The 72,089-nt window shown below is 38.8% G+C and overlaps 1 protein-coding gene and 1 long non-coding RNA gene across 2 annotated transcripts; both read left to right on the top strand.

The window, feature by feature from the left end:
• Positions 1-35,836: 35,836 nt before the first annotated feature.
• Positions 35,837-36,370, top strand: LOC132114285 (uncharacterized). Its single transcript, XR_009425278.1, has 2 exons — positions 35,837-35,884; positions 36,005-36,370. It is a non-coding gene; the product is annotated as an uncharacterized LOC132114285 (long non-coding RNA).
• A 3,395-nt stretch (positions 36,371-39,765) lies between these two features.
• Positions 39,766-41,993, top strand: LOC132114284 (uncharacterized). Its single transcript, XM_059522398.1, has 7 exons — positions 39,766-39,901; positions 40,025-40,101; positions 40,207-40,387; positions 40,523-40,771; positions 40,862-41,033; positions 41,444-41,592; positions 41,764-41,993. The coding sequence occupies exons 1-7, from the start codon at positions 39,883-39,885 to the stop codon at positions 41,991-41,993; spliced, it is 1,077 nt and encodes a 358-aa protein (XP_059378381.1). The 5' UTR covers positions 39,766-39,882.
• Positions 41,994-72,089: the final 30,096 nt, after the last annotated feature.

The raw sequence follows: 72,089 nt of genomic DNA, 5'->3' as shown, positions 1-72,089 counted from the left end.
TTTTACGAAGTTGGACCTTCGCAGTGCTTATCACTTGGTTCGGATTAGGGAGGGGGACGAATGGAAGACCGCCTTTAACACCCATACAGGGCATTTTGAATATTTAGTTATGCCGTTTGGGCTTTCCAACTCTCTGGCGGTCTTTCAGGCACTCGTCAACAACGTGCTCAGAGACGTGGTCGATCAGTTTGTTTTTGTTTATATCAACGACATCCTGATCTTTTCCCAGAATGAGCGTGATCATGTCCAGCATGTCAGGCGAGTGCTCCAGCGGCTGCTGGAGAATCGTTTATTCGTTAAGTTGGAGAAGTGTGAGTTTCACGCACAGTCTGTTCCATTCCTGGGTTTTATTCTCTCGCCTAAAGGTATCTGAATGGATCTCGCCAAGGTAAAGGCAGTTGCTGATTGGCCCACCCCAGATAGTCGTAGAGCGGTCCAGTGCTTTGTGGGGTTTGCCAATTTTTACAGGTGGTTCATTCGGAACTTTAGCCAGATCGCCCTTCCTCTGACTGATCTCACCTCCACAAGGAAACGATTCTATTGGCCGTCGCAGGCCCAAGCTGCGTTTGAGAACCTTAAGAGTTTATTTATTTCGGCCCCCATTTTAACGACCCCTGACCCATCTCGTCAGTTCATTGTGGAGGTGGATGCGTCAGAGGTGGGGGTTGGGGCAGTTTTGTCTAAAAGATCATCTTCAGAAGAGAAAATACATACCCTGCGCCTTCTTTTCTCATCGTTTAACCCCCGCAGAAGGAACTATGACATTGGGAATAGGGAGTTACTAGCTGTCAAGCTGGCCCTGGAGGAGTGGCATCACTGGTTAGAGGGAGCGCGATTTCCGTTTATCGTTTGGACTGATCATAAGAATCTTGAGTACATTCGCACCGCCAAGAGAATAAATTCTAGGCAGGCTCACTGGGCATTATTTTTGGGACGTTTCAGGTTTACCATTTCTTATCGCCCGGGCTCTAAGAATGGTAAACTTGATGCTCTGTCGCGGGTTTTTGAGGCTGAGGCTAGTCCCACCCTCCTGGTGGCCATTTTGCATCCCGAACAGGTTGTGGCTGCAGTCACCTGGGGGTGGAGTCCAAGGTACGCGCGGCACTACGCGATGCTTCTGTTCCCACTGGATGCCCAGAGGGTCTGCTTTTTGGAGCGACTCATACTTGTGCGATTTGTGCTGCGGGTAAGGGATCCAATCGACCCCCAGCAGGGCTATTTCAGCTGTTGACGGTCCCTTCGCGGCCCTGGTCACACATAGCAATGGAATTTGTGACTGGCTTGCCTCCATCTAGTAGCAAGACGGTAGTTCTCACTGTGGTGGACAGGTTCTCAAAGGCGGTCCATTTTATTCCCCTCCCCAAATTGCCATCAGCGAGGGAGACAGCGACTACTTTCTTAGATCACGTTTTCCGTATTCATGGCCTCCCGGTGAACGTGGTTTATGACAGAGGTCCCCAGCTCATGTCTAGGTTTTTGACAGAGTTCTGTCGACAGCTGGTGGCGACTGCGAGCCTATCTTCCGGTTATCACCCGCAGACTAATGATCAGGCCGAGCATGCAAACCAAGATTTGGAGAGAGTCCTGCGCTGTGTGGCGTCTGCTGAACCGTCATCTTGGAGTTCCAGTTTGACCATGGTAGAGTATGCGCATAACTCCCTCCCGGAGTCATCTACGGGTTTGTCTCCCTTCCAGTGCTGTTTAGGCTACCAGCCACCTTTATTCCCCTCTCAAGAATCCGATGCCATTTTTCCCTCCGCGCATGCGTTTATTCAGAGATGCCTCCGTACTTGGAGGATCACCAGAGAAGCCCTCACTCGGACTTGGTGAGAGGAACAAGGCATCATCGGACCTTCACCGTACTAAGCCCCCACTTTACGTGTGTGGTCAGAGAGTCTGGTTGTCTACTAAGGACATTAACTTCAGACTGCCCTCACGTAAACTGGGACCCAAATTTGTTGGACCATTGATGCTGGATTCCGGCTCGCGATATTCTGGGTCGCGCTCTCATTGATCAATTTCATCAGCGTCATGGTGAGTCCTCTGGGGACGCCTGAGGTGGGGGGTACTGTCATGGTGCAGGGTGCCGTCTCAGCTTCCCCTTTGTTCTGTGTTGTCCTGTCTGTTCAGTAGCTCGTGGTCTGGGCAATCAGCGCAGATCGTGGCAGGGTTGTGCAGATCACGAGCTGATTCTTCCCCACCTGTCGCTCGTTCCCCCACTCCTTTATATGCCTCTGCTTTTCTGTCTGTCGTCATGAGTAGATTGTTTTGTCTTTGCCCATGTTTTGTATGGTATCCAAGTCTCAGTCTCACCTTCTGTTTTCCTGTCTAAGGATCCATAGTTCTGAGATCCGGCAGCACGAGTGGTCCACAGTGTGCCGGCCAGCTCGGAGCTCTCTGTGTGTGCCAGAGCATTTTATTATTGTTTATGTTATTTTGTGTTTTGTGGTGAGAATAAAGATTCTCCTTTTCTCTACTCTGCTTCTGAGTCCTCTGTCTAGCACGCACCCTGACAAATGGTACTAGTGCAATTAATATTCTAGGAACTTTGAAATGTAGTTATTAGTTTCTTTGCGAACAGACTAACTTGTGTTGTTAAATAATATTGTTAAATCCAAAAGAAATGTAAATACATCATATATACAGTATATTTACTGTACCGTTTTCGTATTGTTCTTATGTTAACGTTCAAAAACCTTTTATGCTTATGAAGGCTGCATTTGTTAGTATTATTAGAATATAATTACTGTTTTCTATTTGAATATATTTTAAGATGTAAACATACTTTCCTGTGATGTGTCTTCAGAAACACTTCTTACTATTATCAACATTTTTTCTTTCTTGTTCATATGTGTAGCAAGCTGTTTTTTGGGGTTGGTATTAAGAAATTAATTGACTTGTCTTCCTTTCTTGCATTTTGTGACATGTTCAGTTTCTAAATGATCATGTGCAAATCAATGCTAATCAAAAAATGCTTACAGTGTAGACAGATTCTTCAGAAACGAGACACATGTAGTTTTGTTGCATTATGCTTTGGATGTTAACGTCCCTTCCCATCCCCAACCTGCCGGATCCATGAATAATGGATTTAAAAATTTACATAGAATTAATAGTGAAACAGAATTTAAAAAAATAGGATTTAATTTGTTTATTGTGTTTAGAAAGATGTCTCAGTCAATAGGGCAACTGCCTTTCTAAGAGCAATTGTTCCCTTCTTCTAAACATGCATTAATGTAAATTCCAGGCGTTTTCTCACTCTAGCTTTGACGCTCCGTCTCACTGGTGCACTGAAATCTCGTAGGGGTGTGTGAATCTTACAGTAATGGCATTCCTGCCTGACTACATTACTGCTATTTCCCAGCCATCAATCAGAAGGCTGTAGTGAAGTGTTACGAGCTGAGAACTGGGCTGAACCAGTGGACAGGGAGGGCCGGACATCAGATAGCTACTGATATTAGCACCAGGCCTGCGGTAGCAATATGACAACTCCTTAGCCTTTTCAACTTGAGCAATATCGAAAGGCCCTCAAGTGTCAAGATTAGACAGCTGTAGATTGTACTGTTTGAAATACAGTTTCACACAGAAATGGGATGGGATCCTGTGAGTGTTGCATTAATATGAATTTTGATAATGCACAATGATTAAACTGTAATAGGTTTCTTTCCATGCCAGACATTTACTCAATCATTTGGTTTCTACTGCTGTTATGTCAAGTTCAGATGCCCCTCCCACAGTTAAATCTGTTCAGTGTCATATTTTAATGTAACCGAATCACAATGCATTTAACTTCATGGGGTGGTGCTAGCGCAGTGGATAAGACACATGTCTTTGGTGTGAGAGACCCGGGTTCGAATCCACTGTGAGACACCAATGTGTCCCTGAGCAAGACACTTAACCCCTAGTTGCTCCAGAGGTGTGCGACCTCTGACATATGTGGCAATTGTAAGTCGCTTTGGATAAAAGCGTCAGCTAAGTTTCATAATGACATGTTTCCAGTCAGAGCATGGTATTCAACAATAGCAAAAATAAATACATACATACATAAAAGTAGGCCCAGTACTTGCATATTAGGAATTTTAGAAAAAATGTTTAAAAATATAAGGGCACTCAATGCATCCATTTGAATTTGTAATTTGGATCAATAAAGTTTGACTACGTTTTTATTTCTTATAATATAATTAATATAATATAATATAATATAATATAATATAATATAATATAATATAATATAATATAATATAATATAATATAATAGTGCTTTGTTCTTTTCTGAAGCTTATATTATATATATAATATATATAGCATTATTTATATAGCGCTTTAGATGAAGTGACCCCAACTAAGCAAGCCAGAGGCGACAGTGGCAAGGAACCAAAACTCCATCGGTGACAGAATGGAGAAAAAACCTTGAAACCAGGCTCAGTTGGGGGGCCAGTTCTCCTCTGACCAAATGAAACCAGCAGTTCAATTCCAGGCTGCAGCAAAGTCAGATTGTGCAGAAGAATCATCTGTTTCCTGTGGTCTTGTCCCGGTGGTCATCTGAGACAAGGTCTTTACAGGGGATCTGTATCTGGTGCTTTAGTTGTCCTGGTCTCCGCTGTCTTTCAGGGCTGTAGAGGTCCTTTCTAGCTGGATCCGGATCCGTACTGGATCCGGGTGACTGCAGTGACCCTCTGATCTGGATACAGACTGGATCTGGTGGCTACGGTGACCTCGGAATAAGGGAAAAACAGACTAATATTAGCGTAGATGCCATTCTTATAATGATGTAGAAAGTACATCAGGTGTTATGGGAAGTGTTCCCAGTTCCGGTTTACCTAATTAATGCAGCCTAAAAATCCTTTAACAGATTTGGATATTTAAAAGCATATTAGTACGTTATGTGTAAGCCAGGTTAAAGAGATGGGTCTTTAATCTAGATTTAAACTGCAAGAGTGTGTCTGCCTCCCGAACAATGTTAGGTAGGTTATTCCAGAGTTTAGGCGCCAAATAGGAAAAGGATCTGCTGCCCGCAGTTGATTTTGATATTTTTAGGTATTATCAGATTGCCTGAGTTTTGAGAACGCAGCGGACGTGGAGGATTATAAAGTAACAGGAGCTCATTCAAATACTGAGGTGCTAAACCATTCAGGGCTTTGTAAGTAATAAGCAATATTTTAAAATCTAAACGATGTTTGATAGGGAGCCAGTGCAGTGTTGACATGACCGGCTAATATGGTCATACTTCCTGGTTCTAGTAAGAACTCTTGCTGCTGCATTTAGGACTAGCTGTAGCTTGTTTACTGAGCATGCAAAACAACCACCCAATAAAGCAATACAATAATCTAACCTTGAGGTCATAAATGCATGGATTAACATTTCTGCATTTGACATTGAGAGCATAGGCTGTAATTTAGATATATTTTTGAGATGGAAAAATTCAGTTTTACAAATGCTAGAGACGTGGCTTTGTAAGGAAAGATTGCTATCAAATAGCACACCTAGGTTCCTAACTGAAGACGAAGAATTTGACAGAGCAGCCATCAACTCTTAGACAGTGTTCTATGTTAAGACATGCAGAGTTTTTAGGTCTTATAATTTACACCTCTGTTTTTTCAGAAATTAGCAGTTAGAAATTACTTGTCATCCAGTTTTTTATATCGACTATGCATTCCATTAGTTTTTCAAATTGGTGTGTTTCATCGGGCCGCGAACAAATATAGAGCTGAGTATCATCAGCATAACAGTGAAAGCTAACACCATGTTTCCTGATGATATCTCCCAAGGGTAACATATAAAGTGTGAAAAGTAGCGACCCTAGTACTGAGCCTTGAGGTACTCCATATTGCACTTGTGATCGATATGATACCTCTTCATTCACTGCTACGAATTGATGGCAGTCATATAAGTACAATTTAAACAATGCTAATGCACTTCCATTAATGCCAACAAAGTGTTCAAGTCTTTGCAAAAGAATGTTGTGATCAATGGTGTCAAACGCAGCACTAAGATCCAATAAAACTAACAGAGAGATACAACCCCAATCAGATGATAAGAGCAGGTCATTTGTAACTCTAAGGAGAGCAATCTCAGTACTATGATACGGTCTAAATCCTGACTGGAAATCCTCACAGATACCATTTTTCTCTAAGAAGGAATATAATTGTGAGGATACCTCCTTTTCTAGTATCTTATTATGAGATTTGAGATCGTCTATAATTAACAAGTTCTTTGGGGTCAAGTTGTGGGAATTAATAATAGTCAGAAGAGGATCTATGACTTCTGGAAGCACCTTTTTAGGAGCTTAGATGGTATAGGGTCTAACATGTTGTTGGTTTAGATGATTTAACAAGTTTATACAATTCTTCCTCTCCTATAGTAGAGAATGAGTGGAACTGTTCCTCAGGGGTTCTATAGTGCACTGTCTGATGCAATACTGTAGCTGACGGGCTGAATTGTTACAATTTTATCTCTAATAGTATCGATTTTAGAAGTAAAGTAGTTCAGAAAGTCATTACTGCTGTGATGTTGGGAAATGTCAACACTTGTTGAGGCCTTATTTTTCATTAATTTAGCTACTGTATTGAATAAATACCTGGGGTTATGTTTGTTTTCTTCTAAAAGAGAAGAAAAGTAATCGGATCTAGCAGTTTTTAATGCTTTTCTGTAGGATAGGTTACTTTCCCGCCAAGCAATATGAAATACCTCTAGTTTTGTTTTCCTCAGGCTGCGCTCCATTTTTCGGGCTGCTCTCTTTAGGGTGCTGGTTTCCTTAACCTTCCTTAAGCGTTAATGAGCAACTGTATTTAAAATGCTAAGAAAAGAGAGATTCCATAGTTTTTGTTACATCATCAAATTGTTCTGCGGTTTTGGATATGCTAAGGAATTCAGATACATCAGGAAGATAACTTACAAAGCAGTATTTTGTGGTAGAAGTGATGGTTCTACCATACTTGTAACAAGAAGTAGAATTTACAACTTTGGCTATATGAAGTTTGCACAAAACTAAATAATGATCTGAGATATCATCACATGGCTTCATAATTTCAACACTATCAACATCAATTCCATATGACAGTTTTACATCTAGAGTATGATTTCGACAATGAGTAGGTCCTGAAACGTGTTATCTAACCCCAATAGATCTCAGAATGTCTATAAATGCTGATCCCAATGCATCGTTTTCATTATCAACATGGATATTAAAATCACCAACTATTAAAACTTTATCTGCAGCCAGAACTAACTCGGATGTAAAGTAACCAAACTCTTTAATAAAGTCTGTATGGTGCCCTGGTGGCCTGTATACAGTAGCCAGTACAAACATCACAGGGGATTTATCATTAACATTTGTTTCTCTGGATAATGTTATATGAAGCACCATTACTTCAAACGAGTTACACTTGAAGCCTGCCCTCTGAGAAATACTGAGAACAATGTTATAAATTGAAGCAACACCTCCACCTTTGCCTCTTGGATGCTGCTCATGTTTATAACAGTAATCTTGGGTGGTGGACTCATTTAAAATAATGTAATCATCAGGTTTTATATATATATATATATATATATATATAGTGTGAGCCCTGTCCCGGGCACCTATCAGCGTCGCCCTGGCAATGAAGGAGATCCACCTGCACGCAATCACCACGGGCTAATCGGTCCCAGCTGAAGCCGATGAGGAGAGGACTACAAAAGCTGCACCTGAGAATACACGGGTGAGAAAGATCTCTAGACGACAGCCAGCTAATGTTGTGTCTCTTGTCCCTCCAGAAAGCGACTGACCGACCAGCCCGCCACCCAAGCACCGGACACCGAATCCCCTTGCACTCAACCGGCCGGTGAACAGGATCACGCAGCACCGAGGACGAGCACCTGACACCTCTGGCACCTTCACGGTCATATCTGTCTGTCAATAAATACACCCTCCGGGGCTTTAACTTTCACTGCAACCTGTCGTGTGATTCTTCAGCCCGCCACACTGGTGGAGAATGCGAGCAAATTGCTGAAGAATCACAGACACCACGACCCTACTGACTCACCGATTTGTTTTTTTTGTGTTTTTTTCCCCCCTCTGTTTTTTCGTCAGGCGGTGACTCCTTCCCCAGCCATGGAAGAGTTCCTAAAACACCTGACGGAAATAAGCATACGACATAAGCAAATTGTCGAGCACATGGCCACTCGGCAAGGAGAGATGGAGCGTGAAGTCGCCGCTCTCCGCTTCGCGGCTGCCCAGCGGGTCCCGCTGCCGGACCCCCGCACTCAAGCCACCCAGCTCCTGCTGAAAATGACCATCCACGACGACGAGGAACATTATTTGGGCATGTTTGAGTCCATCGCCACTCGAGAGGACTGGCCCCACGAAAATTGGGCACGGATACTGGCCCGTTGCTAACCGGGGAACCCCAGCTGGCCTATTTTTCCATGCCAGCGAGCCAAAAAGAATCATACGACAAACTACGGAAGGAAATCCTGGCCCACGTAGGTTTGTCTCCCATCGCTGCGGCCCAATTATTTCGAACATGGGAGTATAACAGTCGGTTGCCAGCCCGTGTCCAAGCCGCCGAACTCAACCGCCTCGCCCATCACTGGCTGCACGCCGGGAACCCTAGCTCTGCCCAAGTGGCCGAACGCATCGTCGTGGATCGGTATTTGCATGCCCTGCCACGGCCCCTTCGGCAGGCGGCCGGAATGAGGAACCCGCAGACCTTGGGAGATCTCGTCGAGGCCGTTGAACTAGCGGAGACGACGCTACGTCGAGAGGCTGGGGAGCGTGCACCTCCATTTCCCCGGAGGGTGTACCAGGAGCGACGCACGCCAGAGGGCACACAGCGCACAGCCAGCAGGTCAGCGGTTCCTGGCATGCAAGACGAGCCGATGCCAGCTGAGCCACCACCCTCGCCCAATCACGCCTGGCTGGCAGGCTGTGCCGTCCATCTGGAGACGCCGTGAGAGGCACCCCAGACCGAGGTTTTCATTGATGGCCGTCCGTATACAGCTCTGGTGGACTCTGTTAGCGCGGTAAGCCTGAAACTGCTGGTAGTCCTACATACGAGGACACAGATGGTCATCGAGCTCGCCCATTCCCATCCTATGGCTGGCCACCTGGGGGCGCAGAACACTACCCAACGGATCCGAGACAGGTTCCATTGGCCCGGCATGGAGGTGGAGATCAAACGATTTTGTCAGGCTTGTCCGGACTGCCAACGGACGTCACCACATACCCCTCCCCCAGCTCCGCTAATTCTGCTGCCCATCATCGAGGTACCCTTTGAGCGAATAGGAATGGATTTAGTAGGGCCGCTGCCAAAGTCCGCCCGGGGACACGAACACATATTAGTCATCTTGGATTATGGGACCCGGTACCCCGAAGCCATTCCATTGCGCAAAGCTACATCCAAGGCCATCGCCCAGGAGCTCTTCCTGCTGTGCAGCCGAGTCGGCATACCCCGAGAGATATTGACCGACCAGGGCACCCCCTTCATTTCCCGGACGATGGCTGACCTCTGCCGCCTTCTCAAGGTAAAGCAGCTTCGTACCACCTTCTACCACCCTCAGACCGATGGGCTGGTCGAAAGATTCAATCAGACGTTGAAGCAGATGCTCCGTCGCGTGGCTGCAGACGACCGACGGGATTGGGACCAAATGCTGCCGTACGTCCTCTTCGGCATCCGGGAAGTCCCCCAGGCCTCCACAGGATTTACCCCTTTCGAACTTCTGTTGGGACGGCAGCCCCGTGGCCTGCATGATGTCGCCAAAGAGGCCTGGGAGCAGCAGCCAACCACCCATCGGACCACGATCGAGCACGTGAGAGAGATGAGGGTAAGGATCGACCGCGTCATGCCCCTCGTCCGGGAACACCTGGCAGCAGCCCAAGAAGCCCAACGTCGTCGATATGACCGGGCGGCCCAACCACGGGAATTCCAGCCAGGTGATTACGTTTTAGTCCTCGTCCCAACAGCAGCATGTAAATTTCTCGCCAAATGGCAAGGCCTGTATATCGTCACGGAGAAAGTGGGGCCCGTGACTTACAGAGTACGCCAGCCTGGATGACGGAAGGAAAGTCAACTGTACCACATCAATCTCCTGAAGCGCTTGGAGGGGACGAGGACTCAGGTTGCTGCACTAGCCGCCACCTCTCCCGTGGTTGTTGACATCAGCCCCCACCTGTCGGCCGCCCAGAAGACGGAGCTCCAACATCTGGTCGGTCAATTCTCTGATGTGTTCTCCCCACGTCCCGGGCAGTCCCGCATACTTCAGCATGACGTACGCACACCTCCAGGGACCATTGTGCGAAAGCAGCCCTACCGAATCCCGGAGGCCCGGCAACACGCAGTTGAAGGGGAGGTTCGGGAGATGCTGAAGTTAGGGATCATCGAGCCCTCCCGCAGTCCCTGGTCCAGTCCCATAGTCATGGTCCCAAAACCGGACGGCACCCTCCGGTTCTGTAACGACTTCCGCCGCCTAAACGAGGTCTCTGAGTTCGATGGATACCCGATGCCCTGTGTCGACGAGCTGCTGGAGCGGCTGGGGAGAGCCCGGTTCATTTCCACGCTCGACCTCACCAAAGGCTACTGGCAGGTGCCGTTAACAGAATCCACCAAATCGAAGACCGCCTTCTCCACCCCCAGTGGCCACTGGCAGTACCGGGTTCTCCCCTTCGGGCTGCACGGGGCTCCGGCCACCTTCCAACGGATGATGGACATCATGCTGAGACCCCATCAGGCTTATGCAGCAGCCTACATCGATGATGTCGTCGTCCACTCGGAGACCTGGGAGGACCATCTGGAGCGGCTCCGATGGGTGCTTCTCGAACTGCGGCGGGTGAGGCTCACCGCCAACCCCAAGAAATGCCACCTTGCCCTACCTGAAGCAAAATACCTCGGTTTCCGGGTGGGCCGGGGCCTGATCCGTCCGCAGGAGGGAAAAGTGGCAGCCATTCTCTCGGCCCCGAGGCCCACCTCCAAGAAACAGGTACGGGCCTTTTTGGGGTTGGCTGGTTACTACAGATGCTTTATACCTAACTTCTCCTCCTTAGCGACAGCCCTGACAGACCTCACTAAGAAGGGACAGCCGGAGAAGGTGAGGTGGGGAACCCAGGAAGAAGAAGCGTTCAAAAGGATAAAAGTGGCGCTCACGTCTGAGCCAATATTGCACGCTCCCAACTTTAACTGTCCCTTCTTATTGCAGACGGACCCATCCGACACCAGGTTGGGAGCCGTACTATCCCAAGTACAAGACTGTAAGGAACACCCGGTGGTCTACATCACCCGGAAGCTTTCCACAACGGAACAACGGTACGCGGCGGTGGAGAAGGAGGCGCTGGCCGTCAAGTGGGCAGTCCTGGAGCTGAAATACTATCTACTGGGACGGAAGTTCACCCTCATCACCGATCACGCCCCCTTGCAATGGATGGCCCGGGCTAAAGATACCAATGCCCGGGTTACGCGGTGGTTCCTGGCGCTCCAGGATTTCCACTTTGACGTGTGACATCGAGCTGGAACCGGATGGACTCTCCCGCCTGTGGACAGCTTTCGCAGGTCTGTCAGGTGTGGTTCCTCCCCCAGTCCCCACCTCCCACCTCGCCCGAGGGACCAGGACGACGCTTAGGGGGGGGGGGGGGGGGGTGAGCCGTTTCCCGGGCACCTATCAGCGTCGCCCTGGCAATGAAGGAGATCCACCTGCACGCAATCACCACGAGCTGATCGGTCCCAGCTGAAGCCGATGAGGAGAGGACTACAAAAGCTGCACCCGAGAATACACGTGTGAGAAAGATCTCAAGACGACAGCCAGCTAATGTTGTGTCTCTTGTCCCTCCAGAAAGCGACTGACCGACCAGCCGCCACCCAAGCACCGGACACCGAATCCCCTTGCACTCAGCCGGCCGGCGAACAGGATCAGGCAGCACCTTCACGGTTATATCTGTCTGTCAATAAATACACCCTCCGGGGCTTTAACTTTCACTGCAACCTGTCGTGTGATTCTTCAGCCCGCCACAATATATATAACAGGACTTTATATCTTTATGCCATTTTGTAAAGTAAATGTAATATTTTAGAGTACTAAATATACTGTGGTACAGAATTCTTATTGGCACTTTGTGATTCAGATTTAATCACAAAAATGCCAATTATGCCAGAAGACATCTTAATATGACTAATTTGAATTATGTTACATAACAGGCAAGAGTATATTAATACCATTCAAATACTGTGAATATGTTTTTTGTGTGAAATCTCTGGAGTAGTGACAGAACGATCACATCACTGGACACTCAGTGAAGTTATTCATGAAGAACCCCTCCTAACTGCTATCTGTGTGTAAGATGTGACATCATCACATGATGACTGCTTTATCTGATTGTGTCATCATAATTCTATCAGCTGGTTGACTCCCACTGATGAGTCTGTAGGAGCCATGGGTTTCAGAGGGGTTCTTCCACTGACAGTGAGACTGTACACACTCACAGATGCAGTACACACACACACAGTTTGTACTAAAGGGAGTCACAGAGTAGCGTAAAGCAAAAAGTGTTTCTCATGTTTCTCAAAGTGTTTCTCTTGTATATCTGTTCCCCAGAATTCACTGTAAATCCGTCATTGTTCTGGGGAAATTCTGAACAATAACAGCTTTACACACTATATTGTTTAAAAATTGCTTTTTCAAAATAAAGATTATTGGTGTTTTACAAGAAAATACTGTTACAGTTTTTCTACACTGAAAAAAACTAATTCAATCTTTCATCTTTAATTCAATGTTACTTACTTTTTATTTGTACTAATTAGGGAAGAGTGGGATAATTTTAGCCTGTGGGGAAGTTGAGCCACCCCTCCATAAGCAAAATTGGTGATATGATAACACATATTTGAAGAATTATACATTTTACTCACCATGGGATGGCAGAGAAGTCCATGAAATGATTTATAATTACTTAAAAAAAAAAATAATGCTGTTCAAAGTGAAAATTATACATGTTCAAGTGCATGCTTTTTTTGCGTTTGAACAATCAAAGCTGAAACAATGGATGAAATCTCTGCAGCGATGGAAACATTTAGGCTTATTCAGGCTAGCTGAGTTTACATTTTCTTTATGTACGATAAACATTTTAAGTTTGTGACTGTATAAAGTTACATATGTGCTTAGGTAGGCTATGTCAGTATACCAATGTTTGATTGTTTATGTACAACATATACTCAAATAGTTATCTGTTTACATGTGTACTTGTACTTATTTTGTTTTTTGTGATGATTGTTTGTTTGTTCTATTATTTTAGATGTTTTGATTTAATGTAAAAGCCTAATCAGGGATGAAGGCAGCAAAATAGCTTGATTCTATATGCGCTACCGACACCACATTAATGGTCTGTGTATAACAATGCCTGGTGTATTGTCCCTATTAAATAAATGTAAAAAAAAAAATGATGTTACCCCGAAACTGCTGGATGATACAAGTTTGTTAACATGGTAAGAGTGAGGTAATTTGAGCCAAAAGTCCTGGGTTAAGTTAAGCCAATGGCTTGCCCCTTCTTATGAGTACTTATAGAGTATTATTTTACTGTATATATTATATATTCTACTGTATAGTCTATATTACATTTTATTAATTCTAGACCAAACATTGTTGTTCTTTGTTTTGAACTTGATTATGTTCTGAAAATTTTAAATGGGTCTTTTTGAAGAAAACTGGCCAAAAGGTCTTTCTTTGCAACATTTACACTTGTGATATTGAGTATTACCAGGTTATGTATAAGGTCTTCTTTTTTTTCTTCAATTGTCATCCATCTATTCTTCCATTATCAAAATCACTTAATCCTTATTAGGGTTGCAGGGAGCTGTTGCATAACCCAGCATCCTGAGCCACAGGCAGGGAAACAGCCTGCATGAACAGCCAATCCATCACAAGTATCACACACAGATTTTAAGAATCAATTTGTTTTGAATTTCTCATTTTTTGATATAGCATGAAGTGAAAATGTTCAGCATAATCAAAGCACCATAATCAATAGCTCAGTTTAACTCCATGTGGCTCAACTTGCCCCCTCCCCAGGCTCAATTTAGCCCTCATTGCGTACGTTTTTTTTTTTTTTTTTAAAGCAGTTTATTTTTAGATCCAAAGTGATTATTCCCAAGGTTGTACCACATACTGAAATATATGTGAATATTTAAGTTGGGCACATTACTGCCATGCACTCTCTTTAAAGACATCACATCAACTCCCTCCCCTGTTTGTGAAATTTACTAGAAATTCCTGAATGAAAATTCTTTTTATACTTCAACACTCTAAAATCTTAAAAATAAAGGTTCTTTATTGGCATCGGTGGCTCCATGAAAAGCCTTTAACAACCTTTTCATTTCACAAAAGGTTCTTTTAGTGTAAAAAGTTTCTTTAGATTTTTAAATGAACTAAAAATGGTTCTCTCGTGGCATCACTGTGAAAACCCCCTTTGGTACATTGCTTGTTTTGTTTTGTTTTTGTCTGTTGTGAGCTGGTCTTTTAAGCAGACACGGCTCTCTGAAATGAACTACAGCTTGAAAGCAAACTCTGCGCATGGCCAGCAAATCCTTGACCAATTAGATCAAGTATCCACCTAGTATTGGAGGGACACTCCAGGAATGGTTATGTAAACCCAGTCACTTAAGAGCATTGCTCATGCTGTATGATACAGTACGCTCCAGAGGGCAACTACTTAACTACTTAGTCACCACTAAAGACTATGAGAAATGCTTTTCCTCCTTTAAAGGCAGGAGTGTTTAGTGCAGATCAAAGGGACATAATCAAATTTATGCTAGTGGGTTCTTTCTACATCTTTCTCTCTGGCTTTGTATCCCTCTTTAAACTCTTGTGCTGATTTGTGATCTCAAGAATAAAACAAATAGCGGCATCCGTCATCAGATTGCTGTTATGTACTGTAATATGTTTGCTATTTGGAGTGTCAGAAAGTATGGGTTCTATATAACATGGCAATTAAAAAGCATAAAAATCAGTACTGTCGATCAGTTACCTTTTTTAATTAAGATTAATCACAGCATGCATTTATGTAACCATGCTTTTTATTCAGTGCTTTTTAGTTTCACTTGCACACAAAAAAACATTCAATTCAAAACATTTGTCAAATTGCATCAAAATGGAAACAGAAATAAATGACAAATAATTTTCAGCATTAAAGTGCTGGAGGCATTTAATATGCTTAATATTTAAAAATATTTGACAGCATTAATATTACATGACTACTGACCTACAAAATAGTTATTTAAATGGGAACTTAAGGATGAATTGTGCTTCCTGGGAGTCTTTGATATGGGTTGGAAACTATTTTCTACTGGAAATTTTATGTTGCTTTTAGAGAGCCATTTCTCTTGTTATCTTAGATTTGAATCAGACAGTGTTTACACTAGACACACAAAACTTGCTGCACACTTTGAAGGGTGAAGATCTTCTCATCACTCAGAAGGCAAAACTCTCAAAAATACCTTAGTTCACCATTTCAGAGATTTGTTCTCAGGACGAGTATAACATCTAAGCTCAATGTACAACCTATGCTCAACACTAAAAAAAAAAAACCTGTTGAACCTGTTTAAAAAAAAACCTAGTGAGTGGCTTTCATAAGCAGCTGCCTTTTAAGGCAACTAACTTTGATGCCTTAAAGGAATATTTTCACTCAAAACTGAAAATTTGCTGAGAATTTACTCAGCCTTAGGCCATTCAAGATGTGCATGAGTTTGTTTCTTCATCAGAACAGATATGGAGATATTTAGCAATACATAATTTGATCACCAATGGATCCACTGCAGAGGATCCATTGGCGAGCAAGTGATGTAATGCTAAATTTCTCTTAAAATCTGTTCTGAAGATGAAACAAATACATCTTGGATGTAGTCAATTTTTATTTTTGGGTGAACTATTCTTTTGAAATGCTGCTTCTGTTTTTCAAAAAGTGCATGTATTTATCCATCATTTTGTTCTTATCATGATTTATTTATAAGCTCTTAGTGAAGTGGAGAGAGCTGAATTTTAGTTAAGACCTGGTAGCAATCTTGTGCCTTTTCCTGACACTTTTGCCAAATGAAAAATAAAAATATATATATTTTCTTACTCAGTACTTCTGTCTTGTCTTCTAGTAAAATATCTAAGCATTCCTAAATAATGATAAGTTTACTTGAAAAGCAAAATGAGACAAGGTATTAAGTCTTATTTAAAAAATAAAATAAAAGCATCTACCAATGCTATAAGAAAAATACACTTGTTTTCCGTTCGAAATACATGGTTTTTTTTTCTAACCCCACTGGCAGAATTTTTTTTTCTTGTTTTAGACATAAATTTACATCATTTTGATACATTTCTTCAGAAAACAAGGCCCAATAACTTGAATAATTTTCCTTCTAAAGTAAATGTATCTTGATTTAAGAATGTTTATGTATTTTTATTGGAAAACAAGACAAAACAAAGAACAACAGATAAGTTTTGGTTTCAAGAAACACAGTGAAAGGTGAAACAAGTTTGTATGTTCAGTGCATGTAAATGACTGGCTTTCTTACCCAGTGACTCATGGCAATTAGGAAGCATAAATATTAGGGCTACCAATCGATTGTATTTATAATTTAGATTAATCTCAGAAAAAATGTATGTTTTATTTGTTTCATTTGCGCAATAAACTCATTGCAAACTCATTACAAATCTAGAATAATTGACAAATACTCAGTATCATGTAATTGCTGACTTTCGGACTGATTTTTTTTTTCAGCTTGTGCAAGATCAATGACCAGAGAGGATGAAATCTATAGTGAAGCAACCAAAATAGGTCTGACAGGTATGGCTCAAACACAGAGCAATAGCTAAATAAGTACTTAAACATCCTGTAAATAATGCATCTAAGACTGGAGCAACTGTCTGATGTTGCTGTGATTTACTTGGGTTTGAATATAATTACAGGAAGATAATATGGAATTCGTTAACACCCAAACTTTCAGCAACCTGTCATCCAAATAGCTTTGTATTATAAACATGTATGTAAACATACTGAATGACACAGCGATGTTTGATGAAATCCCTTCAATCTCACCCAGATGAGTAATTTTGCCGTGCCAGAAGGAGATCACGTGTAAGCCCATGTTGTATAGGAGGAGATTAGTCTTGTTGAATGTGTGGCTTTGTTTACAGCTCCTCAAGACACTTTTGGACACTCTCATTCCTAAATTTAGGATTTAAGCCTCTTAGTTTTTGGCTGCACTCAACATGCCGTGGTCAAAGCCGTTTGTTGGGCTGTTAAAAGCCAGTGGTACATTACCAGCTCTAAGACTTATCTTTTTACACATGCTCATATAATGTCTGAGATCAAGACGGGTCCTCTACAATATGCCATTAATTTCATCTTTCAGGCCTCCTTATCAAAATATTTTGTTCCAGCTTCCATCAAAATACTTCAGTAACCTTGGAATCTGTCAAAACATTCAGATATTTTGGAGTTTACCTGACGGCAAATGATTCCATCTGAAATCGCTGCCTGAAATATTCTCCCCATCACAGATTAGAGGGTTGTGTGCTTTAAACAAGTGTGTATTTGAGTGAGTAGAGCCGCGCTGAACTCCGCCTAGAACCGTGACATTACTGAAAGTGCAAGCCTTTGACTTGCTGTAGTCAAGCCAAAATGGGACGGGAGGAAACATGACTGAGCAATGTTTAACCCCTGACCTGTCTGTCTGTCTGTCTCTTTCCCTCCCTATTTCTATCTCTTTCTTTCTCTCGAAACTTTCATCAGCACATACGTATCAGCATGCCAATTAACTACAGTATTGCCATCCCCGTTGCTATTATTAGTAATTTAGTCTGAGCACTGTTTTACACTATATCTGTTGCAGGATATATTTTAAAATGCAGTTAAGGCGAGACACTGCAGGTGAATAGGGCAAAAAAAATAACTAATAGTTATCACCTTACCCAGTTGATTGATTACATTGATTATTGCAAACATTTTTTGTATTACAAGTTTTCAAAAATGTTATGTTTAAATATGCAAATGAGGCATTATTTAATGAAATATGTGCTAATTTGCATAAATGTCTAGTACAAAAATCTGAACACTAGATGAAGTCAGTTTCAAAATTTTTGTTTAATTTTTTTGACATATTAGAGTCAAATGTTTTTATAGAGGGAATTCTGGTTATCTTTTTTTGTCACTCCATAATTCAGAAAATACTTTGAAGAGCCAGAAAACAATATATTTTCACAATTTTGGGGGGAATAAAATGTTGTATATAATCAAGGAAAATATATATGAACAAATCCCTCTGTAAAAACCTTCAGAATATAGACAGAAATAAAAAGGTCAAGTGTAAGTGCTACTGAAGTGGAGATTTACGGCTCAGTGTTGAAGAAAAAACTCATTTTGAGAAAACGGCCTTTCAAAATATGTATTGTAATTGAAATCTATTGACACAAACAGATAAAGTGCTGTAAAAGAAACACTTAACAGTGTCTTTTGGATGCTTTCCTTCCACTAGTTTGAAAAAGCACTTTATGAAAAACCAAAAAGCCCAAAATCTCAAAATTGACAGGTGCTTGAAAAAACAGTGTTTTTGCCTGCAGTGTCTCACCTTAAAATTAACAGCATACAATTTAAATGTACTATATTATGGTGGTAGAGGATGTCATTTTGTTATGTATTTGGCCTGCGTCTTTTACAGTTCATAGCCACATTTTTATTTCCTGAAATAATGTTAAACAAACCTAGTTGAAAAACTCATATCTGCTTTGTGCTACTATCCACTATGTAAATTTTATTGTAAATTATATCAATTTATTTTTACTTAAAATGGCATGCATTTTCCAGATAAATCCAATGTTATTTTGCATCATGCATGTTTTAAAGTTTCAATTTAAAACATCTGTGCAATGTTCTTAAAGATGCACTGAGTATTGTTTCCCTCATTTAGGTATGTTTTATACATGTCACTTCATTTGTTTTTCTAAATATTCAACTTTAATGATTCTTCGGCGTGCTACACCTTTGAAAAGGTTTTCTTTTGCAGACAAAGTGACCTCTCTAATTTTTCAATCCCTTTCCTCAAAGACCACTTTTCATGGTCCAGTTGTGTCCCGATGGATATTGTTAAATCCCACCATCTAACTTTATTCATTGAGACTCAACTGGACCCTGATTGCTCATTTATTACTGTTTTACTGAAATATTTCCCAGGTAAAACAAGTTTTGAAAGCCATTTCATGTAGTTCTAGTTTTATATGTTTTCAAATGCTACTGACCAAAGTGTACAACTCATGAGAAGAATTACTTATTTGATGAAATAGACTTCTTTGTATTTAACATGCATTCAATAATTCACTCTGCACAGGTTCTGCTCGTGTATCTGGGATGTTTGAGCAGCTGGTCTCTCTTAACGGAGAGATATTCTCACAGAGTCTCTCTCCTGAGGAAACACCTATGCGGCATGTAACATGACCACACATCTAGCACAAACCAAATGCTTTTCGTCCCACCACCCATCTGTGTTCTGAAATTTCCCCATTCTTGAATGGTCACCTGTGCAGCCATACTATAGTTTGGCTTTGTGTGAAACTGTTTGCTTGGGCTTTCGTCTGTCACAGAGCAGTCACAGTCTAAAGTGAAGTGACGTGACAAGTATACAGTCAAGTATGTTGACCCATATTTAGAATTCGTGCTCTGCATTTAACCCATCCAAAGTGCACACACACACACACACACACACACAGAGCAGCCATTTTTATGCTCCGGCGCACGGGGAGCAGTTGGGAGTTCGGTGCCTTGCTCAAGGGCACCTCAGTCGTGGTATTGCCGGCCAGAGACTCAAACCCACAACCGTAACACAAGAAGAAGATGCAGCGCTCACAGCTATTCAGAGAAGAGCCGTGTTCATCAGAGTAAGTTGCCATTATTTTACTAGTCATAGAATGGGAAACGTTCTATTTACCTATTAACAGCGGTTTTCTGTGTTCATATATTTAAGTAAAGGGTGATTATTTTAATAAGTACCTTATTTTAGTATTTGCCATCTATACGGCCTGTGCATAGTCACACTTTATCTCTTTGTTCAAATCTATTAACAGTTACACTATTAAAGCTGATCTTGAAAAACTGAGCAACCACATTGCTACAAGTTGGTCACAGTGTCATGCACTTAATGCCTCATCTGCGGTCATTTGTCAATAAGATTTATTAGTTAACATTAGTTAATTACATTTGTTAACATTAAATAACAAATAATAATGAACAATATTTCCACAGCATTTATTAATCTTAGTTCATGTTCATTTCAGCATTTACCAAAATCACAAGTTGTGTTTGTAAACATGAACAATTAATGACTTATTAATGACTGATTATAAATTGTGTAATAAATGTATTGTTCGTTCATGTTAGTTAATACATTAATGTTAACAAATGACATATTATTGTAAAGTGTTGTTACCAAGGGTTAGGAACCAAGAACCGGTTCTTATTAAGTTGACAGTAAGTAATAAATACTTTTGAGCATTGAGTAGTTGAGTATTGTGCATTTTTCCTTACCACAATTTTTTTTTTAATAGTTGTTTAATGATTTTAAAGGAATTTCTAACGATTCCCAACCCTAGTATTACCATTAATGTTTATTCATCATACTGTTGAACTTGACAGTATTCTCTATTGTTATTTCATAGGAGCTTTAAAGAAGACGGAAAAAAGCCAGAGTCTTGTGCCCTGCATTTATCAGTATCCTTATGTTGGTTGGGTGAAAAAGAAATCTAAATAAACAAAGTAAAAAATAATTTGACTGATACCCCCCCCCCCCCCCCCCCCCCCACCACCACCCCAAGGTTTCTGTAGCTATCACGATATATTGATATTGTGAATTCTTATGGCCACAATAACCATGATATGAAAAATCTAATATTGTGACAGCCCTAATAGACAACATTTATATTCAATGCAATTCTGCAGGGATGATGTATTTTTGTAGGCCAAAATCGATGCACTACGACCTTCATTACTTTCAGTGGGAAACTTTTGGCGTCAGGATTTTGACGCGAGGACATGAGATGTTTATCGCTATGAAATCACGTTCAAGAAGTCTCATTCAGCACACATCGCGATACTTGCCACCAGTTTACAAGTGGCACAGGTTGGGTGAGTAATTGTAAATACGGTATTTTAATGCCTTTTATAAAATGTATTCTGTCTTCATTATTAATCAGATTAGCGCCATATGTTTAATCGCTGTATTATATCGGTCATCCGCGGCTGTCTTTGAGTTTAATTGCGTTTAAATAAATGAACACAGCTGCTAACTGGGGTGATTAAACTCTATCTGTCACGTGACGTGCCATAGACCTTCAATCCGTTTTATATTAATTTCAGGTTAAATGATGCAAGTTGTATTTGTAGTAAAATCATGGTAATCATGACACTTACAATAGTAATAAATGAAATTTGAAGTTAAAACACAGTAAACGGGACATTTACCATGTTTTTACCACAGTAGCTATAGTTTTACTATGGTATACTAATAATCAATACAACAATACAATAATCACCAAACCAGCTATGTTTGTATCACTGTAATGTTAGTGTTTGTATGTGCTTTTATATGACAGATATCACAGTAATCATATGTTCTGTACCATGCTTTTAATACGTTTTAATGTAAATCCAAAAAAATAAAACAAATTAAAAATAAATAAATAAATAAAAAAGTATTTTTACATCTTGCAGTTCATTCATATCAGTTTATATCTAAATATTTTGCTCACAGATCATTATTAACATTCTGTATATAATTCAATTTTATTTTCTCTCCCCTTTTTTATTATTTTTATTTTTAGCTGAAAAGACGTAAAGGAAGCAGTCAGCCCAGTGGTGTTTCTGGAGAGGTATTCCTTCAGAAATGGAGAAAACTGAAAGCTGCGGAGGCAGACATTTGCAGCAGTAAGTCTGTGATAGTTTGTCCCTTTTATCAAACATTCCTGCTGTTATCATTTGTACAGCATTTATTGTTTCTTAAACTGTTGCACTGTCCAAATACACAGATTTGCCATCTTTGCACTTGACCACTTGATTACTTATTTGACGTCTTTCCTGTATTTGGCCTAGTGTTCTAGTGAGCATGATGACCATAAGTGTGTGTCGAACTTTTCATGACCTGATGACTGTGTTTCCCAATCCTGGTCCTGGAGAACCCCAACACTGCACGGTTTTGGTGTCTCTCTTATCTGACAAACACACTTTTGAGGTCTTGAAGTCTTCACTGATGAGCTGATGAGTTGAATCAGGTGTTTGAATAGGGAGACATCTCAAATGTGCAGTGTTGGGGTTCTCCAGGATCAGGATTGGGAGCCACTGCCTTATGGGACACACTCAGGGCCGTGCAGAGACCTTTGGAGGGGCAGGCACTCAAAGTATAAAAGGGGCACATGGAACAAGGCTTTAAATGGCACTGTTCAAAATATCAATACAGCAATATATTGTGATGCATTCCTTACTGATTCGCGTATCGATATGGATGATTATGTATTGATACGGCAGTAAATGCTCTGATGCAGTTTTGAAAAAGAAAAAAAGAAAAGACAATTTTAAGTTTAAAAGTTAAAAAAAATATTTTCTTTCCACCTAATAATAGCTCTGGGATCAAAAACTGAAATGTCTTAAGTTGTCCCAACCTGATGTCTTTTTCTTCTCTGTTCTACAGAATAATTAAGAACAGCTGTTATAGTAAAAACTATAGAAAACACTTGTGCCTCTACATTTTCCTCTTTCTCACCAGACTCTGTCTCCTGGCTTGCTGTTTCCTGCTCCCTTTCTGTCACTTGTGCCTCTACATTTCCCTCTTTTTCTTCCTCTGTCTCCATTTCCTCATCTGGGGCCCGTTTCACAAAGGAGGTTAAGTGAAAACTCTGAGTATGTTTACCCTGAAATGAGGGAAACTCTAGGTTTCCTGTTTCAGAATGGGAGGTTTGTCAAACCTGAGAAAGCAGGGTAAGTCAAGCCCGTTTCTGAAAGAGAGGTAACTTACACTCAGAGTCAGTTACCATGGTAACTTACACTATGAACCTAACCTGGTTGGGTGCAGGTTTTCTTCGATAAACCCAGAGTTTATTTCGGTCTCCTCCCCCTTTTTAAACACTTCATTAATGCACACCGGAAAAATGCTCCTCTTACTAATTTTTTTTTTTTTTTTTTTTTTTTTTTGCCCAAGTACAAATATAAAAAAAATATATAAAATAAAGATTGATTTTCTATATAAGAAAATGATATAAGAAATGTTGTCTTGTTTCCTGGGGGGGATCTAAATTAAGTGCATTTTACTTAAGCAAAATTATATGCCAGTGTGGTAATAAAAATAATCTTAATGCAAATGTTAAACCTTATTCTGAGTGTCTATTACTAAGTGCAAATCTACTGTAGCTCCGCCCTCCATCGACACATAAGGTTAAATATGACACATGTGAATAATGGCTTCAGTGATGTAGGCACTAGGCAGTAATGTTTTTGGCACGGAAACTAGCTTGTAACGTGATTGATTGGGTTACACCAGAGACTCCGGCTTTTACCAAGCTCATTCTTCTCACTTTTCCCATCACGTCACATTAGAATTTATTTTCAATAAAAATGAACAAAATTTTCTAAAAGTGGAAGTAAAGTGCCTAACAAGTGTTTAATAATGATACAACTATTTATAATTGTAATAAATATAATAATTTACAATATGTTATTATTGCATCCTGTTAATGTTTAACAATACTGAGGTGCAAATGTATCTGCCTGTATAAAGTATAACTAGCATCTAATTATTATTTACACTTAGCCTGTTGCAAAGAACTGCTACTTTTACATGGTAAATAGATCACGATTTTCACTGTAAATTCTTTCTGTAAATAGCATTTAGAGCTACTTGCACTTAGCCTACTGTAAATAGGATCTATTGCGAGTGAGTGAAGTGAGTGAGTGAAGTGACATTCAGCCAAGTATGGTGACCCATACTCAGAATTTGTGCTCTGCATTTAACCCATCCGAAATGCACACACACAGAGCAGTGAACACACACACCCGGAGCAGTGGGCAGCCATTTATGCTGCGGCGCCCGGGGAGCAGTTGGGGGTTCGATGCCTTGCTCAAGGGCACCTAAGTCGTGGTATTGAAGGTGGAGAGAGAACTGTACATGCACTCCCCCCACCCACAATTCCTGACGGCCCGGGACTCGAACTCACAACCTTTCGATTGGGAGTCTGACTCTCTAACCATTAGGCCACGACTTCCCCAATTGCTAAGAAAGTATGTTAATTCCACTTAGTGTAAATAGCCACTGCCGTATTTTTCTTACTCTATTGGCAGATCGTTTGTAAAATAAGAAAAATGCACTTAAAATATTATTATTAATATTATTATTTTATATATATTTTTTGCCCATGAGATACCATAAAATGATAAGCTATTAGTTCATTAATCTAATGTCCTGCCGGTTTTCACCTGTGATATTATAACACTGAGAAGAATTACATTTGTATTGAGTCTGAAGTATGCAGATGGATTTTTGGCGGGAGCTGTTGCCATGGTGAATCGTAATATCAGCGCTCCATTGATACTGGCTTTTTATAGATGTGGTGCACGCACTTAACTCAGAGTAAGTCAATTTAGAGTTGATTAAACCAACTCATTTCAGCTGTTCTGTAAGCGAAAACTCAGAGTTTCCCATCTCAGGTTAAGTCAACTCAGAGTTCAAGTTTAAACTCAGAGTTGGTTGAACCTCCTTAGTGATTTTAACCATCACTACTGTCTACTCTTGCACCTAATCAATAAGTCCACCTTAAATATTGATACAAAACATTTAACAACTGATACACTGGAATATAGTGATTAATATTATTATTACTGTTGCAGTTGTAGTTGTCTAAAATTGAACACCTTTGCAATGTAAACAAATGACAGGCTACAAGTGTTATTCATCTCCTTCACACTGCACTTTGATGTCAGGTGTCAGATGTCAAAATATATATATATATATATTTGTGTCACATTTAAATATAATTATATTTTAATTCATTTATTAATTGTTTTTATTTTTATAGTGATAATTCAGAGAATGAGAAAATCTGAATAAACCTTACCAGTGTTGTGATAATTATTTTTAAGGCACTCTATGTTTTAAAAAATAAATAAATACTGTAATATAATACTAGTTTAGTCAAATAACATAAAAAAGACCATACCCCTCGATGCCTGTGAAACTTTTCTCCCTCAAACAGCACGCTATCGTTACTCTACACTACAGACTACACACTGCAATATAAACATATCTGCATGTTCTCTGTGACGGTAGGTGAAAGGACAGTCTGGAAGCAAATGCGAGTTAACAAGTTTAATGAGATGATATGAATCTGAGTACACAAACAAACAGGGACGATGAGACAACGATAATCCGTGGTGATGGTGAAGAGGTGAGGAATCCAGTTGAGGGCGGAGAGAAGGTGAGTAATCCGGATGACGTCAGCGTGTAGGCAGCAGGAGAGAGTGGCACAGGAACTGCGGTGAACAGAGCTGTCTGTGGCTGAGTGAACGTGCGGAGAGTGGATGAGGTTCTAAGGAAAACACAAACATCCAAACGCAAAACAACACTGAGAGCCGAACGAACAGGGGAACCACAACGAACATTTAGACAACGATCTCACAAACACAAGACGTGAGACAAGCCATTATAAAGTGGACGAGTAATGAGTGGCAGCTGTTGCTGATACAAGTAACGGAGACGCCCACAACTAATCAGTGCAGACGCGGAACACACAGAATTCACCACAAAGTGTAAACACTCCGAGATCACGGTTTACCAACCGTGACAGTACCCCCCCCCCCTCTAAGAACTCCTCCTGGAGTTCCCAGAAGGGCCTACCTGCTGTTTGTAGTCATCAATAAGGGAGTGATCCAATATGTCCCTAGCAGGTACCCAACTCCTCTCCTCCGGACCGTAACCTTCCCAGTCTACCAGATACTGGAATCCTCGTCCCCTTCGTCTCGAGTCCAGAATACGATTAACCGAATATGTCGGTTCCCCATCTACGAGACGCGGCGGCGGGGGAACCAGAGTAGGCGGATTAATACGTGCATAAAACACGGTCTTAATTTTGGACACATTAAAGGCGGGGTGTATCCTCTTGTACGCAGGAGGTAGATTGAGGCGGACTGTCACCGGACTAATGATTTTGGTGATAGTGAACAGGCCGATAAATTTGGGAGCTAATTTATTAGAACGGATCGCAGAGGAATGTTACTGGTAGAAAGCCACACTTTTTGACCCACGACGTAGACGGGAGGCTTTGACCGGTGGCGATCGGCCTTGGCCTTAGTGCGCTCCCTCACCCGGAGCAGAGTCTCGCGGGCTCTGGTCCAGGTGCGGTGACACCTCTGGACAAACGCGTGAGCGGAGGGGACCACGACTTCAGATTCCAGACTGGGAAACACTGGTGGCTGGTACCCTACACTACACTGAAACGGCGAGAGGCCCGTAGCTGACACTGGCAACGAATTGTGGGCGTACTCCACCATAGAGAGTTGTTGACTCCAGGAAGAAGGATTCTTGGAGACCAAACATCGCAACGTCCTCTCTAAATCTTGGTTGGCTCGCTCAGATTGTCCGTTGCTTTGGGGGTGATAACCTGACGACAAACTAACTGACTTCCCTAACAATTTGCAAAACTCTTTCCAAAATTTGGATATAAACTGAGATCCCCTGTCCGAAACCACGTCTACCGGGAGGCCATGAAGCCGAAAGACGTGATCTAAAACAGTGACCGTTGTCTCCTTGCATGTCGTTAATTTGGGCAAGGGAATGAAATGTGCCGCCTTCGAGAACTGGTCCACTACGGTCAAAACGACGTCATGCCATTAGAGGGCGGAAGGGCGGTAACAAAATCTAGAGCGATATGGGACCAGGGTCTTGAAGGGACAGACAGCGGTTGAAGAAGCCCATCAGGAGGTCGGTTAGATGACTTACCACTGGCACAAACTGAGCAAGCCAAAACAAAATTGCGGACATCGCGAGCCATACGTGGCCACCAGAATCGTTGTCTAACCAACCCATTAGTTCTACCTATCCCTGGGTGACAAGCCACGTTAGAACAATGACCCCACTGGACAACTTCGGACCTTAACTCCTCCGGCACAAATAAACGGTTCCGTGGGCAACCGGACGGAGGCGTTACCCCTTCTAAGGCCATCTTGACCTTCGACTCGACCTCCCATACGAGTGCTGAGACCACTAATTTCTCAGGCAAAATACACTCGGGAGTAACGGGAGGGGCGGAGGGATCAAAAAGACGTGACAAAGAATCGGATTTGACGTTTTTGGAACCCGGGCGGTACGATAGGGTAAATTAGAAACGATCGAAAAAAAGTGCCTACCGAGCCTGCCTGGAATTGAGTCTTTTGGCAGTTCTGATGTATTCTAAATTCTTGTGATTGGTCCAAACAATAAAGGGAACCCCTGAACCCTTGGAGAGCCCGAACTGCATCACCAAGTACTCAAAGTGCCCTCTAGAGGTGTTAAAGGCAGTTTTCCATTCATCCCCCTTCCTGATGCGGACCAAATGATTAGCATTATGTGAACTCCACATCGTTCTTGTAAAATAATAACAAGTAAATAAACATCAAAATCACTTCGCTGAGAATGAAACACCACTTACCAGCTGCCGCGGTGTTAATAATATCCTCTAGCTATTAAAAAATGCGCGTGCAACACTTACCTTCCTATCGCATTAGCAGATTTAATTAATATATCCTCCCCGAAAAAATTACTTTCCAAAATATACAAAATTATAGCTAATTCAATTAAAACCATAACTTTACCAACAATCAAATGGAAAGAAGACCTTTCGATTGCTCCTGATACCGACTTCTGGACTCAAATTTGTAAAAATATTTATTCCATGACTAAAAACGTCAACCTTCAGCTCATACAGTATAAGACTCTTCATAGAACACACTACACTGGGGAAAGGCTGGCTAAAATGGGATTCACATTAGGAATTTGCTCACACTGCTCACAAAACTGTCCGGACACATATATCCATGCCACATGGCACTGCCCACCCATTAAACACTTTTGGAAAGACGTCATTGAATCCCTGTCCCGCCTCCTGGGCTGCCGCATTCCATTATCCCCCTTACTCTGTCTACTAGGTGAAAAAAAAAGAAAGAGAAAAGAAAAAGGAAAAAAGAAAAAAGAAAAAAAAGGAAGAGAGGGAAAAAAAAACATGCACACTGACACAGAAACTAGGAGAGGTGTGGTATGTGGTGGGTGTGTGTCACACGTGTGTGTATTGTTATTATTGTTATTATTATTATTATCATTATTACTACAATAATTATTATTGATATCACTGTCGCCGTCAACGCAAAGTGTTATCATAATCACCATCTTTAGCATTACTATTATTATACTTTTTGTATTTTGTTTTTTATTATTACTATTGTTGTTATTATTATTATTATTATTACTATTGTTGTTGTTATTATATTATTATTGATATAACTATTGCAATTGTACTTTCAATACAAAATATTATCATCATCGCCATATTTAGTATTACTATTATTACTGTTATTACTGTTGCTATTATTATTGATATAAATGTTGTTATTATTATTATTGTTATTATTGATTTTATCAATATCAACATCATCACTTTTTTGTGTTAGTATGATTACCAATACTGTTATTTTTATTATCACTATTATCAATGTTATATATTATTATTATTATTGATATTACTATTGCCGTCAACACAACTTATCACCATCCGTAGTATCATTATTGTATTATTACTGTCATTGTTATTACTGATATTACTGTTACCGTCACCACTAAATATTATTATCATTATTATTATACATGCTATTACTATTTAAATAATATTTAATACTTCTACATATTACTATTATTATTTGTCGTTGCTGTTTTTTTTTCATTGTTGTTATTATTACTGTTGTTTTATTGTTGTTTTTGTGTTCTGTTGTTGTGTTATGTGTTTACCTTATGTATAATAAAAAAAGAATTTAAAAAAATGCGCGTGCAGCTGGAGAGGAATCGTCCCGCTCGGAGGAGGTCATCGTCGTAAGGTGAAAGGTCATCATGTGGGTCATTTTATTTACGGCTAAATGATGATGAATAAATTTGACTAACATTCAGATTGGGCATGGGCAGGCATTCACAAAAGGGCATGTTATTGCAAAAAATTTACAGAATTTTTACAGAAAATTTGCTTTGACAAAAGGGCACTTTGGGCACCAAGGGGCAAAGGGGCAGGTGCTCAAGCACCCAACGCCCCCCCCCCCCCTTCTGCACGTGCCTGGACACACTTATGTGTTTACAGAGATTTTTAATATCTAATTATCAATATTTCACATACTGTACATTGGACAGCTTTCCGTGACCTCTTGTGAGATCTCGGCAAAAAGTGTGATGATTTATTCCAAAACATGATGTATGATGGGATACACTAAGCGTTGTATAGTGCTCCGGAGCAGTATTGGAGAGGTTTAGTATGTGTTAAGGATGCTGTGCTTTGGCATTATTAAGACCAGAGACAGTCTTGTGCACACACTGTCATGTACACACACTCTCAAGTGGCCAAGAATGCAAGTGTGGGTATCTGGACAGGGTCAAAGTCTTAAAAATGAACCCTAAACACAGTCACACATCACAGTCTTAATAATTCAGTTTAACACTTGTATGATATTGTACAAGCCCCAGGACTGTCTCATCTGACACTATCAAAAGAATTAATATAACTATAGCTTGCTATTAATTACTTGCTTTAAATAATGGATGCATTTAACATTTAATTATACAGCATCTTTACAGAGGCTGCTTTTATGGTCTAAACAAAACCAAATGTAATGTATAAGTTGCATGTAATTTAATAATATTTCCTTCCTTTCTGTCTTACAGGATTGTTTGCAGATAATGCTGTTCTTCTTTTTCAGGTCTACAATATCGAGCTCAACAGCTCTTTTAAAAGCCAACCCTCACAAACCTTCCTAAAAACTAAAAGAGCTATTGCTGAGTCTCATCGAATCTTGCCATGATCAGCTCTTCAGGTACATTTGTTTAAAATATTTTTAAATCAACATTTACTTATAAATTAAATTTAAATTTATGCATTTAGCAGACGCTTTTATCCAAAGCGACTTACAGTGCATTCAGGCTATCAATTTTTACCTATCATGTTCCCGGGGAATCAAACCCCCAACCTTGCGCTTGCTTGCTTGCTAAAGCAATGCTCTACCAGTTGAGCAACAGGAACACTTATCAAATGCTCTTGTCTGAATCTTATTTTAAGTTAACTTAATTATATGTTTAATGAGCAATATTAATTGCACACAGAGTAAGTAGAGATTATCTTGTTTCACAGAAGAGAAGGAAGACCAAGGAAATTATTTGCTCAGGATGAGAAATGAAGATGGCCATCTTGTGCTCAAGCAAACAGAAGTCCTCTGGTATGTGTGTGTTGAAGAAATGCTGTGTTATACAACATTTTATGATGATCTCTCACAGAACTGTTGACAGATGTCAGCCTTGATTTTTTTTTTATACTATTACAATTACAGCATGTTAGCAAAGTGTGACTGGACATTTTTAACCTTATGTTTTTAAAAACACACCACCTGTTTTAAAAGCAGACAAGTATCATGAAATTGGTTTAGTTGATATAAACACCAATTTACATTATTTCATTGTTTTTTAAATGTTATCTTATAAATTGTGGATTGATAGTTGATTGGTTTGAAGCAAGAACTTATACTGCACAGACTAAAACACATTTGTGAGAGAAGTCAGGAACTTTGGAGAAAGATTCTAGAGGAAAAAGACACATTTACTGCAACAATAGATGAATTCTAGAGTCTCTGAGAACTACACATGCTAATGCAGTCTCATGAGCAAGTCCTTTGCCTCTGTAACTTTTTCTTAATTCTTGCAGAATGAAATTTTTATTGCAGTATTTTAATTTGTACAGATGATCTCATCAGCCAAATTAGGAGTTTTGACCAAGTGATGCTCTTGAAAGGAGTGAAAGAAGAGGATGTGGTAAATTCTAAAGGTTTGTAAATCCTGGTAAATCCTAAAGGTTTAGGTTTGCTCGCTCGATCACTTCCTGTTTGTTGTTGGCGGCTGTACTGCGTTTGAGCTCCGTCACTATATTCTTTTTATTGACTATTTTTAACTCAAAAACAATTTTATACATCATCGTTTCCGTTTATATAACGTGTGAATATATCCTCTATTGTATTCTACAACAAAAACAGTCAGAGCGCCTCGCTATCACTAGTTTTATTTTGATCTCCCGGGTCCGCGATTAGCTTTTAGCCCGTTAGCATCAGCGGCGTGGTTGCAGCTAACTGCGCTTACATTGCTAATACTCTATTCACACACATTAACACTGCTGTACTCACTGTTACTTGCTTTAATGGCAGATGAATGTCTCCACTCTGTGCAGCTGAGCTCGAGGCCGTGGGAAAGCAGATTCGCGACCTGGAGGTGAGGCAGGCCCAGCTGAGAGAGCGGAGAGCCGCGCTGGAATCATCCCGGGCTGACGCTCACAAGTCCGGGGTAAGTATACAGCGATCTGCTAACAGTCCCACCACGTCTACTCCGTGTGTTTCTCTGCACAGGCCCGGTGCACCCAGGAAGCGATCTTCTCAGATGTCCTTCACTGCGATGCCGGAACACCACGGACCCTGGGTGCATCCACAGCGGAGGATGCGAGCCGGGTCCCGGGCGACGACTTCTCCCCCTCCTGCCTTCGACATCTCCATCCGGAACCGCTTCGCTCCCCTCCGCGAGACCGACGCGATGCTGTGATCATCGGAGACTCCATCGTAAGTGCTACGTTAGCCGAAGGTAAAGTGCACACTCATTGTTTGCCTGGTGCTCGTGTTCTCGATGTTTCTGCGCAGATACCCGCAATCCTGAAGGCCGACGAGAGCCCCAGAGCGGTGCGACACCACGCTGCGGCAGACGGAGACGCTGAAGAGGGACTTCAGCAGCCTGATCGAGACGGTTTGCAGCACGACGCCCGCGGCGACGATCGTCGTGTCAGGACCACTGCCCACGTATCGACGAGGACACGAAAGGTTCAGTAGACTTTTTGCTTTAAATGAATGGTTGTTGTCATGGTGTAAAGAACAGAAACTGCTATTTGTTAATAACTGGAATCTTTTCTGGGAGCGTCCTAGGCTGTTTCGCGCTGATGGATTACACCCCAGCAGAATCGGAGCGGAGCTGCTCTTTGACAACGTCTCCAGGACACTTCGCTCCATGTGACTAGTAAGACAATTCTCTAATAACTATTATGATGAGTTTTGTACTTGCGCTGTAAAAACTATTTAGACTGTGTCTGTTCCCCGAATAGTGAGGTCAAAATATAATGTAGGATCTAGAAAAAATCTTATCTTAATTAAACCAGAAAAATGTAAAGTAAATGAACAAAAACAATTTTTAAAGTTTGGGCTCATAAATATTAGATCACTCACACCCAAAGCAGTTATTGTAAATGAAATGATCACAGAAAATAGTTTTGATGTACTCTGCTTGACTGAAACCTGGCTAAAACCAAATGATTATTTTGGTCTAAATGAGTCTACTCCACCAAACTACTGTTATAAGCATGAGCCCCGTCAGACTGGTCGTGGAGGAGGTGTTGCAACAATATATAGTGATATTCTCAATGTTACCCAGAAAACAGGATAAAGGTTTAACTCTTTTGAAATACTTCTGCTAAATGTTACACTTTCAGACATGCAAAAGAAGTCTAATGTATCTCTTGCTCTGGCTACTGTGTATAGACCACCAGGGCCGTATACAGAATTCCTAAAAGAATTTGCAGATTTCCTCTCAGACCTTCTAGTTACAGTTGATAAGGCGCTAATCATGGGAGATTTTAATATTCACGTTGATAATGCAAATGATACATTAGGACTTGCGTTTACTGACCTAATAAACTCCTTTGGAGTCAAGCAAAATGTCACCGGGCCCACTCATCGTTTTAATCATACACTAGATCTAATTATATCGCATGGAATCGATCTTACTGCTATAGATATTGTACCCCAAAGTGATGATATTACAGTCCATTTCCTTGTATCGTGCATGCTGCGTATAACTGATATTAACTATATGTCTCAGCGTTACCGTCTGGGCAGAACTATTGTTCCAGCCACCAAAGACAGATTCGCAAATAACCTGCCTGATCTATCTCAACTGCTATTTGTACCCAAAAATACACATGAATTAGACGAAATTACTGACAACATGGGCACTATTTTCTCTAATACATTAGAAGCTGTTGCCCCCATCAAATTGAAAAAGGTTAGAGAAAAATGTACTGTGCCATGGTATAACAGTAATACTCACTCTCTCAAGAAAGTAACTCGTAGTCTTGAACGCAAATGGAGAAAAACTAACTTGGAAGTTTTTAAAATTGCATGGAAAAACAGTATGTCCAGCTATAGACAGGCTCTAAAAACTGCTAGGGCAGAGCATATCCACAAACTCATTGAAAATAACCAAAACAATCCAAGGTTTTTATTTAGCACAGTGGCTAAATTAACAAATTACCAGACGCCACCTGATTCAAATATTCCACCAACGTTAAATAGTAATGACTTTATGAATTTCTTCACTGATAAAATAGATAACATTAGAAATACAATAGCGAATGTAGATTCTACAGCATCTAACACTTCAGTTTCATCCATCGCACCCAAAGATAAACTGCAGTGCTTTACAAATATAGGACAGGAAGAGCTAAATAAACTTATCACTGTATCTAAACCAACAACATGTTTATTAGATCCTGTACCCACTAAATTACTAAAAGAGCTGTTACCTGTAGCCGAAGAACCGCTTCTCAATATCATTAACTCGTCGTTATCTTTAGGTCACGTCCCAAAACCATTCAAGCTGGCGGTTATCAAGCCTCTTATTAAGAAACCAAAACTAGATCCTAGTGTACTGGCAAATTATAGGCCTATTTCAAATCTTCCATTTATGTCTAAAATTTTAGAAAAAGTTGTGTCTGCTCAATTGAGCACCTTCCTGCATAAAAATGATCTGTATGAAGAATTTCAGTCACGTTTTAGGCCCCACCATAGCACAGAAACTGCACTTGTTAAAATTACAAATGACCTGCTTCTTGCGTCAGATCAAGGCTGCATCTCATTTCTAGTCTTACTTGATCTTAGTGCTGCGTTCGACACCATAGATCATGACATACTCATAGATCGATTACAAAACTATACAGGTATTCAAGGGCAGGCTCTAAGATTGTTTAGATCCTACCTGTCCGATCGCTACCATTTTGTTTACTTAAATGGGGTGTCATCTCATTTATCATCAGTAAAATATGGAGTGCCACAAGGATCCGTCCTAGGTCCCCTTCTATTTTCAATATACATGTTGCCCCTTGGTAATATTATTAGAAAATACGGAATTAGCTTCCACTGTTATGCTGATGATACTCAGCTATATATCTCAACGAGACCAGATGAAACTTCCCAATTATCTAAGCTAACAGTGTGAGTGTGTTAAAAATGTAAAAGATTGGATGACAAATAATTTTCTCCAATTAAATTCGGATAAGACAGAGATATTAATTATTGGACCAAAAAACACCACACAGAATCTTGTAGATTACAATCTGCAACTAGACGGATGTACTGTTACTTCCTCTACAGTCAGAAATCTGGGTGTTATATTGGACAGCAATTTGTCTTTTGAAAATCCTATTTCCAATGTTACAAAAACTGCATTCTTCCATCTTAGAAACATTGCCAAGCTACGAAACATGTTATCTGTTTCTGATGCAGAAAAGCTAGTTCATGCTTTCATGACCTCTAGACTGGACTATTGTAATGCACTTCTAAGTGGTTGTCCTGCTTCGTCAATAAACAAGCTACAGGTAGTCCAAAATGCAGCAGCTAGAGTCCTTACCAGGTCAAGAAAATATGATCATATTACCCCAATTTTACAGTCTCTGCACTGGCTACCTATTAAGTTCCGTATCAGTTACAAATTATCATTACTTACCTATAAGGCCCTAAATGGTTTAGCTCCTGCGTACCTAACTAGCCTTCTACCACGCTACAACCCATCACGCATCCTAAGGTCACAAAACGCTGGACTTTTGGTAGTTCCTAGGATAGCAAAGTCCACTAAAGGAGGTAGAGCTTTTTCACATTTGGCTCCCAAACTCTGGAATAGCCTTCCTGATAATGTTCGGGGTTCAGACACACTCTCTCTGTTTAAATCTAGATTAAAAACGCATCTCTTTCGCCAAGCGTTCGAATAATGTATCTCTTAAATTGTGAGTGTAGTTGCATCTGCATTTTTATTCTTTAGCTTGGGTTAAACTAATTTTACTTTGTTGGATCAGCAGCTATGCTAATGATGTCTCTATTTTGTTTCTATGTTTTGCCACGGGATTTACATCCCGTGGTAACTAGGATTTACACAAGCTCCAGTCTGGATCCAGAACACCTGAGAAGAGATGATGCTGACCCTCAGAGGACCCCAGATGATCCTAACCTTGAATCAACAAACAGAACTAACAATTATTGCTACATGTGTGACTGCATCATATAATTACTATTAATTAATAATATTGATAGTTCATCATCTAGCTGACTACGTCTTGTATTATTATTATTATTTTTATTTTTCTAAAATCCTGTCAAACGTGCACAAACTACTAGCTACTACTAAATATTGTAGAAACATAATTTTCTGTAAAGTTGCTTTGTAACGATTTGTATTGTAAAAAGCGCTATACAAATAAACTTGAATTGAATTGAATTGAATTGAATCATCTTCAAAGAAAAAGCTTCTCAAAAGGTCTTAAAGCAGCTTGAAGAATGGTAAGTGTACAGTACTACAAGGGCCATGGTTGCTCACCCTGCTAAAATCACACAGAACATAAGCTGAGCTCTCTGTCCAATAAACAACTACATCAGAATTGTTTGTTTCACTTTGACCAGGTCTGGGATCTTAGGACTGAGAGATCCTCTGGCTTAGAAAAGCTACACCACATCAGTGCTGGATATCAACCACAAACTGTTTCCAGACAAGAGAGAAGAAGATCATGATGGGGAGATGAAACCAGTTTAGATGTGATGATAAGGTATCATTATTTTCTGAAACAGTATCACATGTCTTATATGTATCACAGTTGACTGGATGGGACTGTGTGACTTTTAAGGACATTTCATCACTCATCTGTGTGAACTGATTAATATATGAGGTTAATGTATTTTTGATGATAATTATTTTCCTTGAATCTTATTTGTCTCGATGCTACTTTATCAACTTTATAGTCTATGCTTCAATAAAATGAAAATGGTGAATATTGTGTTCTGAAGATTCTTGGTAAATACATCATTTTACTAGGTAGGCTCATATGTGTTTATTTTAGACTTGGAAAAACTACATATTAATTATTGGGATTATTTTTTACTTAAGACATAAACATTTTAGATCTGATTAATAACATCTGGGACATCAGTACACGAGAAAGTTATTTTTTATATTTTAGTAACAAATATTCAAATTTTTTGTGAAATAAAGGGAGTTAAGAGATTAATTATTTTGCATAACAAGATGGTGCCATGGTCTTGAGGGATACTTGAGGGATAACTGAAAATGTAGCAGGAATGATCAATGTGGATCTTGTACTCCATTAAAGCCAAGAGCATGCACATTACTGATGTCCAGCACCTGAGGAGCAAGATACGGGGGTGAGGAGGACATTTTTACACTGATTTTTGCTAATTAGTTTATATATATATATATATATATATATATATATATATATATATTAGTATTCTTAGCATGAATGAATTTCATGAATGAATGAACTGCATGAATTTGTCCTTGTGTAATAGTGAAGTATCACAATGTGTATACATTGTCCTTGATTACTGCTTTACAGTGGGGAATAGATAACGGCAAGTTGTTGCAGGTTCATCCATTATATTTATTGCCATTTACTTCAAAAATAAAATAAATAATCTATTATTTTCATTATTAAATAATTTCTTTCTAATCTTTCCATGTTTCATCAGATGGCCCCACAATGTGCTGTCTAAAGCTATATACTAGCCATGATGTAAAAATAGAAAACGGTGGACTATGAAAACTGTCAGATGTAAATGTGACTCAGCTCAGTTTGTTGTCCATGATGAGAAGAATACATATGTGTAGGTTTTACTGCCCTTCTACCCCCAGGGGCCCAGTAGCACCCCTTGAAGAGCCCAAAACTGTACATTTCAAATGGCTGTAAATCAGAGTCTAATTATCATATCAAAGAGAAAATGGGCAGGATTATTACTTATGCTATGCTGATAAAATAATGTTGAGCTCATTTTTCAGAAATAAATGGAAAGCTGGCATAAAGGCATTTTAAAGGGGTGATAAAACACGATTTCACTTTTCTAACTTTAGCTAGTGTGTAATGTTCCTGTTTGAGCATAAACAACATCTGCAAAGTTACAACGTTCAAAGTTTTAAGCAAAGGGAGATATTTGCTTTTAAAGAAATCCATTTCTAAGGACTACAGCAAACGGCCGGTAGGGACTACACGACATTCCTCCAGGGTTGCTGACATCACTAAGCCCAAAACCCCTCCTCCGAGAATAATAAATTAGGGGGGGCGGGGTGGGGAGCGAGGCCATTTTATATTGCTGTGGAGATTGAGAAGAGTTGTTGTATGCTGGAGTGTCATTGCCGCGATGCCGACGAAACGCTGTTATTTTCATCCGGATTGCAGGTCCACTTTGTTCAGCCTTCCTAGGGACGGGGAAGTTAGGGATCAATGGTTAAAATTTATTTTTAACTCGGTCCCTCAAAATTATTACCCAAATCTCGCTCTCTGTGCTGCTCATGATTTTACGGAGGAAAGCTTCCACAATCTTCGCGAGTTCAATGCAGGATTCGCCCAACGGCTTGTCCTGAAAGATGGAGCAGTTCCAACTTTAAAAACAGAAGCTGTTTACGGGCCACAACTTGTAAGTATGACTTATTTTTCGTCGATGTGTTTTACTGTAATAGTTTGTATTGCTTATTGTACATTGTATCAAGGAAGTGAACAAATAACAACGCTGTTTGGCTCAGCAAACCAGTTTGTTAAATGCTCATTCATGCATTCGACAAACCCCTAACGTTAACGTTACAAACTTTTTTTCTTAATCTCAACCGCGAACTTGGAATTAGTGTATATCATTATTTGATTAGAGCGTTTATGTATTGTTTATCTACATGTTTGTTTATCTGCAGGCATGCTAAACATGGTTCTGTGTTTGATTTGGCTACTATAGTAAATCCAATGTTTAGTGTTCGTTTTGGGTTAATAGTTATAGCGACAGATATTTGGCTATAAGCGTTCTAAAAATACAAAAGTAACGATTCCATTCAGTACCGATCTTCACTCTTTAATAAAAAAAAAATCCATTTGATGACTAATATAATTTGTTAGAACAATTATATGAAATTCTTGCTTATGACGCTTATTTTTTGTGGTCCAATGATTATTATCCAGTAATTAATTTTTTCCTACTATTTTACATGACAAATATATGTTTTAAGCTGTAATTTGATCATTGATTACATATTGTCATTATTTCTTACAGACAACATCTCAGCAGGGTTCGAGTTCCCAAGAGCTCCCCACTACATCTACACTTCATGAAGTTGGATGTCAGTCAGACCCTATAGAGACCGAAACTGTAGCCAAAGATGCGATCAGTGGGCACACAACTTTCAATGGGTACATTGAGCAGTTTCCACTTAAGGAGCAAAGGTATGAAATACAGACATTAAATGTGTTTGTGTTACTTTATCATATGCAGTTCTAGTACATATTGTCTTTTTTATTATAATTGTTATACCGGCTACTGAAACTTATGTGTATTAGAAAGTGGCTTATGTTTCTCACTGTAAAAAAATTGTAATAGCATGACAGATGGTTATGAGTAATTGTATTTTTTACTTTTTTTTGTACTTGTAGGCATTCAGGCAACATATTATGGTCATGATGTGGGCACCCAAACAACTGACATGTTTCCTGATGTGCAGCTGTCTTCAACACCAGTAAGGGGCTCAGTCTTCAGGCCCAGTAAGAGACCTCGTCTGGTGTTAGATGAGGAAGAAGAATCAGAATTAAATGTCGAACCCACCGATTCCACATATAACCCAGATTCTGTTGTTACTGAAGAATCAGAATTGGCGTAAGATATAAATACATATTTACACACTTTTTTACCAATACATTTGTGTTTAAAAAAATATATAAAACATGAAAGCAACTTCCTAATATTTATTCTTTTTATATTGCCTTAGGCTAGATCCACAGCCCGACCACAGCGATAACAAATACATTGTTTTTGAAAGCTGTCTTCGAGAGCTGTTTGTGTCCTGTCCAATTTGTAAGACAAAGTGTGTTGTCCAGATCAGACGAAGGGGGACTTTTGTTGCATTCACCCAGCTTTGTGAAAAGTGTAACTACTACAGACAGTGGCAGAGCCAGCCCATTGTAGGGAGTACCCCACTTGGAAACCTGCTATTGTCTACTGCAACGTATTTTACCGGTGGATCTTTTAAACAACTAGAGAAGGTATTACAATTACAATAAAATTCACAAAAAAATACTGTGTTGTTTCATTATGTATGTACTGTATGATTTCTATGATTTCTATGTTAATAGATTTTCAAGGCCATGAAGCTCCAGATGATGCATTTCGTAACTTTTAGGATTCATGCCCGGAATTTCATTGAGCCTACCATAATACACAAGTGGAACCAAGATCAACTGAATCTTATAAGACAGCTGCAAGAGGGAGGAAATGTTGCTGTGGCTGGAGATATGCGTGCTGACACGCCAGGTACGTTTACAGTATATTAAAAAAAATCACGCCGTTTATTTTATAGTCTTTGAGTTTTCCTAAAATATTATGATACTGATGTTCTCAGTAATGTTATATATATGATTATGATGTTTACAATAGGACACTCAGCAAAATTTGGCAGCTACACCATTATGCACATGGAAACCAACAAAATTCTGGATCTTCAACTAGTTCAGGTTAGTAATTAAGCATTTAAAAAATTTATTTACATTTTCTTTTATCTGTTATTGTTTATACTCTACTCTGTTTATACATTTGAAATGTTGTGTACCCAACAACAGAGCAACGAGGTTGGTGGAAGTTATCATATGGAAAAGGAGGGATTGAAGCGTTGTCTCGATAAGCTCGAGTCTAATGGTTTAGCTGTTGACTACATCGTTACCGATCGCCATCCGCAGATTCAGAAGTACCTGAGGGACCGCAATATCACTCAGTTCTATGACGTGTGGCACTTTGAGAAAGGTAATTATTTATCTTTGTATTATTAATTGATTCTTATTCAGTTAATTGTTCAACCTAACATGTACATTTTTATTTTTGTGGTAATTTGATTATCTTGAAATAATGATTGTACAACCAAGCTTTTACTTTGTACAGGTTTATCTAAGAAACTTGACAAACTTTCAAAAATGAAGGACTGTGAGGTGCTGAAAAAATGGTTGCACAGCATCAAAAACCATGTTTACTGGAGTGCGATTTCCTCTGAGTCTGGGCCAGAAAAGGTGGCGAAGTGGAATTCACTGCAGAACCACATCCAAAATGTACATGTTCATGAGAACCACCTCTTCCCTAAGTGTGAACACCCAGACAAAGTTTCCAGGGATCCAAAAAAATGGATCCAACCAGGTATGACTGTATAGAGAGACAAATGACAATAAAATGACAGTAAACTAGTAAAATTGAGATTTTCTTCATATTTTATCTGTTTGGTTACAGGATCAATAGCGCTCCATAAAGTGGAAAAGCTATTATACAACAAGAGAGTTCTCAAGGATATAGAAAAGCTCAGCCACAACTTTCAGACGTCATCACTGGAGGCTTTCCACAGTCTGATTTTGCGTTTTGCCCCAAAGAACGTGATTTTCCCTTTCATAGGAATGTTGTGCAGGTAATAATCTTTGACATATTCAGTAATATTTATAAGCATTGTTTCTAACAATTGTTATGGAAATGTTTTTTTATTCATTATTTTATTAATATTAATGATCTTTCCCTATAATAAATAATGTTCTTTCCTAATAAGGAAGAAAAAGGTTAAATAGGTTAGGAGCCTTGCCTGTGGCCCTACAGTATGTTATCTATGATATGAGTAGCAGAGATATAAAGAGCTATAAAGCCTCCCATCTTGGCGAGCACTCACATTCTTTTGACTGACTGTGCGACTGTGAGCCTTTCTTGCAAGAAAGAAACCATTATAATCATTGATTGAACATTTGTCTCTTATTCTGAATTGTTTGTTTATTTGTCACAACACAGTCTACTAATCTTCATATTTTATGGATTGTGCACTGATTACAGGCTGTATCTTGCAGCAATGCACTATAATGAAAATGCTAACCGTGAGCAGGCAACAACAACTGAAGGACAGGCTGTGTATAAGATCGTTTTTCCAAAGTCCAAAAAAGGGGAATGCACAGCAAAGCCAGTTATAATAGAACCAACATACAGTAAGTTTGTTTTCTTAACAATAATATATAAAAAAAGCTATAATAAAATAAATATAAGCTTACAAAAAATATTTATAAATATTACACAAATGTTAATTATAAAACTAAGGTAGATTATTTATCAGTAATTATGTAAAACCATAGAGTGACTCAGTATTCTGTTTTTTACAGACTATGTCGATGACCTTATGAGCCTTCTGTTACATAAAGTCTTTGTGGACCCCAAGCCATATGCGGAAGAGCTGCATGCAATCCCCATTCCACCTCCTCTGTCATCACAGTATGAAAAACCTTCCAAAGAAGAGGTGATTGCCCAGCGTGTGTCACGATTCAGTCGAGGGGTGGCCGGAACCCAACATACTGTCCCGCTGGATCAGGAAACTGTAGACGGATCCGGTTAACAACACATGAGGGGATGACAACCCTCACACTACGTCCTAGGTAGCCCCAGCACCAGCTGACAAAGCTGCGATAGGCCAGATAACGGAAACGCCTATGACAGGAATAGAAAACCTCAATATTGTGTATAAAACCAGTGGTATATTGGAAACATGTATATGTGATTTGAAAATATGTTTGATAAAAATGTATATTTTGATTAGTTTTTGTCTTTGAATAACTATATAGTAAATATAAATGTGTAAATATATATATTTTGTATCTATTGTCTTTTTATTTATGTTCTTTTACACAACATAATTTCATAAAATTTAATAAATACTTACTCCTCTTCATTTCTGCGTCTCACTGGTCCATAGTCAGCTCTGTAAATATTATTGATATTTTGCAAAGTATACGGATTTAAGCAGTTTGGTTCAAAACCTGGATGCTCAACCATACATTTAGGAGGGTCTGGAACCTCCATCATTTGTTTTACAACCTAAACAGTAATGTAAGACAATGAGAACATACTGTACAATTAACCTATGTTCATCTTTTAAATATGAAAAAAGAATTATACAGAACTATTAACACGTTATGCATAATTTTGGTAATAGCTTATTACTAGTGATGCACCGAAATGAAAATTCTTGGCCGAAACCGAAAAAGAGAAAACCAAGGCCGAAAACCGAAACACCGAAAGAAATTATGCCAATTATTCCATTGCATTTATTGCTATGACCATGTACTAACTTTACTAAAATTAAGACATTGCAATTGCATAAATTAATATTAAAGTTTCAAAGATAATTACAATTACATAAATTATAAAAAACATAAAAATACATAATTACAAATTATGCAAGATTTATTAAGCACATTGCAACAATGCACAGTATAAAATAAAATTCAAACTAAAAATGTATCCCACTCATGTGAATATTAAATAATAATGTACAGGCCTACTGGCCTGCAGAAAGGTTTTAAAATGAACTGTTCTCTCATAAAAACAAAGTGCATTTAGGTCAAGTGCATTTGAAATTGTTCTCTGTAGGACTAGAAAGTGCATTACTTCTCCAGTAGGCAAGACTGTTATCACTTCTGGGGATGGGGACTTCAGACAGATAACCATCTAGCTGTTGAGCAGTTGAGCTTGTCATCTGCCTGACATTTGAGAAATATTTGAGAGAGTGTATTTAAATAGGGGCAGGGCATAAATAATTTGTTTTATCAAATTAAAGCAGAAATCTAGCAGAAAATCTAGCAGAAATATGGCTACAATCTGATATTATGTATGTATATGTATATATATATATATGTGTGTGTGTGTGTATATATATATATATATATATAGGCTACTGTAAATAAAATGTCACATATATAGTAGCCTAAGAACTAGAACAATAGCCAATGTATTATTATTTGAGGCACTTTCTTGCAGAATTTCACTGAAAATATCAGACAACGAGGGTGAATGCCAAGAGACGAGTCTTTTTTCCGCGCTCTGATCTGTCTCCTGCGCTTGGCGCTTCTCCGTCTCCACGCGGGTTCTCCGCATCCAGCGCGGCCCGTATCATTTCTCGTGCGCGCTGCCTTATTTCCGCATCCAAGTAATGATCTTTATAACGCGGATCAAGCACATTCGCGATGAAGTGCAGAGGATCCGAAAAGATCTCAGTGAGACGTGTGCTAACAGACTCTATAAGACTGTACCTTTCTTTGTTCTCACTTCGTGGTCCGTCTCAATCTCTTTGTTAGGAGACGCTTTAGTGCTGCGAATAAAGGAATAAGAAGAGAGAGAATGTTCTCACTGGTGTGAAGTGAATGTCGCGGGGAGCTCGTGGTCTGCGCTATGCAGGTGCACGTTCAGGTCGCGGTTTCTGTTTGCGTCATCATCACAACATTTCGGCCGTGTTGTTTCGGTGATAAAAGTCTTTCGGCCAAAAACCGAAAATGCTCTTTTGGGCCAAAATATTCGGTGGCCGAATATTCGGTGCATCCCTACTTATTACACTACCTTCTGTATTTCTTTGCAGCAGATGTTTTCCTCTTCAATTGGCATTTTTTGCACAGTTATTACATGTACACCTAATAAAATATATATATTTTTTTAAATAAAAAAGGTTCTTGAATACACTTTTGTTAATAGACAAACACTTATTAATGTTATAAATTTAACATCAACTATTATAATTAGTACAATTAAATTACAGCGTATCTAAAAAAGTATTAGATATCAACAACAAAAAACATACCATTCTGAAACGTCATTTAAACGCCGTTCTTGAACAGGTTCTGCTCGTTCATCTTCATTAAAATTTTCTGGGTCCGATTCGGGCTCAAATTGGTATGGTTTTATTGACGCCATTGTTTCTAATACCACCAAAGCACAGACGACTGGTAAAGGTAAGGGGCGTGACGTTACCGAAAAACGTGCTCTAGGCGGTTAGCGAATCCCAACACACTGGGCCAGCTAACCAATCTGAGCCCATTGCTATTTTTGTGGGACTGGCTTCATAGAACCCGGAAACCATCAGACCGTTTTACAAGGAGGGACAGAGCAGTGTAGAGTAAAGGTAAAATATATGAAAAATAATGCGATTTTTTAAAAAACAAAGCATGAACACATGTTACAGTGCACCCCACAAACACAATCAAGCCTTCGAAAAACCGCGTTTTACCACCCCTTTAAATATTGCTCACTGTAAAATACCACATTTCAGCCTGCCTCTCAAATATATCATAGAGGTTTGCACAATGAACATATTTAGATATCCAGTTTTCCTTAAAATAAATAATTTATTTCGTTTCGTTAATAAAAAGTTTTAAACTACATTACCCACAAGCCTCCATCGTTCTACCTATGGAAAGGCAAAACTAGGCACTGTTTTTTGTAGTTCATTGAAGTTATGCTTAGGGTTAGGGTTAGGATCTCGCTAAAGATGTAATTTTTCTCAACATAGCAACACTTCATTGTTGACTTAATATATTACTAATGTGATGATAGCAGCAAAACATACTTTTTAACATGATGCGCTGTTTAATATGGGTTAAAAGATAGTCCAACCACAGACTGTCCTGAAAATTCACAGCCAATGACATCAAAGCTGAGCAGCTGCGTCACACTTCCTTATCCATTTATGTCAGATGTCTTTCGTTTTTCGGCTGAAGGGATAGATTCGGTTAACAATAGATTAAATTTGCTGCTTATTAGATTCTGTTTTATTAACGTCTACACCAGGGGCGTCGGACTGGGGGTAAAACCAGTACTGATTACCAGGGCCCTAAAGGAAGAAAGGGCCCTTGAAAAGACTGGAATATATATTTTCAAGGGGAGGGGGGCCCATTAGGGCTGCCTATGCATAGGGCCCGGGATCTTGTGCAGCGCCCCTGGTCTACACCTTCCACTGTTGTTCAGCTTGACAAAAATTGGGCAGTATTGATGTGCACATGCCCAGCAGTCGCAGTTGTATCCCATCTAATAGATAGATTCCTCTCATTAAATATAAGACACATTTTAAGATTTTTTTTTTTACCAAAGACAAATATATTTACTAATCAAATGACGTGCTTCTAAAATTTACATTCTATATTACATTGTGTTTTAAAGTTAAAATTGTTCACATTTGTGTTTCTGTGATTTACCATTCTCTACCATTTGAACTCTAGAAATAAAAACAGAAAGAATAAATGAATGAATGAATGAATGAATGAATGAATGAACAAATAAATACATGAAGCATAATGAACATGCATATTTTTGTAAGGATCTTCCATTATTTATTGATATGTCAAACTCATTTAAAGACAGCATGCCCAAATTACTACACTGCATCCTCTGTCACCAAGTTCGTTTTTGCCACCATAAAGAATAAAAAGGCAGTTATGTTGTAAACGTTAACTATTTTCAGTATGCAAATGAAAATGCTTTTATTAAAAAACAAAACAGTAAATACAGTATGTCTTTCAGAGAACACTTGAAAAAGATAAATTTTCTTAAAAATTAAATTGACCAAAATGTTATACAACACAATGTAAATGTTTCAAACTTACAAAATAACACCATGAAGATATGCAAATTAAGTCCAGGACCAGGATTGGGAAACAGTCATCAGGTCATGAAAAGTTCAACACACACTTATGGTCATCATGCTCACTAGAACACTAGGCCAAATACAGGAAAGACGTCAAATAAGTAATCAAGTGGTCAAGTGCAAAGATGGCAAGTCTGTGTATTTGGACAGTGTAACAGTTTAAGAAACAACAAATGATAACAGCAGGAATGTTTGAAAAAAGGGACAAACTATCACAGACTTACTGCTGCAAATGTCTGCCTCCGCAGCTTTCAGTTTTCTCCATTTCTGAAGGAATACCTCTCCAGAAACACCACTGGGCTGACTGCTTCCTTTACGTCTTTTCTGCTAAAAATAAAAATAATAAAAAAGGGGAGAGAAAATAAATTTTTTTTATATACAGAATGTTAATAATGATCTGTGAGCAAAATATTTAGATATAAACTGATATGAATGAACTGCAAGATGGAAAAATACTTTTTTTTTAATTTATTTTTAATTTGTTTTATTTTTTTTGGATTTACATTAAAATGTATTAAAAGCATGGTACAGAACATATGATTACTGTGATATCTGTCATATAAAAGCACATACAGACACTAACATTACAGTGATACAAACATAGCTGGTTTGGTGATTATTGTATTGTTGTATTGATTATTAATATACCATAGTAAAACTATAGTTACTGTGGTAAAAACATGGTAAATCTCCTGTTTACTGTGTTTTAACTTCAAATTTCATTTATTACTATTGTAAGTGTCATGATTACCATGATTTTACTACAAATACAACTTACATCATTGAACCTGAAATTAATATAAAACGGATCGAAGATCTATGGCACGTCACGTGACAGATAGAGTTTAATCACCCCAGTTAGCAGCTGTGTTCATTTATTTAAACGCAATTAAACTCAAAGACAGCCGCGGATGACCGATATAATACAGCGATTAAACATATGGCGCTAATCTGATTAATAAAGAAGACAGAATACATTTTATAAAAGGCATTAAAAGAGAATATTTACGATTATTCACCCGACCTGTGCCACTTGTAAACTGGTGGCAAGTATCGCGATGTGTGCTGAATGAGACTTCTTGAACGTGATTTCATAGCGATAAACATCTCATGTCCTCGCGTCAAAGTCCTGACGCCAAAGGTTTCCCACTGAAAGTAATGAAGGTCATAGTGTGTCGATATTGCGACGCCGAGAGGCACATTTGGCATCATAAAAGTGACGCTAGGGGCACTTGACCATGCTTCGGTTTTTGACGCATGAGAATGGGTTGAAAATAAGGTATGTGGTGAACACAAGTTCAACATATTTTATATTTAATATGTTTTATTTAATTTATTTTACAACAAAATACATCATTAGTACATTTTCATTTTATAAAGCTTTTATCTTGAGTCTGAAAGGCGATTGCTAACAGGTGTTGCTAATAAGTAAATGAGACTACATGGTTTTAATTAGGACATTAAATGTTATCAAATCATCTACTCACTAGTCAACTTTCAAAGTCTCATTGTGTTTAGAATCAAGATCTTACAAACTATTATAACTCAAACATTTACATTGTATATTGTTTATAGCCTACATTTAGCTTTTAACTTCTGGTGACTGGATTCAAAATGTATATATATATATAACTTCCGTGCATTGGTTAAAATTATGATGACGAAATGTGTCAGAATCATAAAGTTTTTGATGATGACTTGTTAAATTATAGATGAGCAAACATTACAGATATTTCCTTTCCAGCATAAAAAACAAAATAAGCTTTGCTTGAAGATTCCCAGGCGCAACACTAGGGTAAGTTGCAATAACTTTATAGTTGTAGCACTCCATCTATCATCTATCAGTTGATACAAGTTATCCAAAAATGATATTGGCATGAGTTACTGAAATCCAAATGATGAGCAGTGTGGTATAAGCAATGGAGAATGTCTCAGAAAAGTAGGTATTAAGATGATCCATATTGTAGAGGAAGGTAAGGAGGAGTCCTTCTATGTAGAAACATAAAGGCCAACATTAACACCAAACACAATCACAATCAAATAATCCAAATAAGACATAAACCACCAATTGCAAGAAAAATACAATGTTGACAACACAAAAAAACCTAACTTGGTTTAAACAATAGCTTCCAAACCCAGACTCTACATACAGTAGTATGAGATTAGCACAAGATGAAGCCATGCTTCTCTCTAACCAAACATACTCTTGATCTGCTTTCCTCTGACTTTAATCCTAGAGGAGCAGTACTCATGGAAGAGGTATTAAAGCTTGAAATACCATAGTAACTGCACTATGGGCAGTTTAATACCCCCTCGCTCAATGAAAAATTTGTCCACCATGACAAATTGTAAGGTTCTGAATGTGACATGTATTTGTATTGGTGGTATCAGACACTAGTGAAACTTGGTAGTTTACAGGGTCTAATTTCTTAACCATTTTAGCAGGGCCTTTCCACTTTTGTGAAAGTTTAGATATAAAACCATCATCTGTTTTGGTTAAAGGATTTGTTCACACCCAAACTACATCTCTGATCTGGAACTGCATCTGCTGGTGTCGCTGGTTTTAATTTTTTTCTTTTTTTTTCTTGGCTTATGCTCATGCAACATTTTCCTTTAACAATTTGATGAGGTCTTTCTGATGTTTCAAGGAGGGGTGGACAGAGCTGCTACGGCCAGGCGGTGGTTGCAAAGCCCTTTTCAATTGTCTTTTCAGTTTCCGTCCTGAAGCGACCTTGGCAGGAGTGATCATAGTGCTTTGATGTCAGGCTGACTTTATGGTGAACCTAAATTCAGCAAACCACATGTCCAATTGGCTATAATGCTTTTCCACATTAAAAAAAAAAAAAAACGATCATGGACTTCAAATTTCTGTTGACTCAATCTGTGATAGTGATGCGCGGGTCAGCTTTTTTCCCAACCCGCGGGTCCCGCTTTTCTGAAATTATGTGGCCCGCCCTAGCCCACCCCGCACAACGGGGACATCGCGGAAGTTACGTTGCTACTTACCTTTGTATTGTAACCTTATCAAAGAACCTAATAAAATGTGAAAATATATATTCCAAATATTTAATATAGGCTATAGGGAATTACACAAATATTTTAGGGGAATGAATCATTCTGTTTCACTGAATCCACTGACTCATATTTCTCGTTCACTGGAGTTCCTCCCGCCAGAGCAGCGCTCGGCGCTATTAGCAGCGCATGTGCAGTGCATGAACCGCTCTATGAACTGTTTCCTGTCAAAGAGTTACTCAAGAAAGATGTGATGGAGCATGTGATTTGTTGAATGTAGTGAACGGATACGATCTTCTCATAGGTGAACGAGTTGAATGAACTGATAGATCTCGTTCGAGAACGAAATGAATGAGAGTATACAGTGTCAGTCGGCCAAGCATGTAAATCTCGATCAGCAATCAGCAGATACAAAGCACAGTTATAGGTAGCCTACTGTGCAAATACGCTTGTTTTCATATTTAGCATACAGAACATAACTCCACATTTAATCCCCGATTTATTAATGTGAGTATATTATATATGAACTGTCTGACCAAACAATTAAAATGTTTAATTATGCAAGAAAACCTTGTGCTTTGTTCATCGGAACAACTTGCCTAGCCTATTTAGACTATTTATTTAATGTGATCATACACACAAGCGAAATCAGTTTTTGTCACAAGTAAATACGTTCGTTGACTTAATACAGAACAAGACACTCTTTTTCGCCACCTGCTGTGGCATATTTGTGTGATATGAAGAAATGGTCACTGAACAAATCAGTGAATGAATCTGAACGAATCATTTTGGTGAATGAACTGAAAATCAACGAATCTCTTGAAAGAATCAAAATTTCCACCACTAAATTCCACGCAACATAAATGGATTTTTAAAAATTGAGTTTTTAGTGACCCGCCCCTCAAATAAAGTGCCAATTTCTTAACCCGCCCTGACCCGACCCGCGGGTTGTCTCATAATGTCACATCACTACTCTGTGATATTAGTCTGGGGATGATAGGCAGTGGTTTAGTTTTGGTTTACTCCCCACTGTTTGCATACTAGACTGATCAGCTGAAAGGTAATTTGAGATCCTCTGTTTGACACAAGATATCCAGGAGTTCTCCAACTAGTAATGATTTCCTTAATCAGTATTTTTGCAATGTGAGGTGTCTTGGCTGCCTTCAAAGGGAACAACTCTACCTACTTTGAGCATTAATCCAGCACCACAAGCAAATTTTAATTTTGTTTGATACTCTTGGGGAAGGGACCCATGAGATCAACCCCAAGCATGTATCTTGGTTCTGCAATTGGAGTGCTCTGTAAAATACCAGACAGCTTTCCTGAGAATGCTTGAATTTTTGGCTGGTGTGGCAGTTCTTTCAATACTTCCATACATTGACTTGGATACTGGGCCAATATATAATATATGTCTCCAATAGTCTAAAAAGCATTTTTAACTTTCCCAGGTGCATGCTAAGATGATTATTGAATGCATATTATAAGAAAACTTGCCGATGGGTTCTGGAATGACCAGGTGGAGTTTCTGGCCTTTTTTTCATCAGGAACACTTCGAAACAGCAATACGTCAGATCAGATCTTCAATTTCACTGGTTTTGTAATACTTAGATTAGATCTACTGGCAGACTAAATGATTAAGCAGTAGTCTTATTTGCAGTCATGAGGAAAAGTGGGTCAGATGGGTTATAGGGAGATTGTTTCGGGCACAATACATCTGGGACCATGTTGCACTGAACCTTTCTGTATCTAACTTAAAATGGAAGATTTTCAAACGAGATGTCCAGTGGGTGAGGAGTGACTTCCTTTCAATTATGGTCTCCACTTTTCCACAACCCATACTACAGCTAGGCATTATTTTTTTTCCAAAATTGAGTATGATTTCTCTGCTGCTCTGAATAAGCAAGATGCATAAGTTATGACATGGAGGACCCTCTTTAGACATCTTTAGACATTCTTTAGACTCTTGGGAAAGCACTGCTCCTAAACCAATGTCGCTGGCATCCGTCTATACACTAAAAAGTTTAGTGAAGTCAGGGGTTACAAGTATGGGTGGTTGTACCAGATCTTTGCTTGAGAATGTTGAATACCTGCTGGTATTAGTCAGTCCAAGACCAAGTGACCTTTTTTTGTTTTAGGGCGTGCATGGGAGCAGCTTTTTATGAAAACTGGGAAATGAACCATGATAGCAGCCTGCTATGCCCAAAAATATTTGCACATCTTTGACAGTTTGAGGTACTGGAAAATACTTTACTACAGCAACTGATGTTACAGTTACAGAGGAACCTTAATGATTTCTGAATGAGGTTGCATTTCTTTAGGCTAAGAGTGAGAACAGCTTTATGGAGACATGCAAGAACTTGATGGAGATTTTGTTGATGGATTTGGAATACACAACATTATTATCAATGTACAACATGCTACATTTCACTTTACCTTCTTGTAGCACATGTTCCGCTTGCCTCTGAAATGATGCAGCATTTTTCAGCCCAAAGGGATTCATATAACCCAGCTCTTGAACTTCACATTTCCAATTCACCTTCCCAACTGCAAATCCATTTGCCAACAGAAAAGATTTATTTTTGCTTGGTTGATATGGTTCTTGCTGGCACAACTATTTACACAAGGACTTTTCCAAAGTGCTTTTCCGCTGTGTGGTACGACTTGGCTCGGTACGGCTCAGTACGGTACGGCAATGCTAGACTCTGTTCGGTTTGCATTTCCACTGCAGTTTAGTACCACTTTAGGGTGGGCGGGATTATTCACGTCATTATTGTTGCGCTGCCTCTACTGCCGTGACTTGTGAAAAACTTTTTCATTCCACATCACCCCATCAAGCTCTCGCTGGATCCACACCTCTGCTATCAGTGAAAGGAACGTCTGTACTTCCTCAACAGATAAGGCAACAGCCATTTTTGTGTTCTTAAAAAAGGTTCGCTCATGCAAAACTGTAGCATCCAAACCTCTGCTGGCTGTGCTGATTTAAATCTACCGGTTCTGTTGTGTTTGTGTCACAAGTTCAGTGACACAGGTAGTGACGATTTTCTCCTGCCAATCAGTGATCGGCATAGTTTACACGTCACGTTTTGGTATTGGTACGGTTCACTTGGAACCTCAACCGAGGTGGTACTAAAAAAGTACCAGGTACAAGGTACTGTACCCAGTGGAAAATACACCCAAAAGTGAACCATACAGAACTGTACTGTGCCATAACATGCAGTGGAAAAGCGCCATTGGATCAACGAGAAGGTACTTCCTGAATCAGTTATGGAGATTACATACCTGCCTTGTAGGACAATTGGAATCAAGATATTCTTGTAATCTTTCCATTGTACTTGATGCTGTTAAGCTTGCATCACTTAATTACTTGCATATGGTGGTTTTCGCTGATGCTTGGGAATGGCTGTTTTCTTCCTCTGCTCCTCACCATTAGCTTGACACCAGTACATCTTGGACTCATCGAAGTCTCTCTCTTTCAGAGCTCCTATCCAAAGCAGCTCCTCAACATCATTTGTAGTCCTTCTTAACAGGCTGGCAAGTTAGGGATTGCAGTTCCTTGGGATAGCTTGAATCATCTCCTTCTCAGTCATCTCTTAACATCACCTCCATGTTAGACACAATGCTCGTTAATGAAAAGCAAAATCCTGGATGCGATCCTTGACTCCCTGCTTGCTCCCTTTTGTTGTTGCTACTTCATCATGGTCTTTGCTTAAATAGGAACTCAGGAATCTCTCTTTGAACTGTTTCCAGTTACTATTCTACTCTGCCCCCCACCAATCCTTGGCAGTTACTTTTAACACCGCCGTAAGTGAAGCTAGGATAACTTAAGGGTTGCGCAGCAAAGTACTCTTCACACGTTTGATGAACACAACAGTATCATCTCACTGGGAATTGGGGATTTCAAATTTTACTGGGGTTTTTACACATGACTTAATTGTTGGGGTTAGAATATAAATTGGTTTGGTGTACCGGAGATCTGATAATATAATCAATTGTTCGCTGTTCGGTTTGCCAATCTGTAATCGTTCCACAGAGAACTCCCAAAAGGCAAATTACAAATAATAGAAGAGCATGGAAGTGCTGCTACAACAATACTTAAAACAATAGTAACTGCACTATATATATATATATATATATATATATATATATATATATATATATATATATATGTGTATATATATATATATATATATATATATATATATATATATATATATATATATATATATGTGTATATATATATATATATATATATATATATATATATATATATATATATATATATATATACATATGTATATATGTATATATATATATATATATATATATATGGTGAGTGTGATTTGACCAAGTACAACATGTTCCTGGATCAACATCCTTGATATGAGGAAATGTCAGTTACAGATAGATAGATAGATAGATAGATAGATAGATAGATAGATAGATAGATAGATAGATAGATAGATAGATAGATAGATAGATAGATAGATAGATAGATATTCTAACCTACAGAAAGTGGGACAAAACTAATCTGTTTGAAGCTCACAAAGAGGTAATTCACTCTTTCTTTGCCACATAACATTTCCTTCTTTTGACTCGCTATGATATCTGAAGCGAGCAAATTTAACTTATTTTGTCTAAACAATAAATGGGAATAAAACTGTCTTTTTTTCAGCGAAGGAGATGGGAAGGCTGAGATAGAGAGACAGATTGTTCAGTATGATACAGCCCCTTAGACTGCAGCTGAAAAATAGTGCGTTTTTGTTTATGGAGTGTGCATGAATATATTCCAGACTTTATTAAATTGTGAACTAAGTGGGAAGGAGAGAGAGTACCGAATAGCACTTTGGAACAAAATGCCTCAAGTTTCATGTTATGTCTTGGTTACAAATGACACAGGCTAACCCGGGATAGGAGACAAAGGCTTAAATTGAATCTGGCTCCAAACCACAGACTCCTTAATGAAGGAAGGACATATCTGCAACACTTCTCTGACAACGTGAAGTGATACCCTTTTATATTGTTATGGTTAGACTGATGCCCCGAGCCAAGGAATGGCAGAAAATGGATTTCCACCCTTTAACTTTATCCAGCTGATTTCCCAACAATAAGGAGATTATTCCTGAGTCATCTGAGTTAGAGTGAGTCTGCAAAAGGCGCATGAATGTTTTGAAATGTGCATCATAATGAAAATGCATAAATATTCTGAGTTCGTTGTTGTGATTTAAATGTTCTCTTCGCCAAGAAAAGAGCGATCAAACACAGACAACTCCTTCTGCTTCTTTTGTTATTCAACTCTGTATAAACAAAATAATACTGTTATACCTTTGATCTCCTATTTATATTAAATATATTCCCAGATGTTTTTCTTTTCAGTTTTACCACTCCTGTCTTGAACATATTTGCTATTGTTTAACTTATGAGCAGGAAAACCTCCAGCCTTTAATAGGCTAAAGAAAACACAGGTTTGTCATCAATCACTGCAGTGCGGCTACCAAACAAATCAACACCTACAAATTGGCTTTGAATTGCTAAATAGTGAAATCAGTGATTCAGGGCAGGGCATCATTTTTTTATTTTTTATTTTTTCTCCAGGAATGAATCACTAAAATGTGACATTCATGTTTTTGATGAGTTTTACTTTGATTAATGAGTGTCTGAGAGTGGAAAGTCACTATCAAGCTTTGGGAAGAGGGTAGGTGTTTAGTACGCAGCACTCATCAGAAATCAAAAGTGTTCCTGAAAACAACCTGCATGATTAGTTTTTTTCTACTCGGGCAGAAGTTGTCAGCATGCCACCCAAAAGCTCTTTCTCATTTCTCACATTTGGTTTGTTGGTGTACTTGCAAATGTTGATCTACTATGCAAATATTCCTCTCAACTAATGTGGTTATAAAAGATGCATGTAATAATTGTTTTAAAAATTATCATAACTATTTACATTGATATATATATATATATATATATATACATATATATATATATATATATATATATATATATATATATATATATATATATAATATATACATATATATCATGTAAAATTTGTTATTATAAATATATAATATAAATATACATGTACTTTCTTCTCCTCTGTAAATAAAAGAGAACATCCATGTTTGCTTTCTTAAGACAATTTCTGGATTATTTAGATATGTAGGATTTGTAATGTTTACATCGGATGCGCCGGAGATATTATTATTATTATATTATTTTTTAAGTAAATATTTAAGGAAGCATGTTTAAGAATTATGTTCCGTCCTCCTGATGAGGGACTTTATTTGTCAGTACCATCACAGATTTCACTTTATGAATAAGACGCAAAATACCTTCATAATCCTGACAGGCATTGTGAAATGCTGCAGTATGAATGCTAAAGATCGGAATTTCATTGTTTGTTTTTGTTTTAGCTGATTCATCCTGAAATTGATTGTTCTCGGTCCAGGACCAAGCGCTGTCATGCAAACCTCTTCTCTAATAATTTCAGAACATGTGGTATGATGATATTTGCAAAGCAACACCTGTAGGTACTTCCCCAGACTAAAAAAAAGACAAGAATGCTGCTAAGACAAGACAAGACAAAAGACAAGAATAAGGCTGCTTTATCAGCAGTCAAGTGAAGCTTCTTTATAATTGAAGTCCCTCGATGGCCAGATAAAGCCCTCAGCAGCACAAAGTGCCTGAATGCTATCTGTCTCCATGGGACCTGCTGTAGTCCAGCTCAATTTGAGATTCAGTTCAATCCTTTTGTGTTAAGGCTACATTGATCATTTCTGTTGCTCAAGCTTTTGCAAATGATGCATTTAACAGTGAATCTGTACCTGTTTTCCTATTGTGCTGTTCACAATAATGAAATTTAACACTTAATATAATAATTGAAATATCATTCAATAAAAAAAAATATAGATATATATCTAGATATAATTTACCATTTAAAGCTCAGGGTGTCTCTACAGTTCGTCTCATGCACATCTGCCATGTTAGTAGTTATTTTAATAGTCTGTAGATCTTGTAACTATGGTTCGGTTTAAAACTACAAACACAAATTTATGTAAACACAGAGAATGGTGAACACTAGTTGCATTTTTAAGCTATTTAGTGCCTAACTATCTTAAAAAAATGCATCTAGTGAGGTAAAAAGAAACACCTTAGGAGCAATTCAACAGATTAGCATTCACACAACTGTTTTTATTTATTATTATTTATATATATATATATATATATATATATATATATATATATATATATATATATATATATATATATATATATATATATATATATATATACATACTGTATATATTGTGTATATACATATATATATATACATATATATATATCGTAGTGTTTAGAAATAATTTTGCATGATAATTCTGTATACAGCATGTGCCTCGAGACACATGTTTTAAAAGTTACCAATACTTTTATATATACTACTAACTACTTTTATCGACTAAATAAGTGTGCTTTTGCTGTCTGGTTTTTGTTTTTGTTTTTTTTTTGCTTGTCCATGTCATACATTGCATAAAATCATATGTTTTTTTTTGTTGTTTGTTTGTTTGTTTTCATATTTAGCTTGCTGACATAGACATGCACATAAAATTAAATTAAAATTATTAAAAGAAAACTTTTTTTCTAAGCAAATTAAATTAACAGGAATATAATTGAATTCTTTGCATGCCTTTGGAAAAATGTTCTGTACTTTAAAACAACGTAGAAATATTTTTGTTTTTATTATTATTAAAAGTTAAATGTTAAAACAAATATTACAGTTTTTTAGATTTAGATTAGATATAGAATCTAAAAGTACATATATAATTCGAACAAATAATTTTCAGGGCTAATACTGAAATTGCAGTCAGCAGTGTTTTAAATTTATTCTGTTTTGAATGTGTGGTTCACAGTTTTGACAGCAGTGTGTTAGCATTTGAACAAAGGTCTGTAAATCCACAGTGTTGTGCAGGTTGTGGTTAAAGTTGTGGGATAAGTCTGTAGAGTTTTGAAAACTGTTCAAGCAATGAAAAACGTACTAGAGTTTGGTCCACATGAACTGCTGCTGTGCAGACTGTAGTTAGAGTTTTGCACATGTGACTCCAGTTGTGCCCACTGTCATTTAGCAATCGAAAAAAAACTGTAATAAGCAAATTACAATAAAAATCTCACATTTAATTCAGTGTCTTGCTGTTTCTTTATAATTATTTGTAAAAATTTACCAGCAATTTCTGAGTGAAAATTGTTTCAAAGTAAATCCAACCCTTTTTTCCCCCAGTGTACAGATCTCATCCACTGTAAGGGTGGTCTGCCATGTTTCTGTCTGTCTGCTTGAGTTCCTCCTACAGTTTAGAGTCTGTTTTCACTTTCAAAGTCTCTCTCTCTCTCTCTCTCTCTCTCTCTCTCCCCCCGCTCACACACTCAGTCAACTCTATAACCTGTTCAGTCTTCTCTGTAATCCAATCCAGCATTTAAAACAAAAAGGAAGACACTCATAAACAAGGAAAGGTCCTTTATCGCCTTCCTGAGAGGTTTTGAATATCAGCCTGTGCAGATAGCATCTCTCCCTGGCTATTCGAGTGTGTCATGGCCTCTTTCATTTGATCTTTATTTACATCTGCCATTGTGTGGCCTAAGCCATTAAACGAGAAGCCGTTCTGAATGGATGATAAGTTTAGGATAATGTCTCCGCACTCCATTCAGTTTCCTTCATTAGCAAGCTGTCCATCCGTAGTGACGGATGAGAGAAAGAGTAAAACGATGAAGGGGGTAGAAAGACAAATGGAGACACAAAAGAGAATCACTGTAATGCCAGTGAATGCTTCATCTCACAGGATTCCATTCAAATATAGACTTGAAGGCTAAGTCAAGCTTGGTTTCCTACAGATACAAAGAGAGAGAAAGAGAGATAGCAAGTATCCATATGGTGATGCATGATGGGGCCAGTTGACTAAATGCTAAAACCACTTAAAACAATTTAGATTTACTCTGAAACCATTCTGAAATTGCTAGTAAATTTCATGCGTAATTACAAATAACCTGCAAGTAACACAATGAATTAAACTTACAATTTTGAAGTAGATTTTCTTACTATTTTCTTCAAAAACCTACTCCAATAATATTTAAAATTTGTGTGTGCAAGTGTGCATGCTGCAGTATGTGCATTCTTATATTCTTATGTTCAATATATATATATATATATATATATATATATATATATATATATATATATATATATATATATATATATATATATATATTTATTTATTTATTTATTTATTTATTTATTATTATTTTTTTTTTTCAGTATTCACAAAAGTCAACATAAATTGCCTCATGCTATAAAGTATGCAGTCTTGCCTCATGTGCAAAGCAGGTGGAGATCTTTTTGTGCATTTTCTGTTTATTTCCAAAGTAATTCATTATATGATGACTCGTATGTGAAATAATGTCAAATGTATTTGTATAGCACCATTAAAAATATAGACATAATATATTAAGTTTGGAATAAAATGTATTAATTTTTTTGTCACCATGGCTGCATTTGCATAATTATTCCGAACTTTTGTAATATAAGTTGACCATAGTGCTTTATAACAATAATCCAAAACAACTGAAGGGAGTAAGCACTAGCATTATATATAGTATAGCTATACTCATAGATGATGTACAGGAATTGCAACATGCATGTTATGTTTGTGTCATTGCCTCATTTGCATAATTTAATTACTGAATTGAGTGCTAAAACAATGCAAATTCTGCATTCAAATAACAGGCACAATTCATTCTCAGTGAATTCCCCTCAGTGTGTGTTAGTTTATCTGTTTTAATGCTTTTGTGTGTATGTGTGTGAGCACACGCTCATGCTGGCCTTTCTACAAATTGCACAGGGTGTGGGAATTTCCCTCCTGTAGTGATCTGTCAATCAGAGTGTGTGTGTGTGTGTGTGTGTGTGTGTGTGTGTGTGTGTGTGTGTGTGTGTGTGTGTGTGTGTGTGTGTGTGTGTGTTTTCTCAATGCAGTTCCTCTGTCAGCCTCCTGATGTTAGTTGTTGTGTTAGTGATCATTCATAGCTAATCCTTCTTCTTTCCCTCCCAGGCTGCTGTGTGATGTTGGTTAAAGGTAAAGCAGGGTGCTGGGGAAACACATGATAGATTTTAGGTTTCCAGGGCGAAGACAAACAAGAGATCGCAAGTTTAGATGTTCATATAATCTATAGGATGAGGGTAGACAGGAGTGTCTGGAAATGCAGAACTCAATCCTGAGACTCGATTCATGCTCTAAATTAAATTCAGTTCAAGTTTATCTGTATAGCGCTTTTTACGATACAAATCATTGCAAAACAATTGTAGCTTATCAGTGGTGACTGTCAGTTTATGTGCATATGGCAGAAATTTTCGAAAGAGATGTGTTTTTAATCTAGATTTAAACCGAGAGAGTGTCTTTGCACCCCAAACATTATCAGGAAGGCTATTCCAGAGTTTGGGAGCTAAATGCGAAAAAGCTCTACCTCCTTTAGTGGACTTTGATATCTTAGGTACTACCAAGAGTGACCTTAGGGAGCGTGATGGATTGTAACGTGGTAGAAGGCTAGTTAGATACACAGGAGCTAAACCATTTAGGGTCTTAGGTAAGTAATAATATTTTGTAACTGATGCAGAACTTAATAGGTATCCAGTGCAGAGAATGTAGAATTGGGGTAATATGATCATATTTTGACTGTAGAGGAAGTAACAGTACAGTATCTGTCTAGTTGCAATTTGTAATCTACGAGATTCTGTGTATTTTGGTCCAATAAGTAATATTAATAACATTTACATTTACATTTAATCATTAAGCAGACGCTTTTATCCAAAGCGACTTACAAATGAGAACAATAGAAGCAGTCAGGTCAACAAGAGAACAACTACAGTATACAAGTGCCATGACAAGTCTCAATTGGTATAGTATAGAACAGGGGTGCCCAACCCTGCTCCTGGCGATCGACTGTCCTGTAAAGTTTAGCTCCAATCCTAATCAAACACACCTGAAGCAACTAATTAAGGTCTTCAGGCTCACTTAAAAATTAAAGGCAGGTGTGTTTGATTAGGGTTGGAGCCAAACTTTGCAGGACAGTCGATCGCCAGGAACAGGGTTGGGCACCCCTGGTATAGAACATATAGCCAGGTTTTTTTTTTTTTTTTTATAAATGAAAAGACAAGAAAAGGAAAAGTGCTAGTGTTAGTAGGTTAAGTGCAGGCGAAAAAGATGAGTCTTTAGATGTCTCTTGAAAATGAGTAAAGACTCAGCTGTACGAATTGAGATTGGGAGGTCATTCCACCAGCTGGGCACAGTCCAGGAAAAGGTCCGTGAGAGTGATTTTGAACTTCTTTGGGATGGCACCACAAGGCCTCGTTCACTTGCAGAGCGCAAACTTCTGGAGGGCACATAAGATTTAACCAGTGAGTTTAGGTAAGTTGGTGCCGTGCCCGTGGTCGTCTTGTAGGCAAGCATCAGTACCTTGAATTTGATGCGAGCGGCTACTGGTAGCCAGTGTAACCTGATGAGGAGAGGAGTAACGTGAGCTTTTTTCGGCTCATTGAAGACAACCCTCGCTGCTGCATTCTGGAGCAACTGGAGCATTACAATAGTCCAGTCTGGAGAGAACTTGGACAAGAAGTTGGGTTGCTTGCTCTGACAGGAAGGGTCTAATCTTCCTAATGTTGTATAAGGCAAACCTGCAGGACCGGGTCGTTGTAGCAATGTGGTCTGTGAAGCTTAACTGATGATCCATCACAACTCCTAGGTTTCTGGCTGTCCTAGAAGGAGTAATGGTTGATGAGCCCAGCTGTATAGAGAAGTTGTGATGAAGCAATGGGTTAGCTGGAATCACCAGGAGTTCTGTCTTCGTAAGGTTAAGCTGAAGGTGATGGTCATTCATCCAGCTAGAAATGTCACTCAGACAGGCTGAAATGCGAGCTGTTACCGTCGGGTCAACTGGCTGGAATGAGAAGTAGAGTTGGGTGTCATCAGTGTAGCAGTGATAAGAAAAGCCATGCTTCTGAATGACAGATCCTAATGATGTCATGTAGATGGAGAAGAGAAGTGGTCCAAGTACCCCAGTAGCAAGGCGGTGTGACTTTGACACATCACCCCTCCAAGACACACTGAAGGATCTGTCAGAGAGGTAGGACTTAACCCACAGGAGTGCAGTTCCAGAGATGCCCATCTTTCCGAGGGTGGACAGGAGAATCTGGTGATTAACAGTGTCAAAAGCAGGATTTTGAAGCTGCTCTTGCTAGTCGCAGGGCTTCAGTAACCGAAAGCAGAGCAGTCTCAGTTGAGTGGCCACTTTTGAAGAAAGATTGGTTGCTGTCCAGGAGGTTGTTCTGTACAAGGAACATAGAAAGCTGGTTGAACACAGCTCGCTCAAGTGTCTTTGCAATGAATGGGATACCGGTCTGTAGTTTTCAAGAAGCGTTGGATTTAGAGATGGTTTCTTGAGCAGTGGGCTTACCCGAGCCTGCTTGAATGCTGAGGGAAATGTTCAAGAGTGAAGAGAGGAGTTGATAATGTGAGTAAGCGAAGGTATGACTGAAGAAGAGATCGCTTGAAGGAGGTGAGTGGGGATCGGATCAAGTGGACAAGTAGTAGGATGATTGGACAGGAGAAGTTTGGAGACGTCCATCTCTGAGAGTGGGGAGAAGGAGGAGAAAGACTGTGCATCGGTCATTGTGAAGTTGTCCTCAGTCTGCGGTGTGGAGAATTGGTCACTGATGGATCTTGTCTTATTTGTGAAGAAAGCTGCAAAGTCGTCCGCTGTAAGAGTCGATGGAGGAGGTGGTGGCGGCGGATTAAGAAGAGAAGAGAAAGTCTTGAAGAGTGTCCGAGCGTCACAACAGTTGTTAATTTTGTTGTGGTAGTAGGATGTTTTAGCCATGAAGACATTTGCAGAGAAGGAAGAGAGGAGAGACTGATACACACTGAGGTCGGTAGAGTTTCTTGATTTCTGCCATTTCCTCTCTGCAGCCCTGAGTTTAGAGCGATGTTCACGGAGAACCTCGGACAGCCAGGGGGCAGATGGGGCGGTGCGTGCTGGTCTAGACAACAGTGGGCAAAAGTTGTCCAAGCAAGATGTTAAAGTGGAGCAAAGAGTGTCCATAGCGCTGTTCGTGTCCAGAGCAGAAAACTGAGAGAGTGTAGGAAGTGAGGATGAAACCACAAAAGATAGGCGAGATGGAGAGAGTGAGCGTAGGTTCCGTCGAAAGGTGACCTGCGTTAGAGTGTGAGGAACTTCAGGAGTAGGTTAGCAGTAATGAGGAAGTTGTCTGAGGTGTGCAGTGGAGCAACTGAAGAGTTGTCCACAGAGCAACAGCGCGTGTAGATGAGGTCCAGTTGGTTGCCTGATTTGTGAGTCGCTGTAGTAGACACTAGCTTGAGATCAAATGAGGTGAGCAGAGTTTTGAAGTCAGCAGCCTGGGGCTTATCTAGGTGGATGTTGAAGTCACCAAGCAGTACCAGAGGAGTACCATCTTCAGGAAAGTTTGATAACAGCACATCCAACTCCTCCAAGAAGTTTCCCAATTGACCTGGGGGATGATAAATGACCACAAAGTGGATTTTAACAGGGTGGGTTACAGTTATGGCATGTGATTCAAATGAACCAGTACCTGTAGGTTATAGCTGAAGATCAAATTTCCATTCTTTTGATATAAGGAGACCCGTACCTCCACCCCTCCCAGTGGTACAAGTGAAATTAGTGGAGAGGGCTGCAGGGGTGGCAGTATCTTCAGGTTTGATCCAAGTCTCTGTCAGTGCCATGAGGTTGAGACCGGAATGAGTAGCAATAGAAGAAATGATGTCTGCGTTGTTAACTGCAGACTGGCAGTTCCAGAGACCAACTGGAATAGAGAGCGTAGTAGTAGTAGAGGTCAGAGGGACAGGCCGTAGGTTTGTCAGACAGGCCTTCCTGCGACGTACATAGCGTGCTCTCCGAGTGTTAGTAGAGATCTGAAAGCACATAGTGACTACAAGTGTAAGAGATATTTGAGAACAAGGTATACAAAAAGTAAAGAAAGAGGAGAAAAGCAATACTCAAGTGCCCTGTCGGTGTCCTTGCTCGGTGGAGTCGCGCAGGTAGAGTCGATTGTCTTTACACTCGTCCGTCTTCACACGAGGAGGGCTCACACAAGGGCTGCCGCGACCGCTGCTGTGGTGAAGCCTAACGCTTTTGTATTTGCCTGATTACCTGTGATTGAAGTCAGCTGGCCACGTCTCACTATTTAGCAGATCGAAACTGGGCAGTTTCGATCTGCTAATAAGTCCAATAAGTCTTATCCAAATTTAATAGGAGAAAATTATTGGTCATCCAATCTTTTACATTTTTAACACACTCTGTTAGCTTAGATAATTTAGAAGTTACATCTGGTCTCATTGAGATATATAGTTGAGTATCATGAGCATAAAAGGGGAAACTAATTCTGTATTTTCTAATAATATTACCAAAGGGCCACATGTATATTGAAAACAGCAGAGGACCTAGGACAGATCCTTGTGCTACTCAATATTTTACTGGTGATAAATGAGAGGACTACCCATTTAAATAAACAAAGTTGTAGCGATCGGACAGGTAGGATCTAAACAATCCTAAAGCCTGTCCTTGAATACCTGAATAGTTTTGTAATCTATCTATGAGTATGTTATGATCTATGGTGTCGAATGCAGCACTAAGATCAAGCACTAAAATCAAGATCATGTCACGACTGAGAAAAACTAGCAATGAGATGCAGCCTTGATCTGATGCAAGAAGCAAGTCATTTGTAATTTTAACAAGTGCAGTTTCTGTACTATGGTTGGTCCTGAAACCTGACTGAAAGTCTTCATACAGATATTTATTTTACATTTTTTATATTTTATTTTTTGCAGGAAGGAGCACAATTGAGCAGACACAACTGTCTCTAAAATTATAGATATAAATGGAAGATTTGAAATGGGCCTATAATTTGCCAGTTCACTAGGATCTAGTTGTAGTTTCTTAATAAGTGGCTTAATAACTGCCAGCTTGAATGGTTCTGGGAGGTGACCTTAAGATAACGACGAGTTAATAATATTGAGAAGTGGTTCTTCTGTTACAGGTAACAACTCTTTCAGTAATTTAGTGGGTAAAGGTTCTAATAAACATGTTGTTGGTTTTGATATAGTGATACGTTTATTTAGCCCTTCCTGTCCTATAGTTGTAAAGCACTGCAGTGCATATTGGGTGAAGTATTAGACCCTGTACAATCTACATTTTGTTATTGTATTATTGTATTACTATTAAATGTGGTGTCTGGTTATAATTCCTCCCCTCAATGCAATTTTGGAAACAAAATGAAAATTTGAAGTGAAGGAAGAACTTTAGAAAGAAGGGACATCTACAACTGTTTGTATATTATGGCACTGCTAGTTACCCAGCATGCCAACTCGGACTTAATTTGATCTGATTACTTGTTAGGACTGTAAAATTGTGTGAAATTGGTTAATTTTTGTTGTGTATGTGTTACTGCTGTTGAGCTTTAAGATCCAAAAAGTATTGCATAATCATTATAGCATTATTTTCATGTATGATTTGTTGATCTTATATTTTTAATTTTATTTGTGTATCTTTGTATTGATAGTGTGTTTGTGAAGTAACATCAATAAAACTATTGTAAATAAAATCGTTTAATTTTGTAACTGTGCTTTCTCTGAATACTTTGAAACTCTAATTGGAATTCCTTTGGATTTTTTTTGTTTGTTTGTTTGTTTTTTTTGTTTTTTATTGTTGTTGTTTTTTTAGTTAAGATGGTGCTCAGCTGGGTAATATAAACTAGAAAAATTTTTTGCAATGCTTTCATTTATTAACATTGGTTAACATGCTCTTATAATAAACAATACTTCTAAAGAATTTATTTATTTATCTTAATTTAGTCTTAATTTCACCATTTAAAATTACAATTTTAGATTAGATTACATTAGATTAGATTCAACTTTATTGTCATTATGCAGAGTACAAATACAGAGCTAATGAAATGCAGTTAGCATCTAACCAGAAGTGCAAGAATATAGTGTTTTATATACATAAAAGTGCAGAGTAAGTGAAGCTATGATTTACAGAATGTACAGTGGAGTTGCTATATACAGTATTGAGCAGAGTATATACAGAATATAAATACGAATGCAATGTAGGTATTATATGTACATTATGAACAGCAGCCATGTAGGATTATATATACATTATGAACAGCAGCAACGTAAGAACAGTGGTAATAAATAGAGTTGGATGACTGTGCAATAGTATGGTTAAACAATGTATTCTATGCAAAATAACAGTAGCGCAATGATATTTTTACAGAAATAGTTGACTGTGCTTTGTACAGTAACAACTTTAGACAGTTTACAGTGTAATATCAACCACTATAAAATGCAATGCAAATGAGCAAGAACGCAAGCCAAAGTTTGTGATATACTTTCATTAGCTATGTCTACATGTGTCCATATAATCTGATAGTAATCAAATATATGACTCAGTTAAACTGAATAGCCTTCATGTAAACACCTCAGTCAGTCCAGGTTGATCCGAAATTAAAATTTGATTTGATTAAAAATGGGCTATAATCCGATCATTAGGAAATAATGAACATTACCATCTTTTCAATTGGATTTTGAAAATGTACCCGACTGAAAATGTCTAGTTCTGTACGCAGTGAATGGGGCACTTTTTTGTTTAAAAAACATATATGCACATGTAAATGAAAATATGTATCAGACGGCAAAGTTTGGAGTTCATATAAACAGAATTTTAATCCTAAATTGGATTTTGTCATTTGGATTGACAACAATTAATGCATGTAAACATACCTGTTTTATAAACCAATTTCCAGTACATTGAGTGCAATGGAACATGTTCTAGATTCATTCAGGTGAGCTTCTGCCCTGCTAAAGGAACTGGTGGTGTTTTGCGTATGGAGTTTGCCATGAGCGAGGGGTGGGGATGTCGAACCCCCCGCTTTCATTTCAGACGGCACATTCCAGGCTCAGCTTTGATAAGACACAGGGCAGTAGGAGACAAGGAGTCAGTCAGCGGTGGGGTCCACAGCAGGCCAATGATCAATCCGGCCCCAATCATTAGTGGACTCCAAACTCTCACAGATGCAGAGGAGAGACGAGGACCAGCCCTAACTCACAGACACATGCATTACAGAGTCTACGGGAATGTGGGAAATCATTTTCACATGGTAAAAGCCACCAAATCATCATGCTTGCACATGCAAATCTTCAAAACTGCCAATTTGATGATACATTAATGTGCAACAACTGTACACAATTTTTAATCCTATAAAGCCTTTAATCGGGAAGTCGTGGCCTAGTGGTTAGAGAGTTTGCCTCCTAACCCTAGAGTTGTGGGTTCGAGTCTTGGGCTGGCAATACCACGACTGAGGTGCCCTTGAGCAAGGTATCGAACCCCCAACTGCTTCCCGGCCGCCGCAGCATAAATGGCTGCCCACTGCTCCGGGTGTTATATATATATATTGATAGAAGTATTTCAAGATGAACACTTGATGGACTGAAGCAACTTAAATGATTTTTAAGACATTAATTTTAAAAAAAAAAAACTCATGTTGAAATGTCAGTATCAAATATGATTATCAAGCTTTTGAGGAATGTTTATTTGTTCATCTCTCAATCATTAAATTCATTTCAAGTTTATTTGTATAGCGCTTTTTACAATACAAATCGTTACAAAGCAACTTTACAGAAAATTATGTTTCTACAATATTTAGTAATAGCTTATAAGTGGTGACTGTCAGTTTGTGCACGTATGACAGGATTTGTAGAAAATTTAATACAAGACATAGTCAGCCAGATGATGAACATTATTAATATTATTAATAATTATTATATGATGCAGTCACACTTGAAGCAATATTTGTTACAGCCACAATCATCATTGTGGCTGCTCACATAAAATTCAAGGCATTAATGACTGGCTACAAAACAACCACTGGCTCTGCTCCACTTTACCAAAATTCATTACTTCAGAGTTATGTGCCTCTAGAAGCTTGCATTCTGCAAGTGAACGTGGCTTTATTGTGCCATCCCAAAGAGGCACAAAATCACTTTCACAGACTTTTTCATTAACTGTTCCCTCCTGGTGGAAAGACCTGCCCATCTTCAAGAATCAGCTAAAAACACATCTCTTCCATCTTTTGACCCTCTAACTCTAACACTCTATACTCTAATTCTATTTTTTTTTAAAAGACTTGCACTCTATTAATTTACTAGTTACTTGTTTCCTTAAAAAAAAAAACTACCTTCGCTAATCTTTTTGTATTCTATTTGTTTTCTTTTTATTTTTTATACAATTAACAAAAGCAAAAAAGCATCTAACACTAGCTTGCTCTATTCTTTTTCAATCCTATCTGTTTCCTTTTACATTTATTATATAATAATAATAAAAAACTTGCTATGTGTACTGCATAAAGCTAACTGAGACTTGATATAGCACTTGCATGTCATTGCTCTCGTTGATTTTGATTGCTTCTATTGTCCTCATTTGTAAGTCACTTTGGATAAAAGCGTCTGCTAAATGACTAAATGTATTGCATTGCATCATGTGTTTTGAAACTAAAAGAACTTTGATCATAAAACCAATCATTTAAATATCATCTTACTAAGACATATTACTGGGAGATACAGAGTAACAACTAATACTTATATGTATTTTATTTAATTAGGCTGCTTTACTGCTACAAAGATCTCATTGATTTACATTACAAGCTATTAGAATTTCAACACTACATATTTTTGCTCAGTTTGGGCCTCTGAATAAAACTGAGATCAAGTATGAGCTCCATATTCTCCTATATCATACTATATGAGCCTGATGAATCAATTTTGATACTCAACACATGCAAACTTTAAAAAAAAATTCACGCTATTATTTCATATGCCAGGCTTTACTTGAACAGTTCGACCCTTTTGTCAAGAGAATGCATCTTACTGTTCTCGATTTGGACCCGTCCTAACAAAGGGCCTCTGGGTTTGCAGATAGAAGGCAGCTGCAAGATCATAATATGTCTCAAGCTGGGTTTCTCCAGTCTCTTTGGTCCCCTTGATCCCGCCGGCTCCCGCCTGCCCTGGTTCCTCCACTGAGTTTTGATTAGTTGTTCATCAGTTTCATTAAAAGGAAACCTAACCTGAGTACTCATTCTAACAGTGATAGATTTCCTAAAGCAAGTCTGTGAAGCCTGGAGACTCCACATGAGTTCCTTGTACCATTTAGCATTAGCAAACACAGGAAGGAGTGTTGCCGGAGTCATTGTGCATGTGTGCGTGTTTCTTTATGAACCTGCACTACAATGCATTTTTATACATCTTTTTGTTTTTATCTTTGGGGTAGAGCTGTTTTGGGTCACTGGTTAGTTTGAACTTCTGAGGGATTTTTATTTTGTTTTGGATCTTTCTCACCTTGACCTCTTCACGCTGTTCAAACACTCTTGGCCGCCAACACAACACCATCCAAGCCATCAAGTGTTGAAAGAAAGGCAAGCAAACAAGTAGGCTATCAAAGTCCAGTAGTCTGCTGTCCATGACCAGCCCAAAGCTTCCCAACATGCTTGACTGTGTCAACACATTAGCAATGCACACGCTAACACAAGCTTTGTGATGTCCCTGTTGTTGAGGCATTCCTACGAAAAGAAAAGTCCTACAACTCAATCGTCTTCTGCAGTAGATGACTTGATTGATTTGTAGTAGATTTGAGAATATTTCATTAGTTTAAGTTGAAAGACCTGCATTAACAGTTATTTGGAATTTAGTCAGCGTGGTTGTAATAGAATATTTCTCAATGTAGTTGTTTCAAGCAATGCAGTTGTTGTATTACAATGATCAACATGACTTTATTAACACAGTGGTCAAAACTGAAGTACTACATAATCAGGAGTTAAACTGTAAACAGTTATGCAATAGCAATATGGATATTTTCGAAAAGCAACACCTAAATCTTTTTTTTTTTTTTTGGTGATATTTTGAAAATTTTAAGTAGAAAATCTGAAATAGTGTTTTGTTGTAAAACATAATCCAATAATCTTTATTTACAACTTTTTAAAAAAATGTATAGTGTAGGAAGAATGAAATTTTAGTAAAAAGATCATTATGGTTGTGATAATCAAACTGTTAGATAATGTGACTGTATCCAGCATGTGCATGTGTTACTCAGACTTCAAGTTATGGATGCACAACATGTACTTAAACCTTCAAATCTTCCGAATTGCAGTGTGTCATACTCAGACAGATGAAGAGTGTATCCGGATTCTGACTGTGTTCGGTGTGACGAGGGCTGTGTCGCTGTGGGACTCCCTGCTGTTGGGTGCAGCATGTAGAACAGTGGGGAGCTGTGCTGTGTTTGTTTAAAACTCACAGGAGCCCCATTAAGCCCTGATTCCACTCATTTAGTGCTTCCACAGGAAAAGGGAGCCGAGCCCCTGGGAAGCGGCACATTGCAAGGGACACCAATTATGCAGTGAAGGACACAGGCCGGCCTGTTCCTGCTCAGGCCAGCTGTCACGTCGCAGGATGACCCTCTCTGTCAAACCCATTCAGCAGAGCGCATGGAAAGCCAGCCTAATTGGTGTTGGGCAAACAGATTTTGTCACAAAGTTGCAAAGGAAGCTAAGTAGCTGAACGTTCACATTGTCCAACCCCTGACCTGCAGATCGGGGCTATTCCATTATGTTCCTTTCCATTGATTAATCATCTATGACCACTGACTTGTCCTTGCGAGCTTGGGAAATCCAGGGCAGCAATTAAAATATATTCTAGCATTAAGCAGCAGTGTAAATAAGAAGTGAGCTCTTTTCTCCCTGTAGAGTGATATGATATGTACAGAAAGCCGGTAAGGCTCTTTGGGGGCTTGGTCAGTTTGTCTCCTGGTTTGTTCATGTTTTTCTCAGCTTGTATGTGCGCTTTCAAGGGGTCTGTCATTCTCAGTGTTAAAAAGAGGAATTTGTGAGAGATTCACTTGACATAATTAGCTCTGGAGAAGAGCCACAATGGCTGATTGCTTGTCTTGGCTTATGAAAACACATGTTGGATCAGTGCTCAGGTGAAAAGTCTGGCTGTTTTTGCAGTTGTTTAACATTAGTTTAGTGTAACTCCCTATTTCTCTCTTCTTTACCATCTCCCAAACTATCTTTAATCATCATTCTACAAGTACCACCATTACACTTGTCTCTTGTTATGTATTGTATCTCTCTGCTCTTCCAGTCATCCTTCCTTACTTCTAGGGAAGATGATTGCCATGATGTGGTCAAAAATAGTAGTAAATAAAAACAAATCTTTGCGTATCTTTCTCTTTCTTTATCGGCTGTTGTTCTTCTGTGGGTTACAAATCGGCCATAAGGTGCTCGACACTTAATGCACTAAAATACAGTGAACATTTGAGACAATATTTTATAATTCCATTTCATTTCATATTTCAAGAACAATGGTTTTCGGTCTTTATTCCTAATTTATGCATGTGTTCAACTTATAAACAGGTTGTACAAAAATTTCCACAAAATCAGTCCATCCACAGCAGTTTGACTTCAACAAAAGGACACTTTAACTGTTTAATAAAACAAACAAAACATTGTGCTTTCTAAAAACAGGATTAGGATGATGAATGGAGAAAGAGCACAGTGATTGGGAACCCTGTAATAAAAGCTCTTTGTTTAAAGCGAAAAACCTCATGTTGAGATGGTTTTGTCTTTCAAGATGATATTGATACCTGATATGAGCGGCTCGTTTTTCGGATTAATTACACGTTAGGATGCAGGTGTTGCCGATAATTTGCAGTGTAGTAAAGAAAAATAATAATCTGAGCCTGGCCACCCGCAGAACTGAAGCAGAAATTACACTGTCTGCAAATGTGTAAATATCTGCAAATTAATGACCTTCATTTTGTCTTTTTCAGGTCACTGATTACAGATGAACACACTCTCTGTTTTCTCTGTTAATTAAGGCAGAGAAAGAATGTAATGTAATGTAATGTAGAATGTAATGTGTAAATATGTTTGTAGTTATTTATTTATTTTATTTTTTTCTCTAGGGTGTACCTGTTCCCATTTTTTTAAACATTTACATGGATGGATGGATGGATGGATGGATGGATGGATGGATGGATGGATGGATGGATGGACGTATAGATAGATAGATAGATAGATAGATAGATAGATAGATAGATAGATAGATAGATAGATAGATAGATAGATAGATAGATAGATAGATAGATAGATACTACTACTACTACTATACATACTACTAATACTAGAAATGATCTATTATTATCTATTATATATTATTACCTATACTTTCAAAAATTCCAAGTATTAATGTATTCCAAGTAATGCACATTGTTTAATGAATGTGTGATATCATATACCACTGTCCTCTACAATCAACTGCAGGGTCCAGACTCCAGTTCTGTGATGACCCATAAGTATGTTTTTGACAAAACAAACAAAGGAATTCTCCCCCAAAGCATCTCTGCGCTGGAGAGAGGGGCTGTTTGGAGGGGTGGTGGGGTGGAGGGGGGTCAAGAGGCTTTTGCCATCAGTGGGAAAGTACTGATTAATTTTGAAGAATTTCTGTGAGAAAGAAATGCCCCACGCACAGTTCACTAATTACAGGCCTGCACAGTGCACAACAAAGAGCCATCTCATATCGCAAGACAATGAGGAGCCCCGAGAGAGCGAGGGAGAGTCAGAAAGAGAGAAACTAATGACATGAATCACCTGTCAGTAGAAGAGGATTCGGGCCATGGTGGCCCCTGGGAGGAAGGACGTGCATGAGGGCCTAAACGCTGCTCCCCACCAGACGATCTCATCCCCCTCTCATGACAGACAGAAAAACGCCTGGCTCTGTCATGTTGTGATCCAAAGATGCACCGCTGTCTTATTCTCTTTCATATTACATGTTCCTGGTCTTATAAAAGACTTTAGATATACAAAGACGGTGCACTCGTATTATTTATAAATGGGAG

This window comes from Carassius carassius, chromosome 33, assembly GCF_963082965.1.
Source record: "Carassius carassius chromosome 33, fCarCar2.1, whole genome shotgun sequence".
Classification (NCBI taxonomy): Eukaryota; Metazoa; Chordata; class Actinopteri; order Cypriniformes; family Cyprinidae; genus Carassius; species Carassius carassius.
This window is presented reverse-complemented; position numbering and strand designations above follow the sequence as displayed.

What these genes read in the sequence shown, in the direction of transcription:
- LOC132114284 (XM_059522398.1), top strand. An exon ending in TGGATCTTCAACTAGTTCAG is followed by an intron (nt 40,102 to 40,206) that starts GTTAGTAATTAA and finishes ACCCAACAACAG; the next exon opens with AGCAACGAGGTTGGTGGAAG. An exon ending in TTCATAGGAATGTTGTGCAG is followed by an intron (nt 41,034 to 41,443) that starts GTAATAATCTTT and finishes CACTGATTACAG; the next exon opens with GCTGTATCTTGCAGCAATGC.